The sequence below is a fragment of the Anomaloglossus baeobatrachus genome, chromosome 3 (assembly GCF_048569485.1).
Source record: "Anomaloglossus baeobatrachus isolate aAnoBae1 chromosome 3, aAnoBae1.hap1, whole genome shotgun sequence".
Lineage (NCBI taxonomy): Eukaryota > Metazoa > Chordata > Amphibia > Anura > Aromobatidae > Anomaloglossus > Anomaloglossus baeobatrachus.
This window is the reverse complement of record NC_134355.1, coordinates 186,221,719-186,293,807: the sequence shown is the minus strand read 5'-3', so window position 1 is coordinate 186,293,807 and position 72,089 is coordinate 186,221,719. Positions and strand designations below refer to the sequence as shown.

At 43.3% G+C, this 72,089-nt stretch overlaps 2 protein-coding genes across 5 annotated transcripts; one reads left to right on the top strand and one right to left on the bottom strand.

Annotated features, from left to right (window-relative positions):
• Window positions 1-28,279: 28,279 nt before the first annotated feature.
• LOC142296260 (syncytin-1-like) lies at window positions 28,280-35,036 on the bottom strand. Of its 2 annotated transcripts, none has more exons than XM_075339630.1 (2): window positions 34,718-35,036; window positions 28,280-30,601 (listed from the first exon to the last, which is right to left on the bottom strand). In XM_075339630.1, the coding sequence occupies exon 2, from the start codon at window positions 30,341-30,343 to the stop codon at window positions 29,165-29,167; it is 1,179 nt and encodes a 392-aa protein (XP_075195745.1). In that variant the 5' UTR covers window positions 30,344-30,601; window positions 34,718-35,036; the 3' UTR covers window positions 28,280-29,164. The 2 variants fall into 2 exon arrangements, with proteins under 2 accessions (XP_075195745.1, XP_075195746.1); XM_075339631.1 differs by having other exon boundaries at window positions 28,280-30,590.
• Window positions 35,037-40,824: 5,788 nt separating this feature from the next.
• LOC142295115 (syncytin-1-like) lies at window positions 40,825-52,242 on the top strand. Of its 3 annotated transcripts, XM_075338186.1 has the most exons (3): window positions 40,825-41,008; window positions 48,834-48,974; window positions 49,297-52,242. In XM_075338186.1, exon 3 carries the CDS (start codon window positions 50,163-50,165, stop codon window positions 51,123-51,125), a length of 963 nt encoding a protein of 320 aa, XP_075194301.1. In that variant the 5' UTR covers window positions 40,825-41,008; window positions 48,834-48,974; window positions 49,297-50,162; the 3' UTR covers window positions 51,126-52,242. The 3 variants fall into 3 exon arrangements, with proteins under 3 accessions (XP_075194301.1, XP_075194302.1, XP_075194300.1); XM_075338187.1 differs by lacking the exon at window positions 48,834-48,974 and having other exon boundaries at window positions 49,905-52,242; XM_075338185.1 differs by having other exon boundaries at window positions 48,834-52,242.
• Window positions 52,243-72,089: the final 19,847 nt, after the last annotated feature.

Here is a 72,089-nt window from a genome sequence, read left to right as displayed (position 1 = left end):
CACGTGTCCCTCCTGAAACCCGTACGACTTAATAAGTTCTCGGGGTCCCTGACGCCTCAAACCGACTCCCCGCCCGACGACCCTGAGGTGGCGAAGCTTGTGGAGACAAAAGTCATACGGGGCAGGAGGTACTACCTCGTGAAGTGGGTCGGCCGTGGTCCGGAGCATAGATCCTGGGAATTGGAGGATCATATCCACGCTCCGGGTTTGATAGCGGCCTTCGAGCACGGGCAAGGGGGGGGCCTAGACGAGGGGGTAATGTTACACCTCGTGGCTCTCCTGTGGCAAGGAATGAGACAGTCTCCTTGCCTGCCACAAGCGCTCCTGCTCAGCAGCGCCGAAGGTCTGCCAGACTGCGCAGAGTGCAGGAGAAACCTCCTCAGAGAGGCAGCACAAGGGTGACACCTAGTGGTACTCCTGTTGCAAGAAATGAGGCGGTCTCCCATTCCTTGCCGCAGCTCCTCCTGCTCAGCAGCCTCGAAGGTCTGTGAGGTTGCGCAATGTGCAGAGGTTTGCTGCTCAGGGAAGCAGTGAGACTCCCGTTATCTCTACACATTTTGAGACCGAGGATCCCGCCTCTATTTCCCAGAGGCAGGAGGGTGAGCATGTGCTATGCTTGGTGGATCCTGATTCGCCCACTGACGTCACATGGCTTGATGACAAGGCTGGTGACGTGGTGAATCCTGACTGGCCAGGCTGGGATGTCGTGGATCCTGATTGGGTCAAGTCCGTCATCTCCGCCTCGCGCCCGCCCTTGGCTGGAGCTACACCTCCTTAAAAGCTCCTCCTGCCATCATGGCGGCGCGTGACCGTCCTTCTATGTTTGGATGTCTGGCAGCGTGCTGCCACGCCACTGCTCAGGCATTATCGTCTTCTGTGGGCTTGGCCCTTGCTGCTTAGGCAGCACCTGGTTTGCAGGCCTTGCTGCTCCGGCAGTAGCTCCTTCAACAGGCCGTGTTCCTGTCCCAGGTGAGCTCCTCGAGTCTCCACCGGACTCACCTGGTTATTGAAAGCACACGTGCGTGGGCACCTCTGTGCTACCCTCGTGCCATATTCTCGTGACTTCCACTGGCACACGTGCGTGGGCACCTCTGTGCTTCCCCGTGCAACAGGTACACCGAGCCGTGTGATCCCTGCCATACAACCCTCACGGGTTAGGGCAGACCGGTGTACATAGATTGTCTGTGACATTCCAGACGATCGCTAGCAGCAACCCACTCACTCTTCACCCACCATAGCGGCGGTCCCTTACACCGCACAGTGGACCTTGACCGGCGGAAGCTGTCCATTCCCCATCTTGGCACGCTTCCCCGGGTCCCCCACGTAACACCTAACCCTAGCCATAGCTTAGGAACCCTTATCCTCACCTCTGGCTTAATCTAAACCTTAAATTCTGGTTTAACGTAAGTTAACTGCTGGACTAACCCTATTTATATCTCCTGGTCTGACCCTAACTCCTGCTTTAACTCTTTAACTCTTCTAACTAGAGATGAGAGAACCGGTCGTGGTTCGGCTCGAGTTCGGTTCGCCGAACGGAGGTCTCGTTCGAGTTCGGTTCGTCGAACGTTCGACGAACCTAACTCGAACCCATAGGAAACAATGGGAGGCAATCACAAACACATAATAACACCTAGAAAACACCCTCAAAGGTGTCCAAAAGGTGACAAACAACTCACAACACAACACAAACACATGGGAAAGTGACAAGGACATATACTCATGCGAAAACAAAAGAGCTGGACAAGGAAAAAGAGGAGGAGACACAGATATAGGCATGGCACGCCCTTCTAAAATCATGTAAAACACCGCAAGGTGACTCCAAGCGGAGTCTCCCTTTTTTCCAAAAATTGGGCCACACATACACTCACCCCTTCAGTGGCAGCCCTTGTGCCCCAGTTGTACACTTCACAGCTAGATTTTCATTAAGCACATTCAAAAATACGCCATACTTAACCGTCCCCAGGATGACACCGGGGTAGGTAGCAAAGTCTTTGCTGAACCATGACTTGTTCATCTTGGCTCCTTTTAAAAAACACAGCAAGCATGGGTTACTCCAAGTGGAGTCTCCCTTTTTTCCAAAAATTGGGCCACACACACACCCACCCATTCAGTGGCAGCACTTGTGCCCCAGTTGTACACTTCACAGCTAGATTTGCATCAAGCACATTCAAAAATACGCCATACTTAACCGTCCCCAGGATGACCCCGGGGTAGGTAGCAAAGTCTTTCCTGATCCCAACTCTGTGCATCTTGGATCATTTTTAAAAACAATGTAAGCAAGGGTTACTCCAAGCGGAGTTTCCCTTTTTTCCAAAAATTGGGCCACACAGACACTCAACCCTTCAGTGGCAGCACTTGTGCCCCAGTTGTACACTTCACAGCTAGATTTGCATCAAGCACATTCAAAAATACGCCATACTTAACCGTTCCCAGGATGACACCAGGGTAGGTAGCAAAGTCTTTGCTGAACAATGACTTGTTCATCTTGGCTCCTTTTAAAAAACACAGCAAGCAAGGGTTACTCCAAGTGGAGTCTCCCTTTTTTCCAAAAATTGGGCCACACAGACACTCACCCCTTCAGTGGCAGCCCTTGTGCCCCAGTTGTACACTTCACAGCTAGATTTGCATCAAGCACATTCAAAAATATGCCATACTTAACCGTCCCCAGGATGACACCGGGGTAGGTAGCAAAGTCTTTCCTGATCCCAGCTCTGTTCATCTTGGATCATTTTTAAAAACAATGTAAGCAAGGGTTACTCCAATCGGAGTCTCCCCTTTTTTCCAAAAATTGGGCCACACACACACCCACCCATTCAGTGGCAGCACTTGTGCCCCAGTTGTACACTTCACAGCTAGATTTGCATCAAGCACATTCAAAAATACGCCATACTTAACCGTCCCCAGGATGACCCCGGGGTAGGTAGCAAAGTCTTTCCTGATCCCAACTCTGTGCATCTTGGATCATTTTTAAAAACAATGTAAGCAAGGGTTACTCCAAGCGGAGTCTCCCTTTTTTCCAAAAATTGGGCCACACAGACACTCACCCCTTCAGTGGCAGCACTTGTGCCCCAGTTGTACACTTCACAGCTAGATTTGCATCAAGCACATTCAAAAATACGCCATTCTTAGCCGTCCCCAGGATGACACCAGGGTAGGTAGCAAAGTCTTTGCTGAACAATGACTTGTTCATCTTGGCTCCTTTTAAAAAACACAGCAAGCAAGGGTTACTCCAAGTGGAGTCTCCCTTTTTTCCAAAAATTGGGCCACACAGACACTCACCCCTTCAGTGGCAGCACTTGTGCCCCATTTGTACACTTCACAGCTAGATTTGCATCAAGCACATTCAAAAATACGCCATACTTAACCGTCCCCAGGATGACCCCGGGGTAGGTAGCAAAGTCTTTCCTGATCCCAGCTCTGTGCATCTTGGATCATTTTTAAAAACAATGTAAGCAAGGGTTACTCCAAGCGGAGTCTCCCTTTTTTCCAAAAATTGGGCCACACAGACACTCACCCCATCAGTGGCAGCACTTGTGCCCTAGTTGCAAACAGGATGTTTTGATTTGCATCAAGCACATTCCAAATCCACAAGCATTTACTCTCACCAGGATGACACAGGGGTAGTAAATTCCTTGTGGATCCATGACTTGTTCATTTTGATGAACGTTAGTCTGTCCACATTGTCACTGGACAGACGCGTGCGCTTATCTGTCAGCACACACCGAGCAGCACTGAAGACACGTTCAGAGACAACGCTGGCAGCTGGACACGACAAAATCTCCAAGGCGTAAGTGGAGAGCTCTGGCCATTTTTCAAGAATTGAAGCCCAAAATGAGCAAGGCTCCATTTGCAAAGTCTTGGCATCAATGTTCATTTGGAGATACTCCTGTATCATCCTCTCCAGCCGTTGACTATGTGTCAGACTTGTTGTCTCTGGTGGCCTTGCAAAGGAGGGTCTAAAAAAATTATGAAAACATTCAATAAAATTGCTGTTACCAGCACCAGATACGGTGCTACTGGTACGGGTAGACTGTTGAAGATGACGAGACCATCCCATGTTTGTAAAGTTACAACTGGGAGATTCACTCCCTGCACCTGCACGGTTGTTTGGTGGAAAAGCCGAGCTAAGATCGAGTAACAGCTTCTGCTGATACTCCTGCATACGTGCATCCCTTTCTATGGCTGGAATTATGTCACAAAATTTGGACTTGTACCGGGGATCTAATAGTGTGGCAAGCCAGTAGTCATCATCACTTCTAATTTTGACAATACGAGGGTCATGTTGGAGGTAGTGCAGCAAGAAGGCACTCATGTGTCTTGCGCAGCCATGCGGACCAAGTCCACGCTGTGTTTGTGGCATAGAGGTGCTAACCGTTCTTTCTTCCTCTGACATCTCCCTCCAACCTCTTTCAACTGAAATTTGACCAAGGTCTCCCTCATCCGCTGAGTCTTCCATGTCCATGGACAGTTTGTCCTCCATTTCTTCATGTTCTCCTGCACTTTCCTCAACATTTCGCCTGCTACCATGTGTTACGGTTGCTGCGAGCACTGGAGACTATGTCCAGATTTCTTGCTACTGCACATTTGCGAGCGCTGGAGACTAAGTCCAGATTTCTTGCTACTGCACATGTGCGAGCGCCGGAGACTAAGTCCTATCTTGGAGCCATTGCACATGTGCGGGTGACATCATCGCTGACACGAGGTCACATGTCTATGACACCTTCTATGCCGATTGGTCGCTGGTCATGTGCTTGTGATGCCTTGCTCCGTGATAGGCCAGCATGACGTCACTCCTGTCGTTCTGGCAGCGGATTGGATCTGGTGTCCTCCATCTTGGATGAGGCACACACGCCGCATGGCGCTCAGTCCTCTTGGTTCATGCATAAGAGTAGACGCTCTGTGCGCGTTCCTCTAGGCATTCCTCTGTCTATGCTAGGTGAGCGCTACCGGCAGGGTAGCGTTCTTATACCTTACAGCTTCGGCTGCTGTCCGTGTCCTTACCTCTTAGGGGAGCGGACATAGGCAGGTGCCTGAGGCACATGGTCTGGCTGGGCCTTGTGGTTCGACTCGTAGGTGGACGTTGCCGCTAGGGTAACGTTCCTTATACTGCGTCTGGCAGTTGTTCGTATCCTCGCACACTAGGGGAGCGAACAGAGGTAGGAGCTTTGTGCGGCTTACGCTGCTGTTCGTCTCTTTTGCACCACTAGAAGAGCGGACCTAGGCAGGTGCCATATCTAGTGGTTCGTGTCCTCGCACACTAGTGGAGCGAACGCAGGTAGGAGCTTTGTGCGGCTTACGCTGCTGTTCGTCTCTTTTGCACCACTAGAAGAGCGGACCTAGGTAGGTGCCATTTCGCACACATTGCCTTTGTCTCTGTGATTATTAACAGAGATCATTCCACACACCCTCCAAGTAAGGGAGGAATTGCTTTACTTACTTATTATATCCTTCTGTGAGTTAACAGTGGTATTGCACTCTGCCATAGTCTGCAGCAGAGTCTTTGCACGGTGGACCCTGACTGTCTGATACTCCTTTAAGTTATTATCAGACAGCCCCCCGTAACATTAGGACTGAGCCAAGGGTCTGGCAGTTATGGCAGAATATCAGCAGTTACACCATTACATACAAGTACTTGAGTCACGGCTCAAGAGTATAGAGGATAAACCTCAGACCATGGTGACATCTGCACATGATCCTCGACTTGCTCTGCCAAACAGATATTCTGGCGATGCCAGATCATGTCGTGGTTTCATTAGTCAGTGTCAGATACACCTAGAGGTCAACTCTTCTCGCTTCTCTACGGAGAGGTCCAGAGTAGGTTTTATCATCTCCTTACTTCAGGACAAAGCCTTAGAATGGGCGACTCCCCTATGGGAGCGCTCTGATGTGGTTACTCTGAGACATCAAGACTTTCTTGATGCTCTTAAGGCGGAATTCATGGGTCCGCAGGTTACCCATGATGCGGCCCTGAGACTGTTAGATCTATCTCAGGGTTCGTTATCCACTAGTTCTTATGCCATTGCTTTTAGAACTCTGGTGGCAGAACTAGATTGGCCAGAGAAGGTGTTGATTCCTATCTTCTGGAGAGGGTTGGCAGGCTATGTCAAGGATGCTCTTGCTACTCGTGAGGTCCCTGCTTCTCTGGAGGACTTGATCACAGTAGCAACGAAGATCGATGTACGCCATAAGGAACGTAGACTCGAGGTCTCTTCCTCACGCCCTAAGCATCGGGCTATTCCAGTTGTTGAGGGTCCACTACCATCTTCCTCAGCATCTGAAACATCTCCCACTCCTATGGAGTTAGGTCATACGTCTTCCAGACTACGCAAGTCTGGTCCTCCTATATGTTACGTATGTCGTCAGGCTGGGCACTATGCCAACAAGTGTCCTAGTCGTCAGGGAAACTCCCTGGTCTAGTAACCATTAGAGGGGGGTTACTAGAGACGTCTTCTGCACCCTCTAAGTGTTGTATCCCAGGTCAGCTCTCGTTATCTGAGAATACATGGCCTATTATGGCTTTTGTGGATTCCGGAGCTGACGGGACTTTTGTGTCCTCAGGATTTGTAAAGGGACACAATATTCCCTCTATCATGTTAGAGGCGCCTATTCCTGTCCGTGTTGTTAATGGAACTATGTTGTCTGACTCCATTACATTGAGGACAGTTCCCTTGCGCCTTTCCCTGTCTCAGGGTCAAATAGAGGAGATTTCTTTTCTTGTTTTGCCTGAGGGTATAGACGACGTCCTTCTGGGTCTCCCATGGCTTCGGACTCATGCTCCTCACATTGACTGGGAGTCTGACAGCATTATTAGTTGGGGTTCGAAATGTCAGTCCCGATGTCTTCCCTTACCACCTAAGGTCATTGCGGTTGCATCTACTGATCTCTCTCCCATACCTACACCCTATCTGGATTTCGCTGACGTGTTCTCCAAACAGGGTGCTGAGGTTCTTCCACCCCATAGGCCGTATGACTGTGCCATAGACCTTATCCCAGGTTCGGTTCCACCTAAAGGCAGGGTTTACCCCCTGTCGATACCTGAGTCGGAGGCCATGTCGACCTATATAAGAGAGAGTTTAGAGAAGGGGTTCATTCGTAAGTCTGTCTCTCCCGCGGGAGCTGGGTTTTTCTTTGTTCGGAAGAAAGAGGGTGATTTGCGTCCCTGCATAGATTACAGGGGTCTCAACGCAATCATAATAAAGAACAAATACCCATTACCTTTAATTTCGGAGCTCTTTGACAGACTGAGAGGAGCTCAAGTTTTTACGAAGTTGGATCTGCAGGGTGTGTATAACTTGGTACGAATTCGAAAGGGTGACGAATGGAAGACCGCTTTTAACACCCGAGACGGTCACTATGAATACCTCGTCATGCCTTTTGGGTTATGTAATGCACCCGCAGTATTTCAGGACTTCGTAAACGATGTGTTCAGGGATTTACTGTTATCCTCAGTAGTGGTGTATCTGGACGACATCCTGATTTTTTCTCCTGATCTGGAGACTCATCGTCAGGATGTCGTTCGTGTCCTTTCCCGTTTAAGGGAGCACTCATTGTTTGCTAAACTCGAGAAATGTGTATTCGAGCAGTCCTCATTGCCTTTTTTGGGTTACATTATCTCACAAGAGGGCCTGGCTATGGATCCTGCGAAGCTCTCTGCTGTCCTGCAATGGTCCGAACCTCATTCCTTGAAGGCGGTGCAACGCTTCTTAGGATTCATAAATTATTACAGGCAGTTCATACCCCATTTTTCTACTTTGGTGGCCCCTTTGGTGGCCTTGACTAAGAAAGGTGCTAATCCCAAAGCCTGGTCTACTGAGACATCTCAGGCTTTTGAGGCAGTAAAAAGACACTTTTCAACTGCACCCGTTCTTCAAAGACCCGATGAGAGTAAGCCCTTCCTCTTAGAGGTCAATGCCTCTTCAGTGGGTGCTGGTGCGGTCTTGTATCAAAAGAACGGTGCAGGTAGAAAAAGGCCGTGTTTCTTCTTTGCGAAAACCTTTTCACCGGCAGAGAGAAACTATACCATTGGGGATAGGGAACTGCTCGCCTTGAGATTAGCCTTGGAGGAGTGGCGTCACTTGCTGGAAGGAGCGAAACATCCTTTCCAGGTCTATACAGACCATAAGAATCTGACGAACTTACAAACCGCTCAGCGTCTGAATCCTCGCCAAGCCCGCTGGTCCTTGTTTTTCTCCCGCTTTAACTTCTCCATCAACTATCTGTCTGGGAGTAAGAATAACAAGGCAGACGCCCTGTCTCGCTCTATGCTTTCTACCCAGGAAGAGATTGACGAACCTCGTCTTATCCTTCCCTCCAGGGTTTTTCATATGCTCTCCCCTGTGACGTTAGACCAAATCCCACCGGGCAAGACCTTTGTTCCGCCTGATCGACAGAATGATATACTGTCATGGGCCCACACCTCAAAGGTGGGTGGGCATTTTGGTATTAGGCGGACACGAGAGTTACTGGAGAGGTGGTATTGATGGCCACACTTAGCCAGCCACGTCAAGAGATATGTCGGTTCCTGCTACTCGTGTGCTCGCAACCGTCCATTACGGCAGAGACCGGCTGGGCTCTTGCATCCTTTACCAGTGCCAGATAGACCATGGGAGGTGGTAGGCATGGACTTTGTGGGTGATCTTCCATGTTCACAGGGACATAGATTTGTGTGGGTCATTACGGACCATTTCTCCCGGATGGTTCATCTCGTACCGTTATCAAGAATCCCATCTTCCAGGGTACTAGCTAAACTATTCCTCAAGCATGTCTTTAGGCTTCACGGGATGCCAGATCGTATCATTTGTGATAGAGGCCCGCAATTTACTTCCCGTTTCTGGCGAGATCTTTGTAGCCTTCTGCAAATTGAGGTGAATCTCTCTTCGGCGTACCATCCGGAGACCAATGGTTTGGTTGAACATACCAATCAATCTATGATTATATACCTTCGACACTTTGTTGCTGAGAACCACGATAACTGGTCCTCCCTCCTACCCTGGGCAGAATTTGCCCTTAACAATTCGCTGGCTGAGGCCACTGGGCAGACACCGTTCGTACTCAATAATGGGCAACACCCTAGGGTACCGGTACCGTTTCCCGCTGCTGCACCTCCTCCTCTTGTGGCCGACTGGGCAACTAATGCCAGAGAGGTTTGGGATCGGACTCAAGAGTCGATCCAAGCAGCTAAGGACCGTATGAAGACGGTGTCCGATCGGTTTCGTCGCCCGGCTCCTGTCTTTTTTCCAGGGGACTTTGTGTGGCTCTCTGCAAAACACGTGAGACTTAGAGTGAGCTCTGTCAAATTTGCTCCTCGCTTCCTGGGTCCTTATGAGGTTCTTCGACAGGTAAATCCTGTAGTCTACCAATTGAAGTTACCCGTCCATCTTAGGATTCATGACAAATTCCATGTCTCACTGCTAAAGCCGGCTATTTTACCTCACGCTCGTGAAGTGCACTCTCCTGCCTCTGATTCCTCTCGCTCTAGCTATGAGGTACGAGCCATAGTTGGTTCTAAGATGGTTAGAGGGCGCAGGTTCTTCTTGATAGATTGGGAGGGTTACGGCCCGGAACATCGCTCTTGGGAGCCTGAGGAGGCTGTCCATGCTCCCGACTTAGTTGCCGATTACCTGCATCGCCGGGAGGGGGGCCCTTGAGGGGGAGGTACTGTTACGGTTGCTGCGAGCACTGGAGACTATGTCCAGATTTCTTGCTACTGCACATGTGCGAGCGCTGGAGACTAAGTCCAGATTTCTTGCTACTGCACATGTGCGAGCGCTGGAGACTAAGTCCAGATTTCTTGCTACTGCACATGTGCGAGCGCCGGAGACTAAGTCCTATCTTGGAGCCATTGCACATGTGCGGGTGACATCATCGCTGACACGAGGTCACATGTCTATGACACCTTCTATGCCGATTGGTCGCTGGTCATGTGCTTGTGATGCCTTGCTCCGTGATAGGCCAGCATGACGTCACTCCTGTCGTTCTGGCAGTGGATTGGCTCTGTGTCCTCCATCTTGGATGAGGCACAGAGTCTATATAAGACCCTGACACACGCCGCATGGCGCTCAGTCCTCTTGGTTCATGCATAAGAGTAGACGCTCTGTGCGCGTTCCTCTAGGCATTCCTCTGTCTATGCTAGGTGAGCGCTACCGGCAGGGTAGCGTTCTTTTACCTTACAGCTTCGGCTGCTGTCCGTATCCTTACCTCTTAGGGGAGCGGACATAGGCAGGTGCCTGAGGCACATGGTCTGGCTGGGCCTTGTGGTTCGACTCGTAGGTGGACGTTGCCGCTAGGGTAACGTTCCTTATACTGCGTCTGGCAGTTGTTCGTATCCTCGCACACTAGGGGAGCGAACGCAGGTAGGAGCTTTGTGCGGCTTACGCTGCTGTTCGTCTCTTTTGCACCACTAGAAGAGCGGACCTAGGTAGGTGCCATTTCGCACACATTGCCTTTGTCTCTGTGATTATTAACAGAGATCATTCCACACACCCTCCAAGTAAGGGAGGAATTGCTTTACTTACTTATTATATCCTTCTGTGAGTTAACAGAGGTATTGCACTCTGCCATAGTCTGCAGCAGAGTCTTTGCACGGTGGACCCTGACTGTCTGATACTCCTTTAAGTTATTATCAGACAGCCCCCCGTAACACCATGCGCCCTTGTTGATCCCTGTCCCCCATGGTCCCATGCCTGCCGTGTTGGTGATGATGAACGTCTGGACCTTGGTGATGTTGTTGTGTCTTGCGCATATGAATCCTCCTGTAGTTCCTCCCCTTCCTGTTGTCCCACCCCCTGACTCCGAATAGTGTTTAGCGTGTGCTCCAGCATGTAAATGACTGGAATTGTCATGCTGATAATGGCATTGTCAGCGCTAAACATATTCGTCGCCATGTCGAAACTGTGCAGAAGGGTGCATAGGTCCCTGATCTGAGACCACTCCATCAGGGTGATCTGCCCCACCTCTGCATCTCGTTGGCCCAGGCTATACGTCATTATGTATTGCACCAGGGCTCAGCGGTGCTGCCACAGTCGCTGTAACATGTGGAGAGTCGAATTCCAGCGTGTCGCCACATCGCATTTCAGGCGATGAACCGGCAGGCCGAAAGACTTCTGGAGCGATGCAAGTCGCTGAGCTGCAGCGGTTGAACGGCGGAAGTGAGCAGACAGTTTTCGTGCCCTGGTCAGAAGGCCATCTAGGCCGGGATAGTGTATTAAAAATTGCTGGACAATAAGGTTCAACACGTGAGCCATACAAGGCACGTGTGTCACCTTGCCCAGGCAAAGGGCCGCACCCAGGTTTGCAGCATTGTCGCACACGGCCTTATCAGGCTGCAGGTTGAGTGGAGACAACCATTTATTAAACTCAGTCTCCAGAGCTGCCCACAACTCATCCGCTGTGTTACTCCTATTTCCAAGACATGTCAAGCTAAAGACCGCCTGATGCCGTTGCGCTCTGCTGCCAGCATAGTAATGAGGGGTGCGTGATTCCTTCTGCGCAGTGAGAACGCTGGTGGCATGACCAGGAAGGCTTGGGGCGGAGGTGGAGGACCCAGATGAGGTGGAGGAGGCAGAAGCAGTGGCGGAATGTGGACAGACAGAGGATTGACACACAAGTCGTGGGGACGGCAAGACTTGTGCAGCAGACCCTTCACCATCTATCACCATAGTTACCCAGTGCCCAGTCAGCGACATGTAAAGGTCCCTATCCATGCTTACTGGTCCAAGTATCGGTAGTGAAATGCACCCGTTCACACACAGATTCTCAAGGAAGCGGTGATGTTGTGTGCGACATGCTGGTGTAGCGTGGGCACACCTTTCTTAGAGAAGTAGTGGCGACTGGGCATCTGGTACTGGGGCACAGCAACAGACATAAGGTCTCTAAAATCCTGTGTGTCCACCAGGCGGAAAGGCAGCATTTCGGTAGCCAAGAGCTTACAGAGGGATAAAGTCAACCTCTTAGCTTTGTCATGGGTCGCTGGAAATGGCCTTTTATTTGTACACATCTGAGGGACAGAGATCTGGCTGCTGTGTGTAGACCGTGTTGAGTAGGGTGTCCCTGGAAAAATGCAGGTTTGTGAGGAAAGTGCAGGCGGAGACATGATGTTGCCTTCATCCAACGTTGGTGCTATCGATGTCGGAGAGAGCTGTACACACGCACTTTTTTTCCCTTCCAAACCAACTGACGACCTACCAAGCAAACTGCCTGTTGCGGTTACAGTGGTGGAAGTTGTGCGTGGAAAAACAGGTGTGACAGCTGTCCCCACAGTCCTAGAAGATGAAGAGCACGCGGATGCACTGTAAGGGGCAGGCGGTGGATGGTTCGCTCCGCTAGGCCGCATTGCAGCACGGTGAGCTTCCCACTGGGACATATGATATTTATTCATGTGACGATTCATGGAAGAAGTTGTCAAACTGCTGAGGTTTTACCCTCTACTAACAGAATCAAGACAAATTTTACAGATCACATAATTTGGGCGATCTTTTGCTATGTCAAAAAAGGACCAGGCTAGGCAAGGCTTAGAGGGCATGCGACCTGCTGATCCACCCCGACTAGTGCTCAGAGGCACAGTGGTGGCTGAGCATGCAGTTGTAGACGTGCTTTTAGTAGTCCGACTCTGTCCAGGAAGGTGCAAGGTAACTTCGTCATCAGTTGCATCCTCCTCCACCGTCTCTGTTGACCTCCTCGAGGGCCTGACTGTGGGTTGACAGTAGGTGGGATCTAGAACTTCCTCATCAATTGTTGTGTTTGCACTCCCCTCACCCTCAGATCGAGCCTCTTCTTGTCCTGACCGAATATTTAAGTTGTCATCCCAATCTGGTATCTGCGTCTCATCATCATCAGTATGTTCCTCATTGTCTATTACCACAGGTGTTTCAGTTTGTGAATAAGGGTCCTTAAGCAAGCATTGTTGACCTTAGGGAGATCAACATATCCACTGCGGAGACACCATCACGTGTTTCTCAACGCAGTGATTCTAGAGCATTGACCCCTGGGAAGTATGCAAATAAGAAAGCCGCGGAGACACCATCACGTGTTTCTCAACGCTGGCAGGAAACTAGCCAGGTCTTTCACCGGGAAGGAACAACCACGGGAAGGGCAGTCTCCAGTCAAGGAGACCACCTATACCAAACATGGTATCCATCCACAGACAGCCGTTTCGGGGTATTTGCCCCTCATCAGTGTGGAGTAGGAATCTGGCTAGTGGGGGCAATGCCTAGTATAAGACTACTTAAGCAAGCATTGTTGACCTTAGGGAGATCAACATATCCACTGCGGAGACACCATCACGTGTTTCTCAACGCAGTGATTCTAGAGCATTGCCCCCTGGGAAGTATGCAAATAAGAAAGCCGCGGAGACACCATCACGTGTTTCTCAACGCTGGCAGGAAACTAGCCAGGTCTTTCACCGGGAAGGAACAACCATGGGAAGGGCAGTCTCCAGTCAAGGAGACCACCTATACCAAACATGGTATCCATCCACAGACAGCCGTTTCGGGGTATTTGCCCCTCATCAGTGTGGAGTAGGAATCTGGCTAGTGGGGGCAATGCCTAGTATAAGACTACTTAAGCAAGCATTGTTGACCTTAGGGAGATCAACATATCCACTGCGGAGACACCATCACGTGTTTCTCAACGCAGTGATTCTAGAGCATTGCCCCCTGGGAAGTATGCAAATAAGAAAGCCGCGGAGACACCATCACGTGTTTCTCAACGCTGGCAGGAAACTAGCCAGGTCTTTCACCGGGAAGGAACAACCACGGGAAGGGCAGTCTCCAGTCAAGGAGACCACCTATACCAAACATGGTATCCATCCACAGACAGCCGTTTCGGGGTATTTGCCCCTCATCAGTGTGGAGTAGGAATCTGGCTAGTGGGGGCAATGCCTAGTATAAGACTACTTAAGCAAGCATTGTTGACCTTAGGGAGATCAACATATCCACTGCGGAGACACCATCACGTGTTTCTCAACGCAGTGATTCTAGAGCATTGCCCCCTGGGAAGTATGCAAATAAGAAAGCCGCGGAGACACCATCACGTGTTTCTCAACGCTGGCAGGAAACTAGCCAGGTCTTTCACCGGGAAGGAACAACCACGGGAAGGGCAGTCTCCAGTCAAGGAGACCACCTATACCAAACATGGTATCCATCCACAGACAGCCGTTTCGGGGTATTTGCCCCTCATCAGTGTGGAGTAGGAATCTGGCTAGTGGGGGCTATGCCTAGTATAAGACTACTTAAGCAAGCATTGTTGACCTTAGGGAGATCAACATATCCACTGCGGAGACACCATCACGTGTTTCTCAACGCAGTGATTATAGAGCATTGCCCCCTGGGAAGTATGCAAATAAGAAAGCCGCGGAGACACCATCACGTGTTTCTCAACGCTGGCAGGAAACTAGCCAGGTCTTTCACCGGGAAGGAACAACCACGGGAAGGGCAGTCTCCAGTCAAGGAGACCACATATACCAAACATGGTATCCATCCACAGACAGCCGTTTCGGGGTATTTGCCCCTCATCAGTGTGGAGTAGGAATCTGGCTAGTGGGGGCAATGCCTAGTATAAGACTACTTAAGCAAGCATTGTTGACCTTAGGGAGATCAACATATCCACTGCGGAGACACCATCACGTGTTTCTCAACGCAGTGATTCTAGAGCATTGCCCCCTGGGAAGTATGCAAATAAGAAAGCCGCGGAGACACCATCACGTGTTTCTCAACGCTGGCAGGAAACTAGCCAGGTCTTTCACCGGGAAGGAACAACCACGGGAAGGGCAGTCTCCAGTCAAGGAGACCACCTATACCAAACATGGTATCCATCCACAGACAGCCGTTTCGGGGTATTTGCCCCTCATCAGTGTGGAGTAGGAATCTGGCTAGTGGGGGCAATGCCTAGTATAAGACTACTTAAGCAAGCATTGTTGACCTTAGGGAGATCAACATATCCACTGCGGAGACACCATCACGTGTTTCTCAACGCAGTGATTCTAGAGCATTGCCCCCTGGGAAGTATGCAAATAAGAAAGCCGCGGAGACACCATCACGTGTTTCTCAACGCTGGCAGGAAACTAGCCAGGTCTTTCACCGGGAAGGAACAACCACGGGAAGGGCAGTCTCCAGTCAAGGAGACCACCTATACCAAACATGGTATCCATCCACAGACAGCCGTTTCGGGGTATTTGCCCCTCATCAGTGTGGAGTAGGAATCTGGCTAGTGGGGGCTATGCCTAGTATAAGACTACTTAAGCAAGCATTGTTGACCTTAGGGAGATCAACATATCCACTGCGGAGACACCATCACGTGTTTCTCAACGCAGTGATTATAGAGCATTGCCCCCTGGGAAGTATGCAAATAAGAAAGCCGCGGAGACACCATCACGTGTTTCTCAACGCTGGCAGGAAACTAGCCAGGTCTTTCACCGGGAAGGAACAACCACGGGAAGGGCAGTCTCCAGTCAAGGAGACCACATATACCAAACATGGTATCCATCCACAGACAGCTGTTTCGGGGTATTTGCCCCTCATCAGTGTGGAGTAGGAATCTGGCTAGTGGGGGCAATGCCTAGTATAAGACTACTTAAGCAAGCATTGTTGACCTTAGGGAGATCAACATATCCACTGCGGAGACACCATCACGTGTTTCTCAACGCAGTGATTCTAGAGCATTGCCCCCTGGGAAGTATGCAAATAAGAAAGCCGCGGAGACACCATCACGTGTTTCTCAACGCTGGCAGGAAACTAGCCAGGTCTTTCACCGGGAAGGAACAACCACGGGAAGGGCAGTCTCCAGTCAAGGAGACCACCTATACCAAACATGGTATCCATCCACAGACAGCCGTTTCGGGGTATTTGCCCCTCATCAGTGTGGAGTAGGAATCTGGCTAGTGGGGGCAATGCCTAGTATAAGACTACTTAAGCAAGCATTGTTGACCTTAGGGAGATCAACATATCCACTGCGGAGACACCATCACGTGTTTCTCAACGCAGTGATTCTAGAGCATTGCCCCCTGGGAAGTATGCAAATAAGAAAGCCGCGGAGACACCATCACGTGTTTCTCAACGCTGGCAGGAAACTAGCCAGGTCTTTCACCGGGAAGGAACAACCACGGGAAGGGCAGTCTCCAGTCAAGGAGACCACCTATACCAAACATGGTATCCATCCACAGACAGCCGTTTCGGGGTATTTGCCCCTCATCAGTGTGGAGTAGGAATCTGGCTAGTGGGGGCTATGCCTAGTATAAGACTACTTAAGCAAGCATTGTTGACCTTAGGGAGATCAACATATCCACTGCGGAGACACCATCACGTGTTTCTCAACGCAGTGATTATAGAGCATTGCCCCCTGGGAAGTATGCAAATAAGAAAGCCGCGGAGACACCATCACGTGTTTCTCAACGCTGGCAGGAAACTAGCCAGGTCTTTCACCGGGAAGGAACAACCACGGGAAGGGCAGTCTCCAGTCAAGGAGACCACCTATACCAAACATGGTATCCATCCACAGACAGCTGTTTCGGGGTATTTGCCCCTCATCAGTGTGGAGTAGGAATCTGGCTAGTGGGGGCAATGCCTAGTATAAGACTACTTAAGCAAGCATTGTTGACCTTAGGGAGATCAACATATCCACTGCGGAGACACCATCACGTGTTTCTCAACGCAGTGATTCTAGAGCATTGCCCCCTGGGAAGTATGCAAATAAGAAAGCCGCGGAGACACCATCACGTGTTTCTCAACGCTGGCAGGAAACTAGCCAGGTCTTTCACCGGGAAGGAACAACCACGGGAAGGGCAGTCTCCAGTCAAGGAGACCACCTATACCAAACATGGTATCCATCCACAGACAGCCGTTTCGGAGTAGTACTCCACACTGATGAGGGGCAAATACCCCGAAACGGCTGTCTGTGGATGGATACCATGTTTGGTATAGGTGGTCTCCTTGACTGGAGACTGCCCTTCCCGTGGTTGTTCCTTCCCGGTGAAAGACCTGGCTAGTTTCCTGCCAGCGTTGAGAAACACGTGATGGTGTCTCCGCGGCTTTCTTATTTGCATACTTCCCAGGGGGCAATGCTCTAGAATCACTGCGTTGAGAAACACGTGATGGTGTCTCCGCAGTGGATATGTTGATCTCCCTAAGGTCAACAATGCTTGCTTAAGTAGTCTTATACTAGGCATTGCCCCCACTAGCCAGATTCCTACTCCACACTGATGAGGGGCAAATACCCCGAAACGGCTGTCTGTGGATGGATACCATGTTTGGTATAGGTGGTCTCCTTGACTGGAGACTGCCCTTCCCGTGGTTGTTCCTTCCCGGTGAAAGACCTGGCTAGTTTCCTGCCAGCGTTGAGAAACACGTGATGGTGTCTCCGCGGCTTTCTTATTTGCATACTTCCCAGGGGGCAATGCTCTAGAATCACTGCGTTGAGAAACACGTGATGGTGTCTCCGCAGTGGATATGTTGATCTCCCTAATTTCAACAATGCTTGCTTAAGTATTCTTATACTAGGCATTGCCCCCACTAGCCAGATTCCTACTCCACACTGATGAGGGGCAAATACCCCGAAACGGCTGTCTGTGGATGGATACCATGTTTGGTATAGGTGGTCTCCTTGACTGGAGACTGCCCTTCCCGTGGTTGTTCCTTCCCGGTGAAAGACCTGGCTAGTTTCCTGCCAGCGTTGAGAAACACGTGATGGTGTCTCCGCGGCTTTCTTATTTGCATACTTCCCAGGGGGCAATGCTCTAGAATCACTGCGTTGAGAAACACGTGATGGTGTCTCCGCAGTGGATATGTTGATCTCCCTAAGGTCAACAATGCTTGCTTAAGTAGTCTTATACTAGGCATTGCCCCCACTAGCCAGATTCCTACTCCACACTGATGAGCGGCAAATACCCCGAAACGGCTGTCTGTGGATGGATACCATGTTTGGTATAGGTGGTCTCCTTGACTGGAGACTGCCCTTCCCGTGGTTGTTCCTTCCCGGTGAAAGACCTGGCTAGTTTCCTGCCAGCGTTGAGAAACACGTGATGGTGTCTCCGCGGCTTTCTTATTTGTGAATAAGGGTCAACATTATGCTCAGAAACTTGGTCCTCACGGCCTGAATCTGAGTCACAAAGGTTCTGGGCATCACTGCAGACCATTTCCTGGTCTGTACTCACTGTAGCTTGGGAGCAGACCTCTGATTCTTAGGCTATAGTGTGACTGAACAGCTCTGCAGACTCAGCCATCTCAGTTCCACCATACTGTGCAGGGCGGATGGAGACTTCAGAGCTGGGAGAAAGCAAGTTTGATTGGGATGACAACTCAGAGGACTGGTGTTTTTTGGATGCGGTAGTTGAGGTGGCGGAGAGGGCACTTGTTGGACCACTTGAGATCCATTCAAGCATTTTCCTTTTTTGGCCATCATCTACCTTTGTTCCAGTTGTTCGTGTCCGTAAAAAAGGGAGCACATCGGATTGTCCACGGTAAGTAGTAGACATCTTACTTTTGCTGGAAGATGGTCTATCTTCAGCAGATGTTAATGGAGCTTTGCCACCTTCCCCACGGACAAATTCTTTTTTTCCTTTTCCAACACGCCTCTTCCCCTTTCCACCAGCATCTGTCATTTTGCCACTCATTTTGATTGCGACAAGATTGTGCACTTAAAATGTGGTAGTAAAAATTGAGAGGTGGTGTAGATTGCAGCGGTGGTCTATCTTTATTAACAGCAGAATAAACAACAATAACTATCCCTGACAATGCCACTATGGCCCTTAAACTGGCAGCATAGTTTATACCACCAATGCCACAAAATTATCAAAAAACTTGCTAATATGCAATAGAACACCAAAACAGGGGGAAAGCAAGCAAATGCAACAATTGTAATAAAATAATCCTTTTATTTGTAATGATTAAAAAAACATGTTAATCAAATGGAACCGCCCAAAGACGGATAGAATATTAGGATGGGGGACACAGCACCTGTGGTGATAAAACATACCACCATTAATCGCAGGGATAATGTAAGAAATCTTTATATATACATATATATGCCTTTCAGTGAAAAACGCAGCCAAAAAAAATAAAAAAAATGTAATACAAGTGTATCAGAGCATAAAGTGGCTATTTGTAAGAAAAAATATACAAAGCAGTGACATTGTCATGGAAAAGCATACATGATATTATGACAGTGTAAAGTATCCACAGCGGGTATCGGTGCAACGGCCCCCACCAACACTGACGCGCGTTTCGCAGCTCGTGTGCTTCGTCCAAGAGTGGTAAAAAAAAATCCCAGGTTTCCTATTTATAGGGGGCTGTATCCAGCAAAGCTCCATGTGAGACCAATGTTTGTAATTAGCGGTGTCTAATCCGATATGTCATTTCCGGGATCTCAGCAGCAGGAATCGCACAGTTACCATGGTGCGCTTGTAAATAAAACAATGAATCAGCTAGCAAAGCCTTATCTCCTGCAATGCCTGGTCCGATGTATCATTCCCGGAAACCCAGCAGTCTGACTAACACGGTTACCATGGTGTGTTTGTAAACAATGTGATAAATCAGCCAGCGATGCCTTTACTCCTTAGAGCATGTCCCAGGGAGTGTAAGTCCAGAAGCTAACCTAAACCTTAAATTCTGGATTAACCTAGGTTAAACTGCTGGACTAACCCTATTTCTAGCCCCTAGTTTTAAACTAACTCCTGCATTTACTCTATTCCTAACCCATGGTCCACCCTAACCCTAGCCTTAACCCAGGACTTAACCCTAATCCTCACCTCTGGCCTAAAACAAACGCAAACCTTAAAATCTGGGATAATCTAAATTTAACTGCTGGACTAACCCTATTTCTAGCTCGTGGTCTGACCCTAACTCCTGTTTTAACTCTATTACTAACCCATGGTCTAACCCTAACCCTAGCCTTAACCCAGGACCCAACTCTAATCCTCACCTGTCTCTTAACCTAAACCTTAAATTCTGGCTTAACCTAGGTTAAACTACTAAACTAACCCTATTTCTAGCCCCTAGTTTTAAACTAACTCCAGTATTTACTCTATTACTAACCCATGGTCTAAACCCAACCCTAGCCTTAACCCAGGAACCAACCCTAATCCTCACCTCTGACTTAACCTAAACCTTCAATACTGGGATAACCTAACCTTAACTGCTGGAATAACCCTATGTCTAGCTCGTGGTCTGACCCTAACTCCTGTTTTAACTCTATTCCTAACCCATGTTGTAACCCTAACCCTAACCTTAACCCAGGACTAACCCCTAATCCTCACCTCTGTCCTAACCCAAACCTAAACCTTAAATTCTGGGATAACCTAACTTTAACTGCTGTACTAACCCTATTTCTAGCTCCTAGTCTGACCCTAACTCTTGGTTTAACTCTATTTCTAACCCATGGTCCAACCCTAACCCTAACCTTAACCCAGGACCCAACCCTAATCCTCACCTCTGGCCTAACCCAAACCTAAACCTTAAATTCTGGGATAAGCTAACTTTAACTGCTAGACTAACGCTATTTCTAGCTCCTGGTCTTACGCTAACACCTGCTTTAACTCTATTCCTAACCCATAGTGTAACCCTAACCCTAGCCTTAACCCAGTACCCAACCCTATTCCTCACCTATTGCTTAACCTTAACCTTAAATTCTGGCTTAACCTAACTTTAACTGCTGGACTAACCCTATTTCTAGCTCCTGGTCTGACCCTAACTCCTGTTTTAACTCTATTCCTAACCTATGATCTAACCCTAACCCTAACCCAGGACTCAACCTTAATCCTCACCTCTGGCCTAACCCACACCTTAACCTTAAATTCTGGGATAACCTAACTTTAACTTCTGTACTAACCCTATTTCTAGCATCTGGTCTGAACCTAACTCCTGTTTTAACTCTATTTCTAACCCATAGTCTAACCCTAACCCTTGCCTTAACCCAGGACCCAACCCTAATCCACACCTCTGACATAACTTTAACCTTAAATACTGGGATAACCTAACTTTAACTGCTGGACTAACCCTATTTCTAGCTCCTGGTCTCACCCTAACTCCTGTTTTAACTCTGTTCCTAAAACGTGGTCTAACTCTAACCCTAGCCAAAACCCAGGACCCAACCCTAATCCTCACCTCTGGGTTAATCTAAATCTTATATTCTGGCTTAACATAGGTTAAACTGCTGGACTAACCCTATTTCTAGCCCCTAGTTTTAAACTAACTTCTGTTTTTACTCTATTCCAAACCGATGATCCAACCCTAAACCTAACCTTAACTCAGGACTCAACCCTAAACCTCACCTCTGGCCTAACCGAAACATAAACCTTAAATTCTGGGATAACATAACTTTAATTGCTGGACTAACCCTATTTCTAGCTCGTGGTCTGACCCTAACTCCTGTTTCAACTCTATTAATAATCCATGGTCTAACCCTAATCCTAGCTCTAACCAATGACCCAACCCTAATCCTCACCTATGGCTTAACCTAAACCTTAAATTCTGGCTTAACCTAACTTTAACTGCTGGACTAACCCTATTTCTAGCTCCTGGTCTGACCCTATCTCCTGTTTTAACTCAATTCCTAACCCATGGTCTAACCCTAACCCTAACCTTAACCCAGGACTCAACCCTAATCCTCACCTCTGGCCTAACCCAAACCTTAACCATAAATTCTGGGATAACCTAACTTTAACTGCTGGACTAAGCCTATTTCTAGCTTGTAGTCTGACCCTAACTCCTGTTTTAACTCTATTACTAACCCTTGGTCTAACCCTAACCCTAGCCTTAACCCAGGACACAACCCTAATTCTCACCTCTGACTTAACCTAAACCTTAAATACTGGGATAAACTAACTTTAACTGCTGGACTAACCCTATTTCTAATTCCTGGTCTGACCCTAACTCCTGTTTTAAGTCTAATCCTAACCCATGGTCTAACCCTAACCCTAACCTTAACCCAGGACTCAACCCTAATACTCACCTCAGGCCTAACCCAAACCTTAAATTCTGGCTTAACCTAACTTTAACTGCTGGACTAACCCTATTTCTAGCTCCTGGTCTGACCCTAACTCCTGTTTTAATTCTATTCCTAACCCATGGTCTAACACTAACCCTAACCTTAACCCAGGACTCAACCCTAATCCTCATCTCTGGCCTAACCCATACCTTAACCTTAAATTCTGGGATAACCTAACTTTATCTGCTGGACTAACTCTTTTTCTAACTCCTGGTCTGACCCTAACTCCTGTTTTAACTCTATTCCTAACCCATGGTCTAACCCTAACCCTAGCCTTAACCCAGGACCCAACCCTTATCCTTACCTCTGACTTAACCTAAACCTTAAATACTGGGATAACTTAACTTTAACTGCTGGACTAAGCCTATTTCTAATTCCTGGTCTGACCCTAACTCCTGTTTCAACTTTATTCCTAACCCATGGTCTAACCCTAACCCTAACCTTAACCCAGGACTCATCCCTAATCCTCACCTCTGGCCTAACCCAAACCTAAACCTTAAATTCTGGGATAACCTAACTTTAACTGCTGGACTAACCCTATTTCTAGCTCTTGGTCTGACCCTTACTCCTGTTTTAACTCTATTACTAACCCATGGTCTAACCCTAACCTTAGCTCTAACCCCTGACCCAACCCTAATCCTCACCTATGTCTTAATCTAAAACCTAAATTCTGGCTTAACCTAACTTTAACTGCTGGGCTAACCCTATCTCTAGCTCCTGGTCTGACCCTAACTCCTGTTTTAACTCTATTCCTAACCCATGGTCTAACCCTAACCCTAAATTTAACCCAGGACTCAACCCTAATCCTCACCTTTGGCCTAACCCAAACCTTAACCTTAAATTCAGGATAACCTAGCTATAGCTGCTGGACTATACATATTTCTAGCTTGTGGTCTGACCCTAACTTCTTTTTTAACTCTATTACTAACCCATGGTCTAACCCTAACCCTAGCCTTATTCTACGATCCAACAATAATCTTCACCTCTGGCTTAACCTAAACTTTAAATTCTGGCTTAACCTACGTTAAACTGCTGGACTAACCCTATTTCTAGCTCCTGATCTGACTCTAACTCCTGTTTTAACTCTATTCCTAACCCATGGGCTAAGCCTAACCCTAGTCTTAACGAAGGACCCAACCCTAATCCTCACCTCTGACTTAACCTAAACCTTAAATACTGGAATAACCTATCTTTAACTGCTGAAATAACAATATTTCTAGCTCCTGGTCTAACCCTAACTCCTGTATTAATTATAATCCTAACCCATGGTCTAAACCTAACGATAGCCTTAACTCAGGACCCAACTCTAATCCTCACCTCTGGCTTAATCTAAATCTTAAATTCTGGCTTAACCTAGGTTAAACTGCTGGACTAACCCAATTTCTATCCCCTAGTTTTAAACTAACTCCTGTTTTTACTCTATTCCTAACCCATGGTCTAACACTAACCCTAGCCTTAAACCAGCACTCATCCCTAATCCTCACCTCTGGCCCAACCCAAACCTAAACCTTAAATTCTGGGATAACCTAACTTTAACTGCTGGACTAACCCTATTTCTAGCTCGTGGTCTGACCCTAACTCCTGTTTTAACTCTATTACTAACCTATGATCTAACCTAACCCTAGCCTTAACCCAGGACCCAACCCTAATCCTCACCTCTGGCTTAACCTAAACCTTCAATTCTGGCTTAACCTAGGTTAAACTGCTGGACTAACCCTAATTCTAGCCCCTAGTTTTAAACTAACTACTGTTTTTACTCTATTCCTAACCCATGGTCTAACCCTAACCCTAACCTTAACCCAGGACTCAACCCTAATCCTCACCTCTGGCCTAACCCATACCTTAACCTTAAATTCTGGGATAACCTAACTTTATCTGCTGGACTAACCCTATTTCTAGCTCCTGGTCTGACCCTAACTCCTGTTTTAACTCTATTCCTAACCCATGGTCTAACCCTAGCCTTAACCCAGGACCCAACCCTAATCCTCACCTCTGACTTAACCTAAACCTTAAATACTGGAATAACCTATCTTTAACTGCTGAAATAAACCTATTTCTAGCTCCTGGTCTAACCCTAACTCTGGTTTTAACTCTAATCCTAACCCATGGTCTAACCCTATTGATAGCCTTAACTCAGGACCCAACTCTAATCCTCACCTCTTGCTTAATCTCAATCTTAAATTCTGGCTTAACCTAGGTTAAACTGCTGGACTAACCCAATTTCTATCCCCTAGTTTTAAACTAACTCCTGTTTTTACTCTATTCCTAACCCATAGTCTAACCCTAACCATAGACTTAACCCAAGACCCAACCCTAATCCTCACCACTGGCTTAACCTAAACCTTAAATTCTGGTTTAACCTAAATTAAACTACTGTACTAACCCTATTTCTATCTTCTAGTCTGACCCCAACTCCTGTTTTAACTCTATTCCTAACCCATGGTCTAACCCTAACCCTATCCTTAACCCACGACCCAACCCTAATCATTACCTCTGACTTAACCTAAACCTTAACCTTAAATTCAGGGTTAACCTAACTTTAACTGCTGGACTAACCCTATTTCTAGCTTGTGGTCTGACCCTAACTCCTTTTTTAACTCTATTACTAACCCATGGTCTAACCCTAACCCTAGCCTTAACCTAGGACCCAACCCTAATCTTCACCTCTTGCTTAACCTAAACTTTAAATTCTGGCTTAACCTAAGTTAAACTGCTGGACTAACCCTATTTTTAGACTAACTTCTGTTTTTATCTCTATTCCTAACCCATGGTCTAACCCTACCCTAGTCTTAACGAAGGACCCAAGCCTAATCCTCACCTCTGACTTAACCTAAACCTTAAATACTGGAATAACCTATCTTTAACTGCTGAAATAACCCTATTTCTAGCTCCTGGTCTAACCCTAACTCCTGTTTTAACTCTAATCCTAACCCATGGTCTAACCCCAACGATAGCCTTAACTCAGGACCCAACTCGAATCCTTACCTCTTGCTTAATCTAAATCTTAAATTCTGGCTTAACCTTTGTTAAACTGCTGGACTAACCCAATTTCTATCCCCTAGTTTTAAACTAACTCCTGTTTTTACTCTATTTCTAACCCAAGGTCTAACCCTAACCCTAGCCTTAACCCAGGACCATACCCTAATCCTCACATCTGACTTAACCTAAACCTTAAATACTGGAGTAACCCAACTTTAACTGCTGGACTAACCCTATTTCTAGCTCCTGGTCTGACCCTAACTCCTGTTTTAACTCTATTCCTAACCCATGGTCTAACCCTAACCCTAACCTTAACCCAGGACCCAACCCTTATCCTCACCTCTGATTTACCCTAAACCTTAAATACTGGGATAATCTAACTTTAACTGCTGGACTAACCTTATTTCTAATTCCTGTTCTGACCCTACCTCCTGTTTTAAGTCTATTCCTAACCCATGGTTTAACCCTAACCCTAACTTTAACCCAGGAATTAACCCTATTTCTAGCTCCTGGTCTAATCCTAACTCCTGTTTTAACTCTAATCCTAACCCATGGTCTAACCCTAACGATAGTCTTAACTCAGGACCCAACTCTAATCCTCACCTCTTTCTTAACCTAAATCTTAAATTCTGGCTTAACCTAGGTTAAACTGCTGGACTAACTCAATTTCAATCCCCTAGTTTTAAACAAACTCCTGTTTTTACTCTATTCCTAACCCATGTTCTAACCCTAACCCTAGACTTAACCCAAGACCCAACCCTAATCCTCACCACTGGCTTAACCTAAACCTTAAATCCTGGAATTACCTAACTTTAACTGCTGGAATAACCTTATTTCTAGCTCCTGGTCTGACCCTAACTCCTGTTTTAACTCTATTCCTAACCCATGGTCTAACTCTAACCCTAGCCTTAACCCAGGATCCAACCCTAATCCTCACCTCTGACTTAACCTTAAATAATGGGATAACCTAACTTTCACTGCTGGACTAACCCTATTTTTAATTCCTGGTCTGACCCTAACTCCTGTTTTAAGTGTATTTATAACCCATGGTCTAACCCTAACCCTAACCTTAACCCAGGATTTAACCATAATCCTCACCTCTGGCCTAACCCAAACCTAAACCTTAAATAACTTTAACTGCTGGACTAACCTTATTTCTAGCTAGTGGTCTGACCCTAACTCCTGTTTTAACTCTATTACTAACCCCTGTTCTAACCCTAACCCTAGACTTAACCCAAGACCCAACCCTAATCCTCACCACTGGCTTAACCTAAACCTTAAATTCTGGTTTAACCTAAGTTTAACTACTGGACTAACCCTATTTCTATCCCCTGGTCTGACCCCAACTAATGTTTTAACTCTATTCCTAACCCACGGTCTAGCCCTAACCCTATCCTTAACCCACGACCCAACCCTAATCATCACCTCTGACTTAACCTAAACCTTAAATACTGGAACAACCTAACTTTAACTGCTGGACTAACCCTATTTCTAGCTCCTGGTCTGACGCTAACTCCTGTTTGAACTCTATTCCTAACCCATGGTCTAACCCTAACCCTAGCCTTAACCCAGGACCCAACCCTAATCCTCACCTCTGACTTAACATAAACCTTAAATACTGGAATAACCTAACTTTAACTGCTGGAATAACCCTATTTCTAGCTCCTGGTCTGACCCTAACTCCTGTTTCAACTCTATTCATAACCCATGGTCTAACCCTAACCCTAACCTTAACCCAGGACTCAACCCTAATCCTCACCTCTGGCCTAACCCAAACCTTAACCTTAAATTCTGGGATAACCTAACTTTAACTGCTGGAATAACCATATTTCTAGCTTGTGGTCTGACCCTAACTCCTGTTTTAACTTTATTACTAACCCATGGCCTAACCCTAACCCTAGCCTTAACCCAGGACTCAACCCTAGTCCTCACATCTGGCTTAACCTAAACCTTAAATTCTGGCTTAACCTATGTTAAACTGCTGGACTAACCCTATTTTTAGCCTCTAGTTTTAAACTATCGTCTGTTTTTCCCTCTATTCCTAACCCATGGTCTAACCCTAACCCTAGCCTTAACCCAGGACCCAACCCTAATCCTCACCTCTGACTTAACCTAAACCTTAAATACTGGATTAACCTATCTTTAACTGCTGAAATAACCCTATTTCTAGCTTTTGGTCTAACCCTAACTCCTGTTTTAACTCTAATTCTAACCCATGGTCTAACCCTAACGATAGCCTTAACTCAGGACCCAACTCTAGACCTCACCTCTTGTTTAATCTAAATCTTAAATTCTGGCTTAACCTAGGTTAAATAGCTGGACTAACCCAATTTCTATCCCCTAGTTTTAAACTAACTCCTGTTTTTACTCTATTCCTAACCCATAGTCTAACCCTAACCCTAGCCCTAACCCAGGACTCAACCCTAATCTTTACCTTTGACCTAACCCAAACCTAAACCTTAAATTCTGGGATAACCTGACTTTAACTGCTGGACTAACCTTATTTCTAGCTCGTGGTCTGACCCTAACTCCTGTTTTAACTCTATTCCTAACCCACGGTCTAACCCTAACCCTAACCTTAACCCACGACCAAACCCTAATCATCATCTCTGACTTAACCTAAACCTTAAATACTGTAATAACCTATCTTTAACTGCTAGACTAACCCTATTTCTAGCTTCTGGTCTGACCCTAACTCCTGTTTTAACTCTTTTCCTAACCCATGGTCTAACCCTAACCCTAGCCTTAACACAGGACTCATCCCTAATCCTCACCTCTGGCATAACCCAAACCTAAACCTTAAATTCTAGGATAACCCAACTTTAACTGCTGGACTAACTCTATTTCTAGCTCCTGGTCTGACCCTAACTCCTGTTTTAACTGTATTCCTAACCCATGGTCTAACCCTAACCCTAGCCTTAACCCAGGACCCAACTCTAATCCTCATCTCTTGCTTAATCTAAACTTTAAATTCTGGCTTAACCTAGGTTAAACTGCTGGAATAACCCATTTCTATCCCCTAGTTTTAAACTAACTCCTGTTTTTACTCTATTCCTAACCCATGGTCTAACCCTAACCCTAGCCTTAAACCATGAGTCATCCCTAATCCTCAACTCTGTCGTAACCCAAACCTAAACCTTAAATTCTGGGATAACCTAACTTTAACTGCTGGACTAACCCTATTTCTAGCTCCTGGTGTTAGAGTCGGAGCCTCTTTCCTCTTAGGTAGCTGTGGGGAATCGGCCGGTTCTAAGTGTGACGCTTCAACAAACCAAGACAAGACGTCTGTAATCTGTTAAAAATCAGTCTAACACTGTTTATTATTGGTTACTCGGGCTTTTTATACTCTTCTTAGCTGGTTACATAATATGAGACATGTGATATAATTGCACAATTTTAGGTGGATACCAAATATCATAGGTCAAGGTTAATCTTTGTTATACTTCTGGGAGATAAACAAAGAACTGTCCAAAACTAGGTTCCCAGAATATGTCAGAGAGATATGTCAGGAAGGTATGTGATGGAGTACAGATTTCAAGGTTACAGAGGAGTAGATGGATATAATTATAATAGAAATGAATAGCATTGAGCCAAAAGGATACAAAGGTTTTAAGGGATGTGATAAGAAGTATTATGCCAAGTCTCATTTAACAATAAGACATATTTTGGGAAAAGATACAGAATTAGTCAGATTTTGGGAGCCAGACAGTATATTCTAAGAAAAGTGCATATTTGAAAGAGAACATATTCCAGGAAACCAAGTTATCACAATAGCAAATACAGATGTTGTTTATGCGACTTCGATAGAACATTGATTACATCATTTTCTTATATAAGATCAGACAATATGGTGTACAAGAGAAGACAAAGAAGACAAAATGGCTTCTCTAACAATTCCCCTCTTTTGATTAATTATGTTCTATCTTAGCTGTCCCTTCCTATGGGGTAGACCGCAAAGGCTTGTCCTACTTCACAATACACAAGGCTTTCCCTATGCGCATCATGGGGTCCTGCCATTCAAACGTGCTCTGTGGGATCGGCCTACGTTTTCCCTATACCCATCCTATCCACTGATCCTAGAGGGGAATATATTCATGGCTAGATGTAGTATAATATTGTATATATGTATTACCAGTTTATTCATTATATAAATGTGATATATGTTTGTGTAATCCGTGTAGTGTGTTTATATATCACACACTTTATGGTGTTTTTACACAGTATTAAAGTTCTCTTTTTGTTGATTTTCTTGCATCTTTTGGTCAATCAATTTCACAGGACTTCCACAGTAGGTACAGTCTGTCAAGTCCACCAAGGTCTCCCTGTTGCATATTATGCATCTGCATCTCTTTGTGGTCATTATGGTCATCATTACTTGGGTTTGGAGGGATTCAGTATCGACAACCTTTCCCTTTTTGAGTTTGTATTTTCCTGAAAAACAGTTACAATTAGCTCCTAGAATTTTCTTCACAAGCATTACAAATACCTTTATCAGCACTGCAATTACCAATATTATAAATGCTCCTTGAATCACATAATGTATTATCCCAGTGATCCATCCACCCACACCTTTGAATAAGTTCAGTGGGTTTAACCATGAGAGCCATGAAGGAAAGGGCAATTCACCTAGTGCATTGGCCTCCTTAAATCCCTTTTTCAATCTCTCTGCTTGGTTTATGTCATGTGTAACCTGCATCAGTCCTTCAGGGTTTATGAAGTGACGACATGAAGGTCCCACCACCTGACAGAAGCCTCCACTAGAAGCAGTGAGATAATCAAGTACCATCGAGTGTTGATTGGTAATGATAATGAGCTGTTCTGTGTAGGCTGAATCTATATTTATTGCATCAAATAATAGATCAGTCACGTTATCAAAAATATCTCCTAGTTCTTGAATCATTTGGGCATTACTCATTGTTCCCAACATTACTCCCAATGGACCTGTTAATACCATTCCCGCTTGGGCATACCATGGAGTACTGAATAAATGTTTCTGTGTCTGTTTATCAGAATTTGTGTCAGTATCACGTTTTGCAAGCATATGTTGAGGAATATTTTTATATGGGAAATCTTCCTCATTCCATACCCAGGTTGCAGGTTCTAATCTCGCCAATGTACAAGTTCCTTCTGCCCCCTTAGGGATCCATCTATAAGCCTTTTCCCCACAAACAATGTAAATACCTTTTGGAAGTTCAAACTGATACTCATTTAGTAGTGCCATTACCACTGATACAAATCGCAAAGTCTCATCATACAAACACCAAGAATCTTCTAAGTCAGTGGTAACTGTTCTATAAAATTGAAAAGGCATACAGTATGGTTCCTTGTCAATGGCTATTGACATTTCTGCTGCTCCATCACCCAATTGCCCTTCTTCAATTTCCTCATTCATGTGTATTCCTCTGCGGTTTGCACAAGTATCAGTGTCAAACAAAATATAAAAAGAGAAGCAGTACACAATACTTCCCTAATGCCATTTCCTTAGTCTTTGTGAACCCTCTTGCAGTGGGATGCATGGACTTTTACTAAGGTTGGTGTACTAAGTTGGACTTGGTGTAGATCCAAGCTTTCCCTCACATGTCTCCAGATTGTCACCCAGTCCCCCAGACTTCAGAGAATGTGTGCCAGATTGGAAGGATCTGGAATGAAACTGAAACCAACTGTTTATTACATGGTATTACATGTTTAATCAATCATTTATATAACAAAAATTGCACGTCTGATTACTGTATCCTACTGGATCTGAGAACAAAAATTGCACTTTGTACCTTTTATCTTTTATAAATATTTTTTATATACAATTTCTATCATGTGCTTTTCTAGCAATAACGTATCATTTTCTGCACTGGATTGCCTCTGACCAAATCTGGAAAGAAATTTACAGAACACGCACAAACTTGCATAACACCTGCTCATGGTATATCGCTATAATCTATCTGCGGTCTCTGAGATGGGAAGAGCCAATGCAGGGTATATTTCTATGAGACTATACAGTTTTCATTCTTACATTATTTTGGGCATGTATCTTACAAGTCTGGGTAAATCTGGACTAAATTCTGGTGTCACCCATACCTTGTCTCTTAAGACACACACTGATATCTGTTTTTCACAGAGAATTCCTTATTAATCTATTGGTTACCTGGACCATCAATAAGAAGAGAGCTTTTGGCAGAGAAATATTACCGCCCTGTATCCACAGACCTCAGTCAGCTGGGCTTCCTGCGTCTCTAACTCCACTCCTCGTTGAATTTCTTGTACCTGTAGGGATTTAAGAACACAAGGAGTGGCAGATGTCACGGACGTGACAGGAGCCACCAAGGTGGTCTGTACAGGGAAAGATGGAAAACTCTCAACTCTAGGCCCGGTTATTGTTTCTTTGTTAACTGCACCTGTGCAAGCATTTCTTTGGCTCCATCACTGTCAGCTCAGGTCTAGACTTTATCTTCATTTTACCTGGCTTATTTAACAACAGGAGAGCAACAACAGGAGAACCTTCATCCGGGATTGTACGTATTCTACAGTTTTTCATTTCAGTTGACATTCAGAAAAGATCTATCGCTTACATTTTTAACTATCTTACCCAGTTCTGTTCTTCCCATTCAGAGAGGGCCTCATCATCACTGCCCTCTGTACCAATATAGGTAAGGAAAGAGTGGTTTAAATTTTAATTATCTCGTGCTATGTAAACCGTAGCATTTCCAGTGCAGAGTCGACCAATCATCTGTAAAAATCTGTAAAAACAAAACTAAAAATATGTCATCATATCATTCTTATAACATTATCTCCGAACAGTTAATTGATCTTCCGTATTTTTACTTTATATGGTCAAAAATACTGAACAAAACAACTATATTTTCATATTCTAGTTAACAGACATGTTTCATAGTGACTATTACAAGGGAAGCGCTACTATACTACTAGAGTATATAATAGATAACCTCCTTTCCCCCCGTTTGTATATTTAGCCACCATTCAGTGGACAAATATACAGTGTTCTCCATCTTGTTTGTATATTTATCCACCATTGAGTGGACAAATATACAGTGTTCTCCATCTGTTCAAAACAATTGTCTCTAAACTTCATTTATCATCTGTGTCGAATAACAAAGTAGCTGGATTGAATACTATGAGTAGAGCTACCTTACACTTTGCTAGTCAGTACATTAATAAATATTTTGTCAGTACTTGAAGTAATAATTACTACACTGAGTGTGGTGCCTGTATTTCTAAGGTGAGTTACCAAATTAACATTAACATGCTTTCTTTGCACAGGCAACCACCACTCGGATATATGACCCACTAGATGGTGTTTTTTCCCAATTTATAACAAAACAAATAAAATGAGAGATATTCCAGTGCCGGTGCAGAGAGAATTATGAATCCACAGAGAATGTCACTCTTCAGCATCTCAAACCCCTCTTTTGCTTTTAGAGTCTGCTGATAGGGTTTTGTCTTTGTTACAAGCTGCCAGCACATGAAATAGTTGGCTGCATTTTCTCTGACGCTGAAGGAATGACATTCCCCAATTCACAACTCACCAATTGTTTCAATTCTGCATAACCTTATAATTCCTTCCTTTAGATAATTTTCTACCTGTTTTGTGATGGCTTCCATTCTGCTTTCTGCTCATGGGATATTGTCTAATACATACACATACAGGTACCTTTTACAGCCACTTATTGCTCATCAAGGTCAGTTTCTCTTCATCTAACTGAATTAAAGACATCATTACAACAAACATCAAATTATACACAATGACTGCATGCATAAAATTATCATTGCCACATGTGTCTGTCCTCTTTCTTTTTCTTTTTTTTCCTTCTCTTCTGAGGACAGTCCCTTTTCATGTACTCTATCTGTTCACATTCCAAACACAATCCTTTTTTCCTATATTCTTGTGAAATACATTTTTCTTCTTGTTTTCTTTTTATCATCTGATCCTCTATAGCTCTTATCATGTGCAGTGATTGTTCCAGAGGTACATATGAATATTCTACACATGTTTTTACTATTTTTTTTCTAAGATCCCCCCTTAACCCCTCCTTAAACATACCCTTAAATAGTATTATTTCTTTATGGTCCTTTAAGTCATAACCATGATCTGTAAAAATGGAAACACATCGAGCATGATATTTGTCTATACTTTCATCTTGCCCTTGAAACATTTCTGAACACAATTTATCAATAAATTTCTCCTCTAATACCTTAAGTCTATACTCATCGTTATGGTCATTTATAAGGGGATGATGGCGTTCGGATGTCCGGATCCATGCTGCCACCTGAGCATGGTATCCGTGCTTCTGAATCCATTGGTCATTCTCTCGGCTGAACTGCCGCCACCGGTAAAAAATCTAAACAACCTGTTTTAGGCATCCCCGCTTTTTTCAGTATCTTTGCACTATTTTTTACTGCCTTCTCCCCATTCTCCATTCTCACTAAATCAATCATCTTGAATCTTGGATCAATTTTGCTTGACTTAGTAGAATGTCTGGTAAGACTGGTTCCCATAGTGTTTTAGTTCAAGGGTAGCGATCCCTGTGTCACCGTATCACACTATCTGCTGAACTGCTCAAAGGTCGCGATCCTTGTCTTGCAGTTCTAGCGATTGACTATTCGGCTAGCTACTAATTCCCTTTCCTTCGAATTTAGTATTTACCTGCTAGCAGCCAATACTGAACCTCCCGCCTCCAAGGCAATCAAACCAGCTTCTACTTTCTGCTCTGTTCGAATCCTAATACACCATTGTCTAAGCAAGTAAAGACACACAAACAAACACAACTCCAATTGCAATAGCTATATATTCCTCATGCATCAGAATCATCTGATGCTGACACTTCTATTCCTCGTCACCCATGGTACAGGGTGTGCGTCTCATTGTCTTCAATATTGATTCTGATCCCATGCCCTGTTCTTGTGCTGGGGACATGAGATCCTGTTTGTTTGCGTGGTCTTGGTCTGCCACAGGCAGCACAATATTCGCACCAATCAGGATTTTGTTCTCCACACACACAAGTCCATCCCTCTGGCCCCGTTACTAGGGCTGACTCCCAGAGAGTGTAATCCAGTGGATCACCTCTCATTCCTAGTCCCTTCAACAACTTTCCTAAATCCTTTATTATAACTTTACCTTTCCTCACCAATGTTACTGAGCAAAGACAATGTTCACAAGTCATACGCAGCTTGGACTGTACCTCTAAGCATCAGAGATGCAAAACAACTGTTATCAATATATACTATAGAGGAATTAAAAGCTTTTCAACGCCTGTGGATAAATCAACCATGCATCATCACCATTTCCTTCTGCAAGACCAAGCTGAGCATATGAGCATATATTTGAGACAAAAACAATCCTAAACTTTCTTCTGTTTCTGCCCATCTAGAAACAAATTACATACTTCTAACTCAGTTAATACACGGCATTCCAATTCCATGAGCTCTGTACAGCGAGGGTGGGTCATAAGGTCACAACGCTGCAGTCTCTTCTCTCCCTCTCTTCTCTCCCCCCTCATTGTGCCCTGTAAGTCTCTGACAATACAGGGGAAAGTGATAGAATATTACCACCTAAAAAAAACCCCTCTCAATTATCAGATTGAAAAAGGTCATAAGAAGTAGCCAAGTATTATATTAGTTAATAGGTTAGTATTGTTAAATAGGTAAAGTGGGAAGACAGAAGAAGAAAGAAAAAAACTTTAGCAGCTTTACTTACAAGAACTACAACTTTGTTTTCAGCATATAGGACAAGACAAACAATAAACATAAAGGCTACCTGAGGATTTGCGAGTTTCCTGTTTATATCCCCCGGAAAGTGACTCGTGCCTTCTACCCCCTCTTGAAGAGAAATACTCTGAGATCAAAAAGCTCAACTTTACCCAGGTTTGATGTTAGTATTTTCTGTTCAAGCGAGGAAGATTGCTGTGTTCAGTTTTGGAAGGACTGAAAGGGGAAAGTCTTGGTCCCAGTTTTGGGATGGCTCGCTGGGTGCCTCCAAATTGTTAGAGTCGGAGCCGCTTTCCTCTCAGGTAGCTGTGGGGGATCGGCCGGTTCTTAGTGTGACGCTTCAACAAACCAAGACAAGACGTCTGTAATCTGTTAAAAATCAGTCTAACACTGTTTATTATTGGTTACTCGGGCTTTTTATACCCTTCTTAGCTGGTTACATAATATGAGACATGTGATATAATTGCACAATTTTAGGTGGATACCAAATATCATAGGTCAAGGTTAATCTTTGTTATACTTCTGGGAGATAAACAAAGAACTGTCCAAAACTAGGTTCCCAGAATATGTCAGAGAGATATGTCAGGAAGGTATGTGATGGAGTACAGATTTCAAGGATACAGAGGAGTAGATGGATATAATTATAATAGAAATGAATAGCATTGAGCCAAAAGGATACAAAGGTTTTAAGGGATGTGATAAGAAGTATTATGCCAAGTCTCATTTAACAATAAGACATATTTTGGGAAAAGATACAGAATTAGTCAGATTTTGGGAGCCAGACAGTATATTCTAAGAAAAGTGCATATTTGAAAGAGAACATATTCCAGGAAACCAAGTTATCACAATAGCAAATACAGATGTTGTTTATGCCAATTCGATAGAACATTGATTAAATTTTTTTCTTATATAAGATCAGACAATATGGTGTACAAGAGAAGACAAAGAAGACAAAATGGCTTCTCTAACACTGATCTGACCCTAACTCCCGTTTTAACTCTATTCCTAACCCATAGTCTAACCCTAACCCTAGCCTTAACCCAGGACCATACCCTAATCCTCACCACTGACTTAACCTAAACCTTAAATACTGGGGTAACCCAACTTTAACTGCTGAACTAACCCTATTTCTAGCTCCTGGTCTGACCCTAACTCCTGTTTTAACTCTATTCCTAACCCATGGTCTAACCCTAACCCTAACCTTAACCCAGGACTCAACCCTAATCCTCACCTCTGGCCTAACCCAAACCTTAACCTTAAATTCTGGGATAACCTAACTTTAACTGCTGAACTAACAATATTTCTAGCTTGTGGTCTAACTCCTGTTTTTACTCTATTACTAACCCATGGTCTAACCCTAGCCTTAACCCAGGACCCAAACCTAATCCTCACCTCTGGCTTAACCTAAACCTTCAATTCTGGCTTAACCTAGGTTAAACTGCTTTACTAACTCTAATTGTAGCCCCTAGTTTTAAACTAACTCCTGTTTTAAGTCTATTCCTAACCCATGGTCTAACCCTAACAATAAACCTTAACCCAGGACTCAACCCTAATCCTCACCTATGGCCTAACCCATACCTTAACCTTAAATTCTGGGATAACCTAACTTTATCTGCTGAACTAACCCTATTTCTAGCTCCTGGTCTGACCCTAACTCCTGTTTTAACTCTATTACTAACCCATGGTCTAACCCTAACCCTAGCCTTAACCTAGGATCCAACCCTAATCTTCACCTTTAGCTTAACCTAAACTTTAAATTCTGGCTTAACCTACGTTAAACTGCTGGACTAACCCTATTTTTAGCCCCTAGTTTTAAACTAACGTCTGTTTTTTCCTCTATTCCTAACCCATGGTCTAACCCTAACCCTAGCCTTAATCCAGGACCCAACCCTAATCCTCACCTCTGACTTAACCTAACCTTAAATACTGGAATAACCGATCTTTAACTGCTGAAATAACCCTATTTCTAGCTCCTGGTCTAACCTTAACTCCTGTTTTAACTCTAATCCTAAACCATAGTCTAACCCTAACCCTAGCCTTAACCCAGGACTCAACCCTAATCCTCACCTCTGGCCTAACCCAAACCTAAACCTTAAATTCTGGGATAACCTGACTTTAACTGCTGGACTAACCTTATTTCTAGCTCGTGGTCTGACCCTAACTCCTGTTTTAACTCTATTACTAAACCATGTTCTAACCCTAACCCTATAGAAGAAAGAACCGGATGCAGTTAGGAATAGAGTTAAAACAGGAGTTAGGGTCAGACCAGGAGCTAGAAATAGGGTTAGTCCAGCAGTTAAAGTTAGGGTATTCTAGTATTTAAGGTTTAGGTTAAGTCAGAGGTGATGATTAGGGTTGGGTCGTGGGTTAAGGCTAGGGTTAGGGTTAGACCAAGGGTTAGGAATAGAGTTAAAACCGGAGTTAGGGTCAGACCAGAAGCTAGAAATAGGGTTAGTCCAGTAGTTTAACTTAGGTTAAACCAGAATTTAAGGTTTAGGTTAAACCATTTGTTGAGGATTAGGGTTGGGTCTTGGGTTAAGTCTAGGGTTAAGGTTAGAACATGGTTTAGTAATAGAGTTAAAACAGGAGTTAGTTTCAGACCACGAGCTAGAAATAAGGTTAGTCTAACAGTTAAAGTCAGGTTATCCCAGAATTTAAGGTTTAGGTTTGGGTTAGGCCAGAGGTGAGGATTAGGGTTGAGTCCTGGGTTAAGGCTAGGAGTAGGGTTAGACTATGGTTTAGGATTAGAGTTAAAACAGGAGTTAAGGTTAGACCAGGAGCTAGAAATACGGTTATTTCAGCAGTTAAAGATAGGTTATTCCAGTATTTAATGTTTAGATTAAGTCAGAGGTGAGTATTAGGGTTGGGTCCTGGATTAAGGCTAGGGTTAAGGTTAGACCATGGGTAAGAAATAGAGGAAAAAACAGACGTTAGTTTAAAACTAGGGGCTAAAAATAGGGTTAGTCCAGCAGTTTAACGTAGGTTAAGCCAGAATTTAAAGTTTAGGTTAAGCTAGAGGTGAAGATTAGGGTTGGATCCTAGGTTAAGGCTAGGGTTAGGGTTAGACCATGGGTTAGTAATAGAGTTAAAACAGGAGTTAGGGTCAGACCACAAGCTAGAAATAGGGTTAGTCGAGCAGTTAAAGTAAGGTTATTCCTGAATTTAAGGTTAAGGTTTGGGTTAGGCCAGAGGTGAGGATTAGGGTTGAGTCCTGGGTTAAGGTTAGGGTAAGGGTTAGACCATTGGTTTGGAATAGAGTTAAAACAGGAGTTAGGATCAGACCAGGAGCTAGAAATAGGGTTAGTCCAGCAGTTAAAGTTAGGTTAAGCCAGAATTTAAGGTTTAGGTTAAGCCATAGGTGAGGATTAGGGTTGGGTCAGGGGTTAAGGCTAAGGTTAGGGTTAGACCATGGGTTAGTAATAAAGTTAAAACAAGAGTTAGGGTCAGACCACGAGCTAGAAATAGGGTTAGTCCAGTAGATAAAATATTAGGTTATCCCAGAATTTAAGGTTTACGTTTGGGTTAGGCCAGAGGTGAGGATTAGGGATGGGTCAGGGGTTAAGGCTAGGGTTAGGGTTAGACCATGGGTTAGTAATAGAGTTAAAACAGGAGTTAGGGTCAGACCACGAGCTAGAAATAGGGTTAGTCCAGCAGATAAAATGTTAGGTTATCCAAGAATTTAAGGTTTAGGTTTGGGTTAAAACAGAGGTGAGGATTAGGGTTGGGTCCTGGGATAAGGTTAGGGTTAGGGTTAGACTATGGGTTCGGAATAGAGTTAAAACAGTAGTTAGGGTCAGACCAGGAGCTAGAAATAGGGTTAGTCCAGCAGTTAAAGTTAGGTTATTCCAGTATTTAAGGTTTAGGTTAAGTCAGAGGTGATGATTAGGGTTGGGTTGTGGGTTAAGGCTAGGGTTAGGGTTAGACCGTGGGTTAGGAATAGAGTTAAAACAGGAGTTAGTTTAAAACTAGGGGATAATAATTGGGGTCAGACCAGAAGCTAGAAATAGGTTTAGTCCAGTAGTTAAACTTAGGTTTAACCAGAATTTAAGGTTTAGGTTAAGCCAGTGGTGAGGATTAGGGTTTGGTCTTAGGTTAAGTCTAGGGTTAGGGTTAGAACATGGGTTAGTAAAAGAGTTAAAACAGGAGTTAGGGTCAGACCACGAGCTAGAAATAAGGTTAGTCCAGCAGTTAAACTTAGGTTATCCCAGAAATTAAGGTTTAGGTTTGGGTTAGGCCAGAGGTGAGGATTAGGGTTGAGTCTTGGGTTAAGGTTAGGGTTAGGGTTAGACCATGGGTTAGAAATAGACTTAAAACAGGAGTTAGGGTCAGACTAGGAATTAGAAATAGGGTTAGTCCAGCAGTTAAAGTTAGGTTATCCCAGTATTTAAGGTTTAGGTTAAGTCAGAGGAGAGGATTAGGGTTGGGTCCTGGGTTAAGGATAGGGTTAGGGTTAGACCATGGTTTAGGAATAGAGTAAAAACAGGAGTTAGGGTCAGACCAGGAGCTAGAAATAGGGTTTTTTCAGCAGTTAAAGATAGATTATTCCAGTATTTAAGGTTTAGATTAAGTCAGAGGTGAGGATTAGGGTTGGGTCCTGGACTAAGGCTAGGGTTAGGGTTAGACCATGGGTTAGGAATAGAGGAAAAAACAGACGTTAGTTTAAAACTAGGGGCTAAAAATAGGGTTAGTCCAGCAGTTTAACGTAGGTTAAGCCAGAATTTAAAGTTTAGGTTAAGCTAGAGGTGAAGATTAGGGTTGGATCCTAGGTTAAGGCTAGGGTTAGGGTTAGACCATGGGTTAGTAATAGAGTTAAAACAGGAGTTAGGGTCAGACCACAAGCTAGAAATAGGGTTAGTCCAGCAGTTAAAGTTAGGTTATCCCAGAATTTAAGGTTAAGGTTTGGGTTAGGCCAGAAGTGAGGATTAGGGTTGAATCCTTGGTTAAGGTTAGGGTTAGGGTTAGACCATGGGTTAGGAATAGACTTAAAACAGGAGTTAGGGTCAGACCAGGAATTAGAAATAGGGTTAGTCCAGCAGTTAAAGTTAGGTTATCCCAGAATTTAAGGTTTAGGTTTGGGTTAGGCCAGAGGTGAGGATTAGGGTTGGGTTCTGGGTTAAGGCTAGGGTTAGGGTTAGACCATGGGTTAGGAATAGAGTTAAAACAGGAGTTAGGGTCAGACCAGGAGCTAGAAATAGGGTTAGTTCAGCAGATAAAGTTAGGTTATCCCAGAATTTAAGGTTAAGGTATGGGTTAGGCCATAGGTGAGGATTAGGGTTGAGTCCTGGGTTAAGGTTAGGGTTAGGGTTAGACCATGGGTTAGGAATAGAGTTAAAACAGGAGTTAGGGTCAGACCAGGAGCTAGAAATAGGGTTAGTTCAGCAGTTAAAGTTGGGTTACCCCAGTATTTAAGGTTTAGGTTAAGTCAGTGGTGAGGATTACTGTATGGTCCTGGGTTAAGGCTAGGGTTAGGGTTAGACTATGGGTTAGGAATAAAGTTAAAACGGGAGTTAGGGTCAGATCAGTGTTAGAGAAGCCATTTTGTCTTCTTTTTCTTCTCTTGTACACCATATTGTCTGATCTTATATAAGAAAATGAGGTAATCAATGTTCTATCGAATTCGCATAAACAACATCTGTATTTGCTATTGTGATAACTTGGTTTCCTGGAATATGTTCTCTTTCAAATATGCACTTTTCTTAGAATATACTGTCTGGCTCCCAAAATCTGACTAATTCTGTATCTTTTCCCAAAATATGTCTTATTGTTAAATGAGACTTGGCATAATACTTCTTATCACATCCCTTAAAACCTTTATATCCTTTTGGCTCAATGCTATTCATTTCTATTATAATTATATCCATCTACTCCTCTGTTTCCTTGAAATCTGTACTCCATCACATACCTTCCTGACATATCTCTCTGACATATTCTGGGAACCTAGTTTTGGACAGTTCTTTGTTTATCTCCCATAAGTATAACAAAGATTAACCTTGACCTATGATATTTGGTATCCACCTAAAATTGTGCAATTATATCACATGTTTCATATTATGTAACCAGCTAAGAAGGGTATAAAAAGCCCGAGTAACCAATTATAAATAGCGTTAGACTGATTTTTAACAGATTACAGACGTCTTGTCTTGGTTTGTTGAAGTGTCACACTCAGAACCGGCCGATCCCCCACAGCTACCTGAGAGGAAAGAGGCTCCGACTCTAACAATTTGGAGGCACCCAGCGAGCCATCCCAAAACTGGGACCAAGACTTTCCCCTTTCAGTCCTTCCAAAACTGAACACAGCAATCTTCCTTGCTTGAACAGAAAATACTAACATCAAACCTGGGTAAGTTGAGCTTTTTGATCTCAGAGTATTTTCTCTTCAAGAGGGGGTAGAAGGCACGAGTCAGTTTCCGGGGGATATAAACAAGAAACTCGCAAATCCTCAGGTAGCCTTCATGTTTATTGTTTGTTTGTCTTGTCCTATATGCTGAAAACAAAATTGTAAAGCTGCTAAAAGTTTTTTTCTTTCTTCTTCTGTTTTCCCACTTTACCTATTTAACAATACTAACCTATTAACTAATATAATACTTGGCTACTTCTTATGACCTTTTTCAATCTGATAATTGAGAGGTGGTTTTTTTAGGTGGTAAATAATATTCTATCACTTTCCCCTGTATTGTCAGAGACTTACAGGGCACAATGAGGGGGGAGAGAAGAGAGGGAGAGAAAAGACTGCAGCGTTGTGACCTTATGACCCACCCTCGCTGTACAGAGCTCATGGAATTGGAATGCCGTGTATTAACTGAGTTAGAAGTATGTCATTTGTTTCTAGATGGGCAGAAACAGAAGAAAGTTAAGGATTGTTTTTGTCTCAAATATATGCTCAGCTTGGTCTTGCAGAAGGAAATGGTGATGATGCATGGTTGATTTATCCACAGGCGTTGAAAAGCTTTTAATTCCTCTATAGTATATATTGATAACAGTTGTTTTGCATCTCTGATGCTTAGAGGTACAGTCCAAGCTGCATATGACTTGTGAACATTGTCTTTGCTCAGTAACATAGGTGAGGAAAGGTAAAGTTGTAATAAAGGATTTAGAAAAGTTGTTGAAGGGACTAGGAATGAGAGGTGATCCACTGGATTACACTCTCTGGGAGTCAGCCCTAGTAACGGGGCCAGAGGGATGGACTTGTGTGTGTGGAGAACAAAATCCTGATTGGCGCGAATATTGTGCTGCCTGTGGAAGACCAAGACCACGCAAACAAACAGGATCTCATGTCCCCAGCACAAGAACAGGGCATGGGATCAGAATCAATATTGAAGACAATGAGACGCACACCCTGTACCATGGGTGACGAGGAATAGAAGTGTCAGCATCAGATGATTCTGATGCATGAGGAATATATAGCTATTGCAATTGGAGTTGTGTTTGTTTGTGTCTTTACTTGCTTAGACAATGGTGTATTAGGATTCGAACAGAGCAGAAAGTAGAAGCTGGTTTGATTGCCTTGGAGGCGGGAGGTTCAGTATTGGCTGCTAGCAGGTAAATACTAAATTCGAAGGAAAGGGAATTAGTAGCTAGCCGAATAGTCAATTGCTAGAACTGCAAGACAAGGATCGCGACCTTTGAGCAGTTCAGCAGATAGTGTGATACGGTGACACAGGGATCGCTACCCTTGAACTAAAACACTATGGGAACCAGTCATACCAGACATTCTACTAAGTCAAGCAAAATTGATCCAAGATTCAAGATGATTGATTTAGTGAGAATGGAGAATGGGGAGAAGACAGTAAAAAATAGTGCAAAGATACTGAAAAAGGCAGGGATGCCTAAAACAGGTTGTTTAGATTTTTTACCGGTGGCGGCAGTTCAGCCGAGAGAATGACCAATGGATTCAGAAACACGGATACCATGCTCAGGTGGCAGCATGGATCCGGACTTCCGAACACCATCATCCCCTTATAAATGACCATGACGATGAGTATAGACTTAAGGTATTAGAGGAGAAATTTATTGATAAATTGTGTTCAGAAATGTTTCAAGGGCAAGATGAAAGTATAGACAAATATCATGCTCGATGTGTTTCCATTTTTACAGATCATGGTTATGACTTAAAGGACCCTAAAGAAATAATGTTCTTTAAGGGTATGTTTAAGGAGGGGTTAAGGGGGGATCTTAGAAAAAAAATAGTAAAAACATGTGTAGAATATTCATATGTACCTCTGGAACAATCACTGCACATGATAAGAGCTATAGAGGATCAGATGATAAAAAGAAAACAAGAAGAAAAATGTATTTCACAAGTGTTACGGGGGGACCGGCAGATTAGGACCAGGGGGTATATATCCTAATCGCCAGTCGGGGCCCACCGTGCTCCAGATGACAAAGGAGCTGCTGGCACCTGAGGGTTAGGCGGAGACTATAGAGCTGGATGGCTCTGAGATAACCCAGGAACTCTGGGAACCGGTCACGTGTGTTGGGACACGTCAGACCGGACGACAACCCGATTAGCGTTTTGGTGCACCTAGCGCTACACCAACCACGTGTGCAGGAAACACGTCAGGCCGGGTGGTAACCAGGTAGCGTTGACCGGAAGACCGCCACGAAAGCGCCCTGTCGGCCACGTGTGTAGGACACGTCATGCCGAGCGGTCCTCCGATTAGCGTTTCTGGCCACCTCTTGACTGGCCACGTGTGTGTAGGACACGTCAGGCCAGATGGGTACACCAGTAGTCTTGACCGGGAAGCCGAGGAGGATAAGGAACACCCTGTTAACTCCACAGGGGTCCTGGGGTACGCTGTCCGTGCGCGTAGGGGCACAACCGGACAGGTGGCGCAGCAGGTGCGTTGTCCGTGTGCGTAGGGGGCACAATCGGACAGGTGGCACAGCAGGTGCGTTGTCCATGTGCGTAGGAGGCACAATCGGACAGGTGGCGCAGCAGGTGCGTTGTCCGTGTGCATAGGGGGCACAATCGGACAGGAAGCACAGCAACCGCAGCCCAGTTAACGCCACTGGGCTGCTATAGCAAGACTGGAACGGCAGGAGGGAAGCACGGTGCCTGACCCTGATGTGCCGAGCCACGAATCTTGGCGTGACAGGCACCGTTCGCCTAACCCTACCTACCGCTTCCCAACATAGGCTTATGCCGCAATGAGGCTCTAACATGGAGGTGTGCTCTGACTGAGCAAAAGTGAAAACTGCGCCCTGTCTCCAGACCCTTTTATAACCTGGGTCCGCCCCAAACCCAGGGTGGAACCACCAAGGTCCAATAGCAGAGTGCCATGTCATCAGTGACGTCACATGCGACCTATCCGGAACCGCCACGTCATTGATGACCTCATGGCAGCCACGCCCCAAACACTTCACCAGTCATCGTGTGACGACCAATACTGAGGTGCCAGATCATAGGGGTGGGCCTCTGCGAGCCAGTCCGGAGTTGCCACGTCATCAGGACACCTGACACCCTCTGCCCTATCAGGGCCTGCCACCTCACGGACATGCTCAGTGAGGTCCTTACCAGACCTAGCCTCTGGTGCACTAAGTGCCTGAGCATGCCCAGTAGCCTGAGTAACAGGCTCAGAAAGCAGACTATCAGTTTGAGCATGCTCAGTAGGCACATCCCAGCACTTAGACACAGCACGAAGTCCAAGTACCTCTGCAAAGAGGCCGTTAGGGTTAATTGTGGGAGCATGCTCAGTAGCCTGAACTGAGGACTTAGTCTCAGACATAACACAATCAGGCTGAGCATGCTCACTAGGCAAAACACCGGGCTTAAACTCTGGCTGGGGTAAATCGGCGCACGCATGCGCACTAGCCGCCTCTCCACACTTAGACGTGGTGGAAGGAACAGCAAACTGGACGACCCGAGGCACGGCCAAGAACGGCAGCCGGTGCTTGGGCGCAACAGGAACCGCAGCAGGCTGCTTGCGGCTATGGCGGCGCCGGTTCGTAACAGTACCCCCCCTCTAGCGGCCCTCCCACTCGAATGGTCTATAGTCGCCACAGATACCACTGAGCGACGGGCGGAAGATGGAGACATGCAGTGGGAGCTACAAGACTCGCTCCACCGCGTAATCACCCCAGACGACCAGTCGATATGTGGGGAATGTTGCTTCAACCAAGGAATACCCAGCAGAATATCATCTGCACCCTTAGGGAGAACCAGAAATTAAATGGTCTCCCTATGCCCAGATGACATGGCAAGGGTAATGGGCACTGTCCGCTGGTGAATTACCTTGGGCAACAAGGACCCATCCAATACACGGACTCTCACTGGCCTTGGCATTTGCACCAGTGGGATGGCATGCCGCCGGGCAAAAGAGGAGGAGATGAAACTATCCCCAGCACCTGTGTCCACACTTGCCCTTGTGGACCATGTTGACCCCTTAAAGGAAATGGACGCGGGAAACGTCACCCTAATGGATGACGCAGAGTCCAGTCTACCTTCAGCTATGGTCACCAATCGCGGTCGCTTACCCTGACGCTTTGGGCAACGGTTGGCATAGTGACCATACTGCCCACAAGCGAAACAGGAAATGCCCTTGCAACTCGAAGACCTAGCAACACCAACCCTAGCAATGTCCATAGGGACAGAGATGTCCTCTAAGGGAGGTGCAGTAGGAGAGACCACTACAGTGGCTGAACGACCCTCTGACCTGCGCTCCAGCTGACGTTCGGAGGTCCGCAGGTCAATGCGGGTAGCCAGAGTCATGAGGCCCTCAAGGGTAGTTGGTACCTCACGCGACGCTAATGCGTCCTTCACGTGCGAGGCTAATCCCCTCCAGAACAGTGGAATGAGGGTCCTCTCTGACCACCCCAGTTCTGCAGCAAGTGTCCTGAAACTCACAGCATATTGACTTGAGGAGGTACGCCCCTGCTCCAAAGTCAGTAGCTGTAGGGCCGAGTCGTGAGTGACCTGAGGCCCCAGGAACACTTGTCGTAAGGACTCCAAAAACTCCTTAGAGTCCTGTACTACGGGGTCATTCCTCTCCCACAATGGTGTAGCCCACTCCAGTGCTCTATCAGAGAGCAAGGAGATGATAAACCCCACCTTCGACCTCTCTGTAGGAAACCGTGCAGCCAACAGCTCTAGATGGACTGAGCACTGGTTCACGAATCCCATACATGCCTTGCTGTTCCCCGTAAACTTGTTGGGCAGCGAGAGGTGAGGGAAGGTTGGAGTAGGCTTGGTGACTGACACCATTGCAGCCGCTTGAGCCACCACATCATCCATATCAGCAGCAAGAGCAGACTTCTCCAGAGACCTCACTCTAGCATCAAGCTGCAGCATGAACTGACGTAGCTGCTCCATCTCCGCCATGCCAGCCAGACCCTGGTGCAGTCTTACTGTTACGGGGGGACCGGCAGATTAGGACCAGGGGGTATATATCCTAATCGCCAGTCGGGGCCCACCGTGCTCCAGATGACAAAGGAGCTGCTGGCACCTGAGGGTTAGGCGGAGACTATAGAGCTGGATGGCTCTGAGATAACCCAAGAACTCTGGGAACCGGTCACGTGTGTTGGGACACGTCAGACCGGACGACAACCCGATTAGCGTTTTGGTGCACCTAGCGCTACACCAACCACGTGTGCAGGAAACACGTCAGGCCGGGTGGTAACCAGGTAGCGTTGACCGGAAGACCGCCACGAAAGCGCCCTGTCGGCCACGTGTGTAGGACACGTCATGCCGAGCGGTCCTCCGATTAGCGTTTCTGGCCACCTCTTGACTGGCCACGTGTGTGTAGGACACGTCAGGCCAGATGGGTACACCAGTAGTCTTGACCGGGAAGCCGAGGAGGATAAGGAACACCCTGTTAACTCCACAGGGGTCCTGGGGTACGCTGTCCGTGCGCGTAGGGGGCACAACCGGACAGGTGGCGCAGCAGGTGCGTTGTCCGTGTGCGTAGGGGGCACAATCGGACAGGTGGCACAGCAGGTGCGTTGTCCGTGTGCGTAGGAGGCACAATCGGACAGGTGGCGCAGCAGGTGCGTTGTCCGTGTGCATAGGGGGCACAATCGGACAAGAAGCACAGCAACCGCAGCCCAGTTAACGCCACTGGGCTGCTATAGCAAGACTGGAACGGCAGGAGGGAAGCACGGTGCCTGACCCTGATGTGCCGAGCCACAAATCTTGGCGTGACAGGCACCGTTCGCCTAACCCTACCTACCGCTTCCCAACATAGGCTTATGCCGCAATGAGGCTCTAACATGGAGGTGTGCTCTGACTGAGCAAAAGTGAAGACTGCGCCCTGTCTCCAGACCCTTTTATAACCTGGGTCCGCCCCAAACCCAGGGTGGAACCACCAAGGTCCAATAGCAGAGTGCCATGTCATCAGTGACGTCACATGCGACCTATCCGGAACCGCCACGTCATTGATGACCTCATGGCAGCCACGCCCCAAACACTTCACCAGTCATCGTGTGACGACCAATACTGAGGTGCCAGATCATAGGGGTGGGCCTCTGCGAGCCAGTCCGGAGTTGCCACGTCATCAGGACACCTGACACCCTCTGCCCTATCAGGGCCTGCCACCTCACGGACATGCTCAGTGAGGTCCTTACCGGACCTAGCCTCTGGTGCACTAAGTGCCTGAGCATGCCCAGTAGCCTGAGTAACAGGCTCAGAAAGCAAACTATCAGTTTGAGCATGCTCAGTAGGCACATCCCAGCACTTAGACACAGCACGAAGTCCAAGTACCTGTGCAAAGAGGCTGTTAGGGTTAATTGTGGGAGCATGCTCAGTAGCCTGAACTGAGGACTTAGTATCAGACATAACACAATCAGGCTGAGCATGCTCACTAGGCAAAACACCGGGCTTAAACTCTGGCTGGGGTAAATCGGCGCATGCATGCGCACTAGCCGCCGCTCCACACTTAGACGTGGTGGAAGGAACAGCCAACTGGACGACCCGAGGCACGGCCAAGAACGGCCGCCGGTGCTTGGGCGCAACAGGAACCGCAGCAGGCTGCTTGCGGCTATGGCGGCGCCGGTTCGTAACAACAAGAATATATTAAAAAAGGATTGTGTTTGGAATGTGAACAGATAGAGTACATGAAAATTGACTGTCCTCAGAAGAGAAGGAAAAAAAAAAAAAAGAAAGAGGACAGACACATGTGGCAATGATAATTTTATGCATGCAATCATTGTGTATAATTTGATGTTTGTTGTAATGATGTCTTTAATTCAGTTAGATGAAGAGAAACTGACCTTGATGAGCAATAAGAGGCTGTAAAAGGTACCTGTATGTGTATGTATTAGACAATATCCCCTGAGCAGAAAGCAGAATGGAAGCCATCACAAAACAGGTAGAAAATTATCTAAAGGAAGTAATTATAAGGTTATGCAGAATTGAAACAATTGGTGAGTTGTGAATTGGGGAATGTCATTCCTTCAGCGTCAGAGAAAATGCAGCCAACTATTTTATGTGCTGGCAGCTTGTAACAAAGACAAAACCCTATCAGCAGACTCTAAAAGCAAAAGAGGGGTTTGAGATGCTGAAGAGTGACATTCTCTGTGGATTCATAATTCTCTCTGCACCGGCACTGGAAGATCTCTCATTTTATTTGTTTTGTTATAAATTGGGAAAAAACACCATCTAGTGGGTCATATATCCGAGTGGTGGTTGCCTGTGCAAAGAAAGCATGTTAATGTTAATTTGGTAACTCACCTTAGAAATACAGGCACCACACTCAGTGTAGTAATTATTACTTCAAGTACTGACAAAATATTTATCAATGAACTGACTAGCAAGGTGTAAGGTAGCTCTACTCATAGTATTCAATCCAGCTACTTTGTTATTCGACACAGATGATAAATGAAGTTTAGAGACAATTGTTTTGAACAGATGGAGAACACTGTATATTTGTCCACTCAATGGTGGATAAATATACAAACAAGATGGAGAACACTGTATATTTGTCCACTCAATGGTGGATAAATATACAAACAGGGGCGGAAAGGAGGTTATCTATTATATACTCTAGTAGTATAGTAGCGCTTCCCTTGTAATAGTCACTATGAAACATGTCTGTTAACTAGAATATGAAAATATAGTTGTTTTGCTCAGTATTTTTGACCATATAAAGTAAAAATACGGAAGACCAATTAACTGTTCGGAGATAATGTTATAAGAATGATATGATGACATATTTTTAGTTTTGTTTTTACAGATGATTGGTTGACTCTGCACTGGAAATGCTACGGTTTACACAGCACAAGATAATTAAAATTTAAACCACTCCCTCCTTACCTATAGTGGTACAGAGGGCAGTGATGATGAGGCCCTCTCTGAATGGGAAGAACAGAACTGGGTAAGATAGTTAAAAATGTAAGTGATAGATCTTTTCTGAATGTCAACTGAAATGAAAAACTGTAGAATACGTACAAGCCCGGATGAAGGTTCTCCTGTTGTTGCTCTCCTGTTGTTAAATAAGCCAGGTAAAATGAAGATAAAGTCTAGACCTGAGCTGACAGTGATGGAGCCAAAGAAATGCTTGCACAGGTGCAGTTAACAAAAAAACAATAACCGGGCCTAGAGTTGAGAGTTTTCCATCTTTCTCTGTACAGACCACCTTGGTGGCTCCTGTCACGTCCGTGACATCTGCCACTCCTTGTGTTCTTAAATCCCTACAGGTACAAGAAATTCAACGAGGAGTGGAGTTAGAGACGCAGGAAGCCCAGCTGACTGAGGTCTGTGGATACAGGGCGGTAATATTTCTCTGCCAAAAGCTCTCTTCTTATTGATGGTCCAGGTAACCAATAGATTAATAAGGAATTCTCTGTGAAAAACAGATATCAGTGTGTGTCTTAAGAGACAAGGTATGGGTGACACCAGAATTTAGTCCAGATTTACCCAGACTTGTAAGATACATGCCCAAAATAATGTAAGAATGAAAACTGTATAGTCTCATAGAAATATACCCTGCATTGGCTCTTCCCATCTCAGAGACCGCAGATAGATTATAGCGATATACCATGAGCAGGTGTTATGCAAGTTTGTGCATGTTCTGTAAATTTCTTTCCAGATTTGGTCAGAGGCAATCCAGTGCAGAAAATTATACGTTATTGCTAGAAAAGCACATGATAGAAATTGTATATAAAAAATATTTATAAAAGATAAAAGGTACAAAGTGCAATTTTTGTTCTCAGATCCAGTAGGATACAGTAATCAGACGTGCGATTTTTGTTATATAAATGATTGATTAAACATGTAATACCATGTAATAAACAGTTGGTTTCAGTTTCATTCCAGATCCTTCCAATCTGGCACACATTCTCTGAAGTCTGGGGGACTGGGTGACAATCTGGAGACATGTGAGGGAAAGCTTGGATCTACACCAAGTCCAACTTAGTACACCAACCTCAGTAAAAGTCCATGCATCCCACTGCAAGAGGGTTCACAAAGACTAAGGAAATGGCATTAGGGAAGTATTGTGTACTGCTTCTCTTTTTATATTTTGTTTGACACTGATACTTGTGCAAACCGCAGAGGAATACACATGAATAAGGAAATTGAAGAAGGGCAATTGGGTGATGGAGCAGCAGAAATGTCAACAGCCATTGACAAGGAACCATACTGTATGCCTTTTCATGTTTATAGAACAGTTACCACTGACTTAGAAGATTCTTGGTGTTTGTATGATGAGACTTTGCGATTTGCATCAGTGGTAATGGCACTACTAAATGAGTATCAGTTTGAACTTCCAAAAGGTATTTACATTGTTTGTGGGGAAAAGGCTTATAGATGGATCCCTAAGGGGGCAGAAGGAACTTGTACATTGGCGAGATTAGAACCTGCAACCTGGGTATGGAATGAGGAAGATTTCCCATATAAAAATATTCCTCAACATATGCTTGCAAAACGTGATACTGACACAAATTCTGATAAACAGACAAAGAAACATTTGTTCAGTACTCCATGGTATGCCCAAGCGGGAATGGTATTAACAGGTCCATTGGGAGTAATGTTGGGAACAGTGAGAAATACCCAAATGATTCAAGAACTAGGAGATATTTTTGATAACGTGACTGATCTATTATTTGATGCAATAAATATAGAATCAGCCTACACAAAACAGCTCATTATCATTACCAATCAACACTCGATGGTACTTGATTATCTCACTGCTTCTAGTGGAGGCTTCTGTCAGGTGGTGGGACCTTCATGTCGTCACTTCATAAACCCTGAAGGACTGATGCAGGTTACACATGACATAAACCAAGCAGAGAGATTGAAAAAGGGATTTAAGGAGGCCAATGCACTAGGTGAATTGCCCTTTCCTTCATGGCTCTCATGGTTAAACCCACTGAATTTATTCAAAGGTGTGGGTGGATGGATCACTGGGATAATACATTATGTGATTCAAGGAGCATTTATAATATTGGTAATTGCAGTGCTGATAAAGTTATTTGTAATGCTTGTGAAGAAAATTCTAGGAGCTAATTGTAACTGTTTTTCATGAACATACAAACTCAAAAAGGGAAAGGTTGTCGATACTGAATCCCTCCAAACCCAAGTAATGATGACCACAATGACCACAAAGAGATGCAGATGCATAATATGCAACAGGGAGACCTTGGTGGACTTGACAGACTGTACCTACTGTGGAAGTCCTGTGAAATTGATTGACCAAAAGATGCAAGAAAATCAACAAAAAGAGAACTTTAATACTGTGTAAAAACACCATAAAGTGTGTGATATATAAACACACTACACGGATTACACAAACATATATCACATTTATATAATGAATAAACTGGTAATACATATATACAATATTATACTACATATAGCCATGAATATATTCCCCTCTAGGATCAGTGGATAGGATGGGTATAGGGAAAACGTAGGCCGATCCCACAGAGCACGTTTGAATGGCAGGACCCCATGATGCGCGTAGGGAAAGCCTTGTGTATTGTGAAGTAGGACAAGCCTTTGCGGTCTACCCCATAGGAAGGGACAGCTAAGATAGAACATAATTAATCAAAAGAGGTGAATTGTTAGAGAAGCCATTTTGTCTTCTCTTGTACACCATATTGTCTGATCTTATATAAGAAAATGATGTAATCAATGATCTATCGAAGTCGCATAAACAACATCTGTATTTGCTATTGTGATAACTTGGTTTCCTGGAATATGTTCTCTTTCAAATATGCACTTTTCTTAGAATATACTGTCTGGCTCCCAAAATCTGACTAATTCTGTATCTTTTCCCAAAATATGTCTTATTGTTAAATGAGACTTGGCATAATACTTCTTATCACATCCCTTAAAACCTTTGTATCCTTTTGGCTCAATGCTATTCATTTCTATTATAATTATATCCATCTACTCCTCTGTATCCTTGAAATCTGTACTCCATCACATACCTTCCTGACATATCTCTCTGACATATTCTGGGAACCTAGTTTTGGACAGTTCTTTGTTTATCTCCCAGAAGTATAACAAAGATTAACCTTGACCTATAATATTTGGTATCCACCTAATATTGTGCAATTATATCACATGTCTCATATTATGTAACCAGCTAAGAAGGGTATAAAAAGCCCGAGTAACCAATAATAAACAGTGTTAGACTGATTTTTAACAGATTACAGACGTCTTGTCTTGGTTTGTTGAAGCGTCACACTCAGAACCGGCCGATCCCCCACAGCTACCTAAGAGGAAAGAGGCTCCGACTCTAACACCAGGAGCTAGAAATAGGGTTAGTCCAGCAGTTTAAGTTAGGTTATCCCAGAATTTAAGGTTTAGGTTTGGGTTAGGACAGAGTTGAGGATTAGGGATGAGTCCTGGTTTAAGGCTAGGGTTAGGGTTAGACCATGGGTTAGGAATAGAGTAAAAACAGGAGTTAGTTTAAAACTAGGGGATAGAAATTGGGTTATTCCAGCAGTTTAACCTAGGTTAAGCCAGAATTTAAAGTTTAGATTAAGCAAGAGATGAGGATTAGAGTTGGGTCCTGGGTTAAGGCAAGGGTTAGGGTTAGACCATGGGTTAGGAATACAGTTAAAACAGGAGTTAGGGTCAGACCAGGAGCTAGAAATAGAGTTAGTCCAGCAGTTAAAGTTGGGTTATCCCAGAATTTAAGGTTTAGGTTTGGGTTATGCCAGAGGTGAGGATTAGGGATGAGTCCTGTGTTAAGGCTAGGGTTAGGGTTAGACCATGGGTTAGGAATAGAGTTAAAACAGGAGTTAGGGTCAGACCAGAAGCTAGAAATAGGGTTAGTCTAGCAGTTAAAGATAGGTTATTCCAGTATTTAAGGTTTAGGTTAAGTCAGAGATGATGATTAGGGTTTGGTCGTGGGTTAAGGTTAGGGTTAGGGTTAGACCGTGGGTTAGGAATAGAGTTAAAACAGGAGTTAGGGTCAGACCACGAGCTAGAAATAAGGTTAGTCCAGCAGTTAAAGTCAGGTTATCCCAGAATTTAAGGTTTAGGTTTGGGTTAGGTCAAAGGTAAAGATTAGGGTTGAGTCCTGGGTTAGGGCTAGGGTTAGGGTTAGACTATGGGTTAGGAATAGAGTAAAAACAGGAGTTAGTTTAAAACTAGGGGATAGAAATTGGGTTAGTCCAGCTATTTAACCTAGGTTAAGCCAGAATTTAAGATTTAGATTAAACAAGAGGTGAGGATTAGAGTTGGGTCCTGAGTTAAGGCTAGGGTTAGGGTTAGACCATGGGTTAGGAATAGAGGAAAAAACAGACGATAGTTTAAAACTAGAGGCTAAAAATAGGGTTAGTCCAGCAGTTTAACATAGGTTAAGCCAGAATTTAAGGTTTAGGTTAAGCCAGATGTGAGGACTAGGGTTGAGTCCTGGGTTAAGGCTAGGGTTAGGTTAGGCCATGGGTTAGTAATAAAGTTAAAACAGGAGTTAGGGTCAGACCACAAGCTAGAAATATGGTTATTTCAGCAGTTAAAGTTAGGTTATCCCAGAATTTAAGGTTAAGGTTTGGGTTAGGCCAGAGGTGAGGATTAGGGTTGAATCCTGGGTTAAGATTAGGGTTAGGGTTAGACCATGGGTTAGGAATAGAGTTGAAACAGGAGTTAGGGTCAGACCAGGAGCTGGAAATAGGGTTAGTCCAGCAGTTAAAGTTAGGTTATTCCAGTAGTTAAGGTTTAAGTTAAGTCAGAGGTGAGGATTAGGGTTGGGTCCTGGGTTAAGGCTAGGGTTAGGGTTAGACCATGGGTTAGGAATAGAGTTGAAACAGGAGTTAGCGTCAGACAAGGAGCTAGAAATAGGGTTAGTCCAGCAGTTAAAGTTAGGTTATTCCAGTATTTAAGGTTTAGGTTAAGTCAGAGGTGATGATTAGGGTTGGGTCGTGGGTTATCGATAGGGTTAGGGCTAGACCGTGGGTTAGGAATAGAGTTAAAACATTATTTGGGGTCAGACCAGGGGCTAGAAATAGGGTTAGTCCAGTAGTTAAACTTAGGTTAAACCAGAATTTAAGGTTTAGGTTAAGCCAGTGGTGAGGATTAGGGTTGGGTCTTGGGTTAAGTCTAGGGTTAGGGTTAGAACATGGGTTAGTAATAGAGTTAAAACAGGAGTTAGGGTCAGACCACTAGCTAGAAATAAGGTTAGTCCAGCAGTTAAAGTTAGGTTATCTCAGAATTTAAGGTTTAGGTTTGGGTTAGGCCAGAGGTGAGGATTATGGTTAAATCCTGGGTTAAGGTTAGGGTTAGGGTTAGACCATGGGTTATAAATAGACTTAAAACAGGAGTTAGGGTCAGACCAGGAATTAAAAATAGGGTTAGTCCAGCAGTGAAAGTTAAGTTATCCCATTATTTAAGGTTTAGGTTAAGTCAGAGGTGAGGATTAGAGTTGGATCCTGGGTTAAGGCTAGGGTTAGAGTTAGACCATGGGTTAGGAATAGAATTAAAACAGGAGTTAGGGTCAGACCAGGAGCTAGAAATAAGGTTAGTCCAGCAGTTAAAGTTAGGTTATTCCAGGATTTAAGGTTTAGGTTAAGCCAGTGGTGAGGATTAGGGTTGGGTCTTGGGTTAAGTCTAGGGTTAGGGTTAGAACATGGGTAAGGAATAGAGTAAAAACAGGAGTTAGTTTAAAACTAGGGGATTGAAATTGAGTTAGTCCAGCAGTTTAACCTAGGTTAAGCCAGAATTTAAGATTTAGGTTAAGAAAGAGGTGAGGATTAGAGTTGGGTCCTGAGTTAAGACTATCGTTAGGGTTAGACCATGGGTTAAGATTAGAGTTAAAACAGGAGTTAGGGTTAGACCAGGAGCTAGAAATAGGGTTAATTCCTGGGTTAAGGTTAGGGTTAGGGTTAAACCATGGGTTAGGAATAGACTTAAAACAGGAGGTAGGGTCAGAACAGGAATTAGAAATAGGGTTAGTCCAGCAGTTAAAGTTAGATTATCCCAGTATTTAAGGTTTAAGTTAAATCAGAGGTGAGGATAAGGGTTGGGTCCTGGGTTAAGGTTAGGGTTAGGGTTAGACCATGGGTTAGGAATAGAGTTAAAACAGGAGTTAGGGTCAGACCAGGAGCTAGAAATAGGGTTAGTCCAGCAGTTAAATTTGGGTTACTCCAGTATTTAAGGTTTAGGGTAAGTCAGATGTGAGGATTAGGGTATGGTCCTGGGTTAAGGCTAGGGTTAGGGTTAGACCTTGGGTTAGAAATAGAGTAAAAACAGGAGTTAGTTTAAAACTAGGGGATAGAAATTGGGTTAGTCCAGCAGTTCAACAAAGGTTAAGCCAGAATTTAAGATTTAGATTAAGCAAGAGGTAAGGATTAGAGTTGGGTCCTGAGTTAAGGCTATCGTTGGGGTTACACCATGGGTTAGGATTAGAAATAGCTAGAAATAAGGTTAGTCCAGCAGTTAAAGTCAGGCCATCCCAGAATTTAAAGTTTAGGTTTGGTTTAGGCCAGAGGTGAGGATTAGGGTTGAGTCCTGGGTTAAGGTTAGGGTTAAGGTTAGACTATGGGTTAGGAATAGAATAAAAACAGGAGTTAGTTTAAAACTAGGGGATAGAAATTGGGTTAGTCCAGCAGTTTAACCTAGGTTAAGCCAGAATTTAAGATTGAGATTAAGCAAGAGGTGAGGATTAGAGTTGGGTCCTGAGTTAAGGCTATCAATAGGGTTAGACCATGGGTTAGGATTAGAGTTAAACCAGAGTTAGGGTTAGACAAGGAGCTAGAAATAAGTTTATTTCAGCAGTTAAAGATAGGTTATTCCAGTTTTTAAGGTTTAGGTTAAGTCAGAGGTGAGGATTAGGGTTGGGTCCTGGGTTAAGGCTAGGGTTAGGGTTAGAACATGGGTTAGTAATAGAGTTAAAACAGGAGTTTGGGTCAGACCACGAGCTAGAAATAGGGTTAGTCCAGCAGTTAAAGTTAGGTTATCCCAGAATTTAAGGTTTAGGTTTGGGTTAGGCCAGAGGTGAGGATTAGGGTTGAGTCCTGGGTTAAGGTTAGGGTTAGGGTTAGACCATGGGTTAGGAATAGATTTAAAACAGGAATTAGGGTCTGACCAGGAATTAGAAATAGGGTTAGTCCAGCAGTTAAAGTTAGGTTATCCCAGTAGTTAAGGTTTAGGTTAAGTCAGAGGTGAGGATTAGGGTTGGGTCCTGGGTTAAAGCTAGGGTTAGGGTTAGACCATGGGTTAGGAATAGAGTGAAAACAGGAGTTAGGGTCAGACCAGGAGCTAGAAATAGGGTTAGTCCAGTAGTTAAAGTTAGGTTTTCCCAGAATTTAAGGTTTAGGTTTGGGTTGGGCCAGAGGTGAGGATTAGGGATGAGTGCTGGTTTAAGGCTAGGGTTAGGGTTAGACCATGGGTTAGGAATAGAGTAAAAACAGGAGTTAGTTTAAAACTAGGGGCTGGAATTAGGGTTAGTCCAGCAGTTTAACCTAGGTTAAGCCAGAATTGAAGGTTTAGGTTAAGCCAGAGGTGAGGATTAGGGTTGGGTCCTGGGTTAAGGCTAGGGTTAGGTTAGATCATAGGTTAGTAATAGAGTTAAAACAGGAGTTAGGGTCAGACCACGAGCTAGAAATAGGGTTAGTCCAGCAGTTAAAGTTAGGTTATCCCAGAATTTAAGGTTTAGGTTTGGGTTGGGCCAGAGGTGAGGATTAGGGATGAGTGCCGGTTTAAGGCTAGGGTTAGGGTTAGACCATGGGTTAGGAATAGAGTAAAAACAGGAGTTAGTTTAAAACTAGGGGATAGAAATTGGGTTAGTCCAGCAGTTTAACTTAGGTTAAGCCAGAATTTAAGATTTAGATTAAGCCAGAGGTGAGGATTAGAGTTGGGTCCTGAGTTAAGGCTATCGTTAGGTTTAGGCCATGGGTTAGGAATAGAGTTAAAACAGGAGTTAGGGTTAGACCAGGAGCTAGAAATAGGGTTATTTAAGCAGTTAAAGATAGGTTATTCCAGTATTTAAGGTTTAGGTTAAGTCAGAGGTGAGGATTAGGCTTGGGTCCTTCGTTAAGACTAGGGTAGGGTTAGACCATGGGTTAGGAATAGAGTTAAAACAGGAGTTAGAGTCAGACCAGGAGCTAGAAATAGGGTTATTCCAGCAGTTTAACGTAGGTTAAACCAGAATTTAAAGTTTAGGTTAAGCCAGAGGTGAAGATTATTGTTGGGTCGTAGAATAAGGCTAGGGTTAGGGTTAGACCATGGGTTAGTAATAGAGTTAAAAAAGAAGTTAGGGTCAGACCACAAGCTAGAAATATGTTTAGTCCAGCAGCTAAAGTTAGGTTATCCCTGAATTTAAGGTTAAGGTTTGGGTTAGGCCAAAGGTGAGGATTAGGGTTGAGTCCTGGGTTAAATTTAGGGTTATGGTTAGACCATGGGTTAGGAATAGAGTTAAAACAGGAGTTAGGGTCAGACCAGGAGCTAGAAAAAGGGTTAGTCCAGCAGTTAAAGTTAGGTTAAGCCAGAATTTAGGTTTTAGGTTAAGACATAGGTGAGGATTAGGGTTGGGTCAGGTGTTAGAGCTAGGGTTAGGGTTAGACCATGGGTTAGTAATAGAGTTAAAACAGGAGTTAGGGTCAGACCAAGAGCTAGAAATAAGGTTAGTCCAGCAGTTAAAGTTAGGTTATCCCAGTATTTAAGGTTAAAGTTATGTCAGAGGTGTGGATTAGGGTTGGGTCCTGGGTTAAGACAAGGGTTAGGGTTAGACTATGGTTTAGAAATAGAGTTAAAACAGGAGTTAGGTTCAGACCAGATGCTAGAAATAGGGTTAGTACAGCAGTTAAAGTTAGGTTATCCCAGAATTTAAGGTTAAGGTGTGGGTTAGGCCAGAGGTGAGGATTAAGGTTGAGTCCTGGGTTAGGGTTAGGGTTAGATCATAGGTTAGGAATAGAGTTAAAACAATAGTTAAGGTCAGACCAGGAGCTAGAAATAGGGTTAGTCCAGCAGTTAAAGTTAGGTTAAGCCAGAATTTAAGGTTTAGGTTAAGCAATAGGTGAGGAATAGGGTTGGGTCCTGGGTTAAGGCTAGGGTTAGGGTTACACTATGGGTTAGAAATAGAGTTAAAGCAGGTGTTAGCATCACACCAGGAGCTAGAAATAGCGTTAGTCTAGCAGTTAAAGTTAGCTTATCCCAGAATTTAAGGTTTAGGTTTGGGTTAGGCCAGAGGTGAGGATTAGGGATGAGTCCTGTGTTAAGGCTAGGGTTAGGATTAGAATATGGGTTAGGAATAGAGGAAAAACAGGGGTTAGTTTAAAATTAGGGGCTAGAAATAGGGTTTGTCCAGCAGTTTAACCTAGGTTAAGCCAGAACTGAAGGTTTGGGTTAAGCCAGAGGTGAGGATTAGGGTTGGGTCCTGGGTTAAGGTTAGGGTTAGGGTTGGACCATGGGTTAGAAATAGAGTTAAACCAAGAGTTAGGGTCAGACTAGGAGCTAGAAATAGGGTTAGTACAGCAGTTAAAGTTAGGTTATCCCAGAATTTAAGGTTTAGGTTTGGGTTAGGCCAGAGGTGAGGATTAGGGGTTAGTCCTGGGTTAAGGTTAGGGTTAGGGTTACAACATGGGTTAGGAATAGAGTTAAAACAGGAGTTAGGGTCAGACCACGAGCTAGAAATAGGGTTAGTCCAGCAGTTAAAGTTAGGTTATCCCAGTATTGAAGGTTTAGGTTAAGTCAGAGGTGAGGATTAGGGTTGGTTCCTGGGTTAAGGCTAGGGTTAGGTTTAGACCATGGGTTAGTAATAGAGTAGAAACTGGAGTTAGTTTAAAACTAGGGGCTAGAAATAGGTTTAGTTTAGTAGTTTAACCTAGGTTAAGCCAGAATTTAAGGTTTAGGTTAAGAGACAGGTGAGGATTAGAGTTGGGTCCTGGGTTAAGGCTAGGGTTAGGGTTAGACCATGGGTTAGTAATAGAGTTAAAACAGGAGTTAGGGTCAGACCACGAGCTAGAAATAGGGTTAGTCCAGCAGTTAAAGTTAGGTTATCCCAGATTTTAAGGTTTACGTTTGTTTTAGGCCAGAGGTGAGGATTAGGGTTAATTCCTGGGTTAAGGCTAGGGTTAGGGTGGACCATGGGTTAGGAATAGAGTAAATGTAGGAGTTAGTTTAAAACAAGGGGCTAGAAATAGGGTTAGTCCAGCAGTTTAACCTAGGTTAATCCAGAATTTAAGGTTTAGGTTAGCTTCTGGACTTACACTCCCTGGGACATGCTCTCAGGAGTAAAGGCATCGCTGGCTGATTTATCACATTGTTTACAAACATATATAAGAATAAGGCTGCACATCAAACTTAGATAATGGTATAATGCCTCAAGCATATGGAAAAATATTGGAATATACAATGAAAAATGCTACTTGCTAATTTGAACATGTGAATAATGAATTGCATACCTGCTATGAATATTAGGAAAAAGGAGATATTTAGCAATCGCATTGATTAATGTAACTGAGCCCCAAAACCTCGTCAAGGTATATCTCTATATTGGGGTCCCTAGCTCTGTGACCCTAACTGTGTGTCATCTCATTGCAATTAAAAACTGCTATGGGTGGAGAGGGGTAACTAAGGACTTTCTTATATAGGAGATGGAAAAAACATGGCCGAAAGGGGCGGAGATGTGTTCACATTCAGAAAAAAAAAAAAACTACATATAACTGAATAGGATAACTGAAGTGAGCACTAATATATATATATGAGTGCAAGCCAAAAATACATACCATATATAAGAATAAGGCTGCACATCAAACTTAGATAATGGTATAATGCCTCAAGCATATGGAAAAATATTGGAATATACAATGAAAAATGCTACTTGCTAATTTGAACATGTGAATAATGAATTGCATACCTGCTATGAATATTAGGAAAAAGGAGATATTTAGCAATCGCATTGATCAATGTAACTGAGCCCCAAAACCTCGTCAAGGTATATCTCTATATTGGGGTCCCTAGCTCTGTGACCCTAACTGTGTGTCATCTCATTGCAATTAAAAACTGCTATGGGTGGAGAGGGGTAACTAAAGACTTTCTTATATAGGAGATGGAAAAAACATGGCCGAAAGGGGCGGAGCTGTGTTCACATTCAGAAAAAAAAAACTACATATAACTGAATAGGATAACTGAAGTGAGCACTAATATATATATATGAGTGCAAGCCAAAAATACATACCATATATAAGAATAAGGCTGCACATCAAACTTAGATAATGGTATAATGCCTCAAGCATATGGAAAAATATTGGAATATACAATGAAAAATGCTACTTGCTAATTTGAACATGTGAATAATGAATTGCATACCTGCTATGAATATTAGGAAAAAGGAGATATTTAGCAATCGCATTGATCAATGTAACTGAGCCCCAAAACCTCGTCAAGGTATATCTCTATATTGGGGTCAATAGCTTTGTGACCCTAACTGTGTGTCATCTCATTGCAATTAAAAACTGCTATGGGTGGAGAGGGGTAACTAAGGACTTTCTTATATAGGAGATGGAAAAAACATGGCCGAAAGGGGCAGAGCTGTGTTCACATTCAGAAAAAAAAAACTACATATAACTGAATAGGATAACTGAAGTGAGCACTAATATATATATATGAGTGCAAGCCAAAAATACATACCATATATAAGAATAAGGCTGCACATCAAACTTAGATAATGGTATAATGCCTCAAGCATATGGAAAAATATTGGAATATACAATGAAAAATGCTACTTGCTAATTTGAACATGTGAATAATGAATTGCATACCTGCTATGAATATTAGGAAAAAGGAGATATTTAGCAATCGCATTGATCAATGTAACTGAGCCCCAAAACCTCGTCAAGGTATATCTCTATATTGGGGTCCCTAGCTCTGTGACCCTAACTGTGTGTCATCTTATTGCAATTAAAAACTGCTATGGGTGGAGAGGGGTAACTAAGGACTTTCTTATATAGGAGATGGAAAAAACATGGCCGAAAGGGGCGGAGCTGTGTTCACATTCAGAAAAAAAAAAAACTACATATAACTGAATAGGATAACTGAAGTGAGCACTAATATATATATATGAGTGCAAGCCAAAAATACATACCATATATAAGAATAAGGCTGCACATCAAACTTAGATAATGGTATAATGCCTCAAGCATATGGAAAAATATTGGAATATACAATGAAAAATGCTACTTGCTAATCTGAACATGTGAATAATGAATTGCATACCTGCTATGAATATTAGGAAAAAGGAGATATTTAGCAATCACATTGATCAATGTAACTGAGCCCCAAAACCTCGTCAAGGTATATCTCTATATTGGGGTCCCTAGCTCTGTGACCCTAACTGTGTGTCATCTCATTGCAATTAAAAACTGCTATGGGTGGAGAGGGGTAACTAAGGACTTTCTTATATAGGAGATGGAAAAAACATGGCCGAAAGGGGCGGAGCTGTGTTCACATTCAGAAAAAAAAAAAAACTACATATAACTGAATAGGATAACTGAAGTGAGCACTAATATATATATATGAGTGCAAGCCAAAAATACATACCATATATAAGAATAAGGCTGCACATCAAACTTAGATAATGGTATAATGCCTCAAGCATATGGAAAAATATTGGAATATACAATGAAAAATGCTACTTGATAATTTGAACACGTGAATAATGAATTGCATACCTGCTATGAATATTAGGAAAAAGGAGATATTTAGCAATCGCATTGATCAATGTAACTGAGCCACAAAACCTCGTCAAGGTATATCTCTATATTGGGGTCCCTAGCTCTGTGACCCTAACTGTGTGTCATCTCATTGCAATTAAAAACTGCTATGGGTGGAGAGGGGTAACTAAGGACTTTCTTATATAGGAGATGGAAAAAACATGGCCGAAAGGGGCGGAGCTGTGTTCACATTCAGAAAAAAAAACCTACATATAACTGAATAGGATAACTGAAGTGAGCTCTAATATATATATATGAGTGCGAGCCAAAAATACATACCATATATAAGAATAAGGCTGCACATCAAACTTAGATAATGGTATAATGCCTCAAGCATATGGAAAAATATTGGAATATACAATGAAAAATGCTACTTGCTAATTTGAACATGTGAATAATGAATTGCATACCTGCTATGAATATTAGGAAAAAGGAGATATTTAGCAATCGCATTGATCAATGTAACTGAGCCCCAAAACCTCGTCAAGGTATATCTCTATATTGGGGTCCCTAGCTTTGTGACCCTAACTGTGTGTCATCTCATTGCAATTAAAAACTGCTATGGGTGGAGAGGGGTAACTAAGGACTTTCTTATATAGGAGATGGAAAAAACATGGCCGAAAGGGGCGGAGCTGTGTTCACATTCAGAAAAAAAAAAAACTACATATAACTGAATAGGATAACTGAAGTGAGCACTAATATATATATATGAGTGCAAGCCAAAAATACATACCATATATAAGAATAAGGCTGCACATCAAACTTAGTTAATGGTATAATGCCTCAAGCATATGGAAAAATATTGGAATATACAATGAAAAATGCTACTTGCTAATTTGAACATGTGAATAATGAATTGCATACCTGCTATGAATATTAGGAAAAAGGAGATATTTAGCAATCGCATTGATCAATGTAACTGAGCCCCAAAACCTCGTCAAGGTATATCTCTATATTGGGGTCCCTAGCTCTGTGACCCTAACTGTGTGTCATCTCATTGCAATTAAAAACTGCTATGGGTGGAGAGGGGTAACTAAGGACTTTCTTATATAGGAGATGGAAAAAACATGGCCGAAAGGGGCGGAGCTGTCTTCACATTCAGAAAAAAAAAAAAAAAACTACATATAACTGAATAGGATAACTGAAGTGAGCACTAATATATATATATGAGTGCAAGCCAAAAATACATACCATATATAAGAATAAGGCTGCACATCAAACTTAGATAATGGTATAATGCCTCAAGCATATGGAAAAATATTGGAATATACAATGAAAAATGCTACTTGCTAATTTGAACATGTGAATAATGAATTGCATACCTGCTATGAATATTAGGAAAAAGGAGATATTTAGCAATCGCATTGATCAATGTAACTGAGCCCCAAAACCTCGTCAAGGTATATCTCTATATTGGGGTCCCTAGCTTATATATGGTATGTATTTTTGGCTTGCACTCATATATATATATATTAGTGCTCACTTCAGTTATCCTATTCAGTTATATGTAGTTTTTTTTTTTCTGAATGGGAACACAGCTGCGCCCCTTTCGGCCATGTTTTTTCCATCTCCTATATAAGAAAGTCCTTAGTTACCCCTCTCCACCCATAGCAGTTTTTAATTGCAATGAGATGACACACAGTTAGGGTCACAGAGCTAGGGACCCCAATATAGAGATATACCTTGACGAGGTTTTGGGGCTCAGTTACATTGATCAATGCGATTGCTAAATATCTCCTTTTTCCTAATATTCATAGCAGGTATGCAATTCATTATTCACATGTTCAAATTAGCAAGTAGCATTTTTCATTGTATATTCCAATATTTTTCCATATGCTTGAGGCATTATACCATTATCTAAGTTTGATGTGCAGCCTTATTCTTATATATGGTATGTATTTTTGGCTTGCACTCATATATATATATATTAGTGCTCACTTCAGTTATCCTATTCAGTTATATGTAGTTTTTTTTTTTTTTTTTTCTGAATGTGAACACAGCTCCGCCCCTTTCGGCCATGTTTTTTCCATCTCCTATATAAGAAAGTCCTTAGTTACCCCTCTCCACCCATAGCAGTTTTTAATTGCAATGAGATGACACACAGTTAGGGTCACAGAGCTAGGGACCCCAATATAGAGATATACCTTGACGAGGTTTTGGGGCTCAGTTACATTGATCAATGCGATTGCTAAATATCTCCTTTTTCCTAATATTCATAGCAGGTATGCAATTCATTATTCACATGTTCAAATTAGCAAGTAGCATTTTTCATTGTATATTCCAATATTTTTCCATATGCTTGAGGCATTATACCATCATCTAAGTTTGATGTGCAGCCTTATTCTTATATATGGTATGTATTTTTGGCTTGCACTCATATATATATATTAGTGCTCACTTCAGTTATCCTATTCAGTTATATGTAGTTTTTTTTTTTTTTTTTCTGAATGTGAACACAGCTCCGCCCCTTTCGGCCATGTTTTTTCCATCTCCTATATAAGAAAGTCCTTAGTTACCCCTCTCCACCCATAGCAGTTTTTAATTGCAATGAGATGACACACAGTTAAGGTCACAGAGCTAGGGACCCCAATATAGAGATATACCTTGACGAGGTTTTGGGGCTCAGTTACATTGATCAATGCGATTGCTAAATATCTCCTTTTTCCTAATATTCATAGCAGGTATGCAATTCATTATTCACATGTTCAAATTAGCAAGTAGCATTTTTCATTGTATATTCCAATATTTTTCCATATGCTTGAGGCATTATACCATTATCTAAGTTTGATGTGCAGCCTTATTCTTATATATGGTATGTATTTTTGGCTTGCACTCATATATATATATTAGTGCTCACTTCAGTTATCCTATTCAGTTATATGTAGTTTGTTTTTTTTTTTTTCTTTTCTGAATGTGAACACAGCTCCGCCCCTTTCGGCCATGTTTTTTCCATCTCCTATATAAGAAAGTCCTTAGTTACCCCTCTCCACCCATAGCAGTTTTTAATTGCAATGAGATGACACACAGTTAGGGTCACAGAGCTAGGGACCCCAATATAGAGATATACCTTGACGAGGTTTTGTGGCTCAGTTACATTGATCAATGCGATTGCTAAATATCTCCTTTTTCCTAATATTCATAGCAGGTATGCAATTCATTATTCACATGTTCAAATTAGCAAGTAGCATTTTTCATTGTATATTCCAATATTTGTCCATATGCTTGAGGCATTATACCATTATCTAAGTTTGATGTGCAGCCTTATTCTTATATATGGTATGTATTTTTGGCTTGCACTCATATATATATATTAGTGCTCACTTCAGTTATCCTATTCAGTTATATGTAGTTTTTTTTTTTTCTGAATGTGAACACAGCTCCGCCCCTTTCGGCCATGTTTTTTCCATCTCCTATATAAGAAAGTCCTTAGTTACCCCTCTCCACCCATAGCAGTTTTTAATTGCAATGAGATGACACACAGTTAGGGTCACAGAGCTAGGGACCCCAATATAGAGATATACCTTGACGAGGTTTTGGGGCTCAGTTACATTGATCAATGCGATTGCTAAATATCTCCTTTTTCCTAATATTCATAGCAGGTATGCAATTCATTATTCACATGTTCAAATTAGCAAGTAGCATTTTTCATTGTATATTCCAATATTTTTCCATATGCTTGAGGCATTATACCATTATCTAAGTTTGATGTGCAGCCTTATTCTTATATATGGTATGTATTTTTGGCTTGCACTCATATATATATATTAGTGCTCACTTCAGTTATCCTATTCAGTTATATGTAGTTTTTTTTTTCTGAATGTGAACACAGCTCCGCCCCTTTCGGCCATGTTTTTTCCATCTCCTATATAAGAAAGTCCTTAGTTACCCCTCTCCACCCATAGCAGTTTTTAATTGCAATGAGATGACACACAGTTAGGGTCACAGAGCTAGGGACCCCAATATAGAGATATACCTTGACGAGGTTTTGGGGCTCAGTTACATTGATCAATGCGATTGCTAAATATCTCCTTTTTCCTAATATTCATAGCAGGTATGCAATTCATTATTCACATGTTCAAATTAGCAAGTAGCATTTTTCATTGTATATTCCAATATTTTTCCATATGCTTGAGGCATTATACCATTATCTAAGTTTGATGTGCAGCCTTATTCTTATATATGGTATGTAGTTTTGGCTTGCACTCATATATATATATTAGTGCTCACTTCAGTTATCCTATTCAGTTATATGTAGTTTTTTTTTCTGAATGTGAACACAGCTCCGCCCCTTTCGGCCATGTTTTTTCCATCTCCTATATAAGAAAGTCCTTAGTTACCCCTCTCCACCCATAGCAGTTTTTAATTGCAATGAGATGACACACAGTTAGGGTCACAGAGCTAGGGACCCCAATATAGAGATATACCTTGACGAGGTTTTGGGGCTCAGTTACATTGATCAATGCGATTGCTAAATATCTCCTTTTTCCTAATATTCATAGCAGGTATGCAATTCATTATTCACATGTTCAAATTAGCAAGTAGCATTTTTCATTGTATATTCCAATATTTTTCCATATGCTTGAGGCATTATACCATTATCTAAGTTTGATGTGCAGCCTTATTCTTATATATGGTATGTATTTTTGGCTTGCACTCATATATATATATTAGTGCTCACTTCAGTTATCCTATTCAGTTATATGTAGTTTTTTTTTTCTGAATGTGAACACAGCTCCGCCCCTTTCGGCCATGTTTTTTCCATCTCCTATATAAGAAAGTCCTTAGTTACCCCTCTCCACCCATAGCAGTTTTTAATTGCAATGAGATGACACACAGTTAGGGTCACAGAGCTAGGGACCCCAATATAGAGATATACCTTGACGAGGTTTTGGGGCTCAGTTACATTGATCAATGCGATTGCTAAATATCTCCTTTTTCCTAATATTCATAGCAGGTATGCAATTCATTATTCACATGTTCAAATTAGCAAGTAGCATTTTTCATTGTATATTCCAATATTTTTCCATATGCTTGAGGCATTATACCATTATCTAAGTTTGATGTGCAGCCTTATTCTTATATATGGTATGTATTTTTGGCTTGCACTCATATATATATATTAGTGCTCACTTCAGTTATCCTATTCAGTTATATGTAGTTTTTTTTTTCTGAATGTGAACACAGCTCCGCCCCTTTCGGCCATGTTTTTTCCATCTCCTATATAAGAAAGTCCTTAGTTACCCCTCTCCACCCATAGCAGTTTTTAATTGCAATGAGATGACACACAGTTAGGGTCACAGAGCTAGGGACCCCAATATAGAGATATACCTTGACGAGGTTTTGGGGCTCAGTTACATTGATCAATGCGATTGCTAAATATCTCCTTTTTCCTAATATTCATAGCAGGTATGCAATTCATTATTCACATGTTCAAATTAGCAAGTAGCATTTTTCATTGTATATTCCAATATTTTTCCATATGCTTGAGGCATTATACCATTATCTAAGTTTGATGTGCAGCCTTATTCTTATATATGGTATGTATTTTTGGCTTGCACTCATATATATATATTAGTGCTCACTTCAGTTATCCTATTCAGTTATATGTAGTTTTTTTTTCTGAATGTGAACACAGCTCCGCCCCTTTCGGCCATGTTTTTTCCATCTCCTATATAAGAAAGTCCTTAGTTACCCCTCTCCACCCATAGCAGTTTTTAATTGCAATGAGATGACACACAGTTAGGGTCACAGAGCTAGGGACCCCAATATAGAGATATACCTTGACGAGGTTTTGTGGCTCAGTTACATTGATCAATGCGATTGCTAAATATCTCCTTTTTCCTAATATTCATAGCAGGTATGCAATTCATTATTCACATGTTCAAATTAGCAAGTAGCATTTTTCATTGTATATTCCAATATTTTTCCATATGCTTGAGGCATTATACCATTATCTAAGTTTGATGTGCAGCCTTATTCTTATATATGGTATGTATTTTTGGCTTGCACTCATATATATATATTAGTGCTCACTTCAGTTATCCTATTCAGTTATATGTAGTTTTTTTTTCTGAATGTGAACACAGCTCCGCCCCTTTCGGCCATGTTTTTTCCATCTCCTATATAAGAAAGTCCTTAGTTACCCCTCTCCACCCATAGCAGTTTTTAATTGCAATGAGATGACACACAGTTAGGGTCACAGAGCTAGGGACCCCAATATAGAGATATACCTTGACGAGGTCTTGTGGCTCAGTTACATTGATCAATGCGATTGCTAAATATCTCCTTTTTCCTAATATTCATAGCAGGTATGCAATTCATTATTCACATGTTCAAATTAGCAAGTAGCATTTTTCATTGTATATTCCAATATTTTTCCATATGCTTGAGGCATTATACCATTATCTAAGTTTGATGTGCAGCCTTATTCTTATATATGGTATGTATTTTTGGCTTGCACTCATATATATATATTAGTGCTCACTTCAGTTATCCTATTCAGTTATATGTAGTTTTTTTTTTTCTGAATGTGAACACAGCTCCGCCCCTTTCGGCCATGTTTTTTCCATCTCCTATATAAGAAAGTCCTTAGTTACCCCTCTCCACCCATAGCAGTTTTTAATTGCAATGAGATGACACACAGTTAGGGTCACAGAGCTAGGGACCCCAATATAGAGATATACCTTGACGAGGTTTTGGGGCTCAGTTACATTGATCAATGCGATTGCTAAATATCTCCTTTTTCCTAATATTCATAGCAGGTATGCAATTCATTATTCACATGTTCAAATTAGCAAGTAGCATTTTTCATTGTATATTCCAATATTTTTCCATATGCTTGAGGCATTATACCATTATCTAAGTTTGATGTGCAGCCTTATTCTTATATATGGTATGTATTTTTGGCTTGCACTCATATATATATATTAGTGCTCACTTCAGTTATCCTATTCAGTTATATGTAGTTTTTTTTTTTCTGAATGTGAACACAGCTCCGCCCCTTTCGGCCATGTTTTTTCCATCTCCTATATAAGAAAGTCCTTAGTTACCCCTCTCCACCCATAGCAGTTTTTAATTGCAATGAGATGACACACAGTTAGGGTCACAGAGCTAGGGACCCCAATATAGAGATATACCTTGACGAGGTTTTGGGGCTCAGTTACATTGATCAATGCGATTGCTAAATATCTCCTTTTTCCTAATATTCATAGCAGGTATGCAATTCATTATTCACATGTTCAAATTAGCAAGTAGCATTTTTCATTGTATATTCCAATATTTTTCCATATGCTTGAGGCATTATACCATTATCTAAGTTTGATGTGCAGCCTTATTCTTATATATGGTATGTATTTTTGGCTTGCACTCATATATATATATTAGTGCTCACTTCAGTTATCCTATTCAGTTATATGTAGTTTTTTTTTTTTCTGAATGTGAACACAGCTCCGCCCCTTTCGGCCATGTTTTTTCCATCTCCTATATAAGAAAGTCCTTAGTTACCCCTCTCCACCCATAGCAGTTTTTAATTGCAATGAGATGACACACAGTTAGGGTCACAGAGCTAGGGACCCCAATATAGAGATATACCTTGACGAGGTTTTGGGGCTCAGTTACATTGATCAATGCGATTGCTAAATATCTCCTTTTTCCTAATATTCATAGCAGGTATGCAATTCATTATTCACATGTTCAAATTAGCAAGTAGCATTTTTCATTGTATATTCCAATATTTTTCCATATGCTTGAGGCATTATACCATTATCTAAGTTTGATGTGCAGCCTTATTCTTATATATGGTATGTATTTTTGGCTTGCACTCATATATATATATTAGTGCTCACTTCAGTTATCCTATTCAGTTATATATTGTTTACAAACACACTATGGTAACCGTGTGAGTCAGACTGCTGGGTTTCCGGGAATGATACATCGGACCATGCATTGCATGAGATAAGGCTTTGCTAGCTGATTCATTGTTTTATTTACAAGCGCACCATGGTAACTGTGCGATTCCTGCTGCTGAGATCCCGGAAATGACATATCGGATTAGACACCGCAAATTACAAACATTGGTCTCACATGGAGCTTTGCTGGATACAGCCCCCTATAAATAGGAAACCTGGGATTCTTTATTTACCACTCTTGGACGAAGCACACGAGCTGCAAAACGCGCGTCAGTGTTGGTGGGGGCCGTTGCACCGATACCCGCTGTGGATACTTTACACTGTCGTAATATCATGTATGCTTTTCCATGACAATGTCACTGCTTTGTATATTTTTTCTTACAAATAGCCACTTTATGCTCTGATACACTTGTATTACATTTTTTTTATTTTTTTTGGCTGCGTTTTTCACTGAAAGGCATATATATGTATATATAAAGATTTCTTACATTATCCCTGTGATTAATGGTGGTATGTTTTATCACCACAGGTGCTGTGTCCCCCATCCTAATATTCTATCCGTCTTTGCGCGGTTCCATTTGATTAACATGTTTTTTTAATCATTACAAATAAAAGGATTATTTTATTACAATTGTTGCATTTGCTTGCTTTCCCCCTGTTTTGGTGTTCTATTGCATATTAGCAAGTTTTTTGATAATTTTGTGGCATTGGTGGTATAAACTATGCTGCCAGTTTAAGGGCCATAGTTGCATTGTCAGGGATAGTTATTGTTGTTTATTCTGCTGTTAATAAAGGTAGACCACCGCTGCAATCTACACCACCTCTCAATTTTTACTACCACATTTTAAGTGCACAATCTTGTCACAATCAAAATGAGTGGCAAAATGACAGATGCTGGTGGAAAGGGGAAGAGGCGTGTTGGAAAAGGAAAAAAGAATTTGTCCGTGGGGAAGGTGGCAAAGCTCCATTAACATCTGCTGAAGATAGACCATCTTCCAGCAAAAGTAAGATGTCTACTACTTACCGTGGACAATCCGATGTGCTCTCTTTTTTACGGACACGAACAACTGGAACAAAGGTAGATAATGTCCAAAAAAGGAAAATGCTTGAATGGATCTCAAGTGGTCCAACAAGTGCCCTCTCCACCACCTCAACTACCGCATCCAAAAAACACCAGTCCTCTGAGTTGTCATCCCAATCAAACTTGCTTTCTCCCAGCTCTGAAGTCTCCATCCGCCCTGCACAGTATGGTGGAACTGAGATGGCTGAGTCTGCAGAGCTGTTCAGTCAGACTATAGCCTGGGAATCAGAGGTCTGCTCCCAAGCTACAGTAAGTACAGACCAGGGAATGGTCTGCAGTGATGCCCAGAACCTTTGTGACTCAGATTCAGGCCGTGAGGACCAAGTTTCTGAGCATAATGTTGACCCTTATTCACAAACTGAAACACCTGTGGTAATAGACAATGAGGAACATACTGATGATGATGAGACGCAGATACCAGATTGGGATGACAACTTATATATTCGGTCAGGGCAAGAAGAGGCTCGATCTGAGGGTGAGGGGAGTGCAAACACAACAATTGATGAGGAAGTTCTAGATCCCACCTACTGTCAACCCACAGTCAGGCCCTCGAGGAGGTCAACAGAGACGGTGGAGGAGGATGCAACTGATGACGAAGTTACCTTGCACCTTCCTGGACAGAGTCGGACTACTAAAAGCACGTCTACAACTGCATGCTCAGCCACCACTGTGCCTCTGAGCACTAGTCGGGGTGGATCAGCAGGTCGCATGCCCTCTAAGCCTTGCCTAGCCTGGTCCTTTTTTGACATAGCAAAAGATCACCCAAATTATGTGATCTGTAAAATTTGTCTTGATTCTGTTAGTAGAGGTCAAAACCTCAGCAGTTTGACAACTTCTTCCATGAATCGTCACATGAATAAATATCATATGTCCCAGTGGGAAGCTCACCGTGCTGCAATGCGGCCTAGCGGAGCGAACCATCCACCGCCTGCCCCTTCCAGTGCATCCGCATGCTCTTCATTTTCTAGGACTGTGGGGACAGCTGTCACACCTGTTTTTCCACGCACAACTTCCACCACTGTAACCGCAACAGGCAGTTTGCTTGGTAGGTCGTCAGTTGGTTTGGAAGGGAAAAAAAGTGCGTGTGTACAGCTCTCTCCGACATCGATAGCACCAACGTTGGATGAAGGCAACATCATGTCTCCGCTTGCACTTTCCTCACAAACCTGCATTTTTCCAGGGACACCCTACTCAACACCGTCTACACACAGCAACCAGATCTCTGTCCCTCAGATGTGTACAAATAAAAGGCCATTTCCAGCGACCCATGACAAAGCTAAGAGGTTGACTTTATCCCTCTGTAAGCTCTTGGCTACCGAAATGCTGCCTTTCCGCCTGGT

Bases quoted from the DNA above. Each gene is read 5' to 3' on its own strand.
- LOC142296260 (XM_075339630.1), bottom strand. From the start codon at position 30,343: ATGAATGAGGAAATTGAAGAAGGGCAATTGGGTGATGGAGCAGCAGAA.
- LOC142295115 (XM_075338187.1), top strand. From the start codon at position 50,163: ATGAATAAGGAAATTGAAGAAGGGCAATTGGGTGATGGAGCAGCAGAA.